We start from the raw sequence: 71,126 nt of genomic DNA on the forward strand, positions 1-71,126 counted from the left end.
GATATAGACCTGGATCCTTCCAAACTTTTGTTTTGATCCGGGCTGAAATCTGATTTATATAGCGCCTATCTCATAAGCTATCCAGTAAAAACCGGACGCTTTTGTATGACTCTGAATCCTTTTATACTCATCAGAAAACCCTTTTGTGTGGTTCTCTGGTTTTCTCACCTTGGAGCTGAGATTCTTCCGCTCCTTTTCCAGCTGAAGCCGTTTGTTTTTTAAGATGCACGCACAGAGATTTGTGATGATTGGCGCATAGAGACTGTATTATCTTTCCTGTCCACACGAACATCACAGTAACTGCATTCAGCTTCAGGGAAGAGATGTTACGATGTGAATTTGGATCGCTCGCGGTCAGAAGAGTCTCCATTTATCTTCACTCATGCTGATTCCTGAATGACCTTATCACCGTTAGCAAGAATCACATGCAGATAGGTCTAATTATTTCTCTTTTTGACGTTTTTACATGCAATGAAACGGCCTGACTAATGCTGAGTGGACAACTCTCTCTGCGTGGTGCAGCATTAGGCCACCAGATGTGTGAGTCTGTCTCATAGGCTTTTCCATTCAACACACACAAACACACACACACACACACACACACACACACAGTTTTTTACTCCAATCAGTTACTCTCAGATAGTTTACAAGACTTTAAAACAAGCCAAATCAACTTTCACATCCATCTCTCGAACGGAGAGGAAAGTGCTGAGCTCGACTCGACTGGTCACACACACTTGGCTTGTAAACTTAAATGAAAACATAAATAAGATTGGCGTGATGCCAACCTGAAGCCAGCGTTTGGGGATATGCGCTGACTTTCTTAAATTACTCTCCGTCAGCGCGTTTGGTGTAACTGCTCAGAGGGGCATCTCGTATTCTGGATGTGTTTTTGTGTGTGTGACAGGGTCACGCTGAGACCTTTGATCAGGAGAGGCAGGTGCTCTACATTAACACGAAGCACTGGAGCTTTAATCATGCAGGGATCCATTTCCTGTAAAACTTAACCCTGTTGTTTCCCAGAATCCCAAAAGTCAAGCCTGAGGTTTTCTGTGGCAGCAACACGTCAGCGCCATCAGGAAGCGTTGGAGAGTCAAAAGCAGACAGCAGTGATGCCAACTGTAAGCCAATTATATGGAAAAGCATATGTATCCTCATTTTGAAGGTTTAGCTGGAAACAACTGGACTTTTCTTGTTTTTCTAGAAAACATTTCTTCATTTCTGAGAGATCTTCAAGATTACCATAGCCTGAGTGACTGAGGCCCTGTCCACACGTAGCCGGGGATCTGCCAAAACGTAGATATTTTTCTACGTTTTGGCCTGTCATCCACACGAAAACGGATCTTTTTAAAAACTCCGGCCAAAGTGAAGATCTGCGTTTTCTCCGTTTTGGGTGTCTGCGTGTGGACAGACAAAACCGGAGTTTTAAGGTCCGCAACGTCACTTTCTGCGACAAAAAAATGCTGACATCACGTGTGCGACCTGTGTTTACACTAGCCGACAGCATGGATGCCCTCAGAGCTGCGCTCGCTTTATCAATTGTCCAAGCGCTTTCTGCTTGTTTGTGTTTGCAAGCGGAATTACTGCTCCTTGCAGAAGACCACAGACGAAGGACGAGGTTAAGAACGGGGGAAGTACTGCCGCCTACAGGTCTGGCATGTCCTTAACAACGTATTTATCCGGGTACGTGTGGACAGAGTTTGTTTTAAAATGAGGTGGTGTGGATGCAAGTTTTTGGAGGGGCGGATATTCGTTTTTAAAGAAAACCAGCTACGTGTGGACTAGGCCTGAGTCACTACACAACTGGATGCACCACCAATCAAATTAATGAGTCACAGTTGGTAGTTGCACCATGAAAATGAAAAAGTATTTCTGTTAATGCAGTTTAATTTGAATTATGGTACATATTTGTTTCCATAAATTTCTGATATGTTTAAATAAACAGGGGGGATGTGACTTTAAGGTGACCAAACAAGCTGGTTTGTGTACTCAAAGGGCTGATCTACTGGGATTTGCACCCAAAACCATAGAAATGGTAAACAGAGAATTATACAAAAATAAAAAGTGGAAAAAAAGTCAGTAGGTCTCAGTCCAGTTCAGAACCTTTGGGATGTGATGCAATCTCCATAAAGAATTAGGGCAAAAGAGAGTCAAACCCATCTTTGTCCTTTTCCAAACGGTCACTCTCTTCAGGAATCACGTATACGGGTTTAGCCTTTATGGAAGAATATTAGAGACACTGAAAAGAAGAAGAAAAAAATTCAGATTTATTTTTCAGAATTCTGAGTTTTTCATCTCAAAAGTCAAAAGTCTGTATTCTGAGAAAAATATTATGTAAAACTTTACATTTTCTTTATTTTTTAAGTGGCCCGAATCCTCTTCCATACCCTTCGGGGATTCATAAAGTGTTTAGAACAAATTTAAATAAACCCGGTACTCGAGAAGCCTTGTTGGTGTGATGGCTTTGGATTTAGGAATAAGTAAATTGGGTTTAAATTTTTTTATTTCATATTTGTACATTCCCTGCTTTCTATGCGCCTTCATTTTGTCTTATATTTTTAGTTTATCTGCAATTTACCAACTGCCAACACGCTTTCAACATTCTCTGTTGTTGGCATTATTTTTGAAATTGGACCAAAAGGGATGTAATTTCATCAATTCTCCACATGGAACGATGATTCTGTTACTTTTTTAAAGCTCTAAGTAGATGCCGTAAATCCTCTAATATTAGCCTGTATTAGAGGATTTACGGTAGTCTGCACGTTGAGTCCTTGAAAACAAAACCATGACAGTCCATGTCTGGTTCTGTGTCTTCATCTTTAGAGAGGACCAAGAGACTGACGGTTACCTGTTTAAAGAAGTAACCCTTGCTTAAAATGGGGTGTTTTAAAATGTACTTAACTGGTAATGTTAGTTTTGACATTGTAAAATAGAGAAGTTCTAGAAGTTCTTCTACAAAATAGAACAGAACAATTGTTTTTATGTTTTTAAGCACTCGACTCACTCTGAATTGTTGATAAAGGAAGTGTTTTACCCTCAGAAACACTGTCTGTTGTTTAAATGCTTATCTGACACGAGAAGCTAAACCCTCTGCAAACCCACTTCTAGCTTTGCTCTGGTATCTGACTCGGCTCAGTTTCACATCATATTTTTAGATTTCACACACTTATTTCTCTGATTCAAACCAAACAAACCTAAAGATAAGCTCAAACTGTGAAAAAGTTTTTCTTTTTGTTCAAACCTAGATTGTTTCTGTTTTTGCACACGGTTCTTTTCAGATTGGTGATTTCTGTTTCTTTCCAGAATGCAGAAGAGGAAATTGCGGAAGAGTACTACAGAAATATAGGTGTGTTTACCAACCATGTTTCCACACTTACAGACTTACCGTTTGTTGTAAAAATGCATTTTCATTAGCTGTTAAAATAAGGAAACAAGTATGTCTTAAGCAGGGGTGGATTTAGCAATTTGGGGGCCCAAGGCGAACACAGACATGGGGCCCCTTACACTAAATTTTCGACAATCTGACCTTTAACTGGATTTGCAAAACTCTCCCCTCTTCTGACATGAGTTATTTTCCCTTTTTATTAGTCCTCCTCTTTTTTCTGGTTTTCTCTCCCTTTGAGTGCCTTCAATATTTGCTCTGCTTTTTTCTTCCTGTTAGTGCTCCTGTGCTTTTGCCTTAGTTTTTTTTTCTATTTTCCATTTTGGTCTATGTTTTCCTCCCTTGAAACATTTTCCATTGTCTTTCCTTTCTGCCTCCTTTTGATGTTATCAAAGCACAAAGAGGACTCAAATGAAGAGCTCACACAGTTTTAATCAGCAGAAGGGATTCCTGGAGTACAACACAACTGAAAAGTTCAAATCTAACTGAATACACTTTTACCCAGTGTTTCTGAGAGCAGGTTCACATCACACAACAGGAGAAGACAAACTGGCAAAGGAAACTGTTGCAAATGCTTAAATGGAGAAGCCAGGACCCAGGTGCAAGACATGAGGCAGATTAGTGAGGAGCCTCATGTCGTGAAGCTGCCTGTAATGAGACAGGAAGTGAATGCACAAAAATAAAACAGGAAGTACCAGAAATACAATAAAACTAGAAACAAGACTGCAAAGCACTCAACCTGCAGAATCACCCATGACAGATGTTTACATCGAAAAACGACGTCACTTTCAGAAGAGAAGATAAAAGCTTTTATGAAGCATGCTGCTTCTTTCTCTTATTGGAGCCACTAGGATAACTCCATTTCATGCTTCATGTTTTGACTATCGCTTTGAGTTTGTTACGAACGCTCCTGCCTCTCTTCTTCTTATTTGTGGTCGTATGCCACTTGGCAACAAACCATTTGGTGCATTACTGCCACCAAGTGGATTGGAGTGGAATGACTACCAATCACTTCCTGTTTGTGCATTGCCGTCTTAATAACCCTTTTATGACCATAATTATAACAGGGCCACCTGGTATTTTTCTTATGGCTGTAAAATTGTAATAAAAAGTACAAAGTGTGTGTAACTCTTCTCCTTTTTTCAGAACAACCTCATCTTTTAGTGTATGGTTTGTATTTAGAATTTATTTCTATTAAAGCCGTTAAAAAATCAGCTTAAAAGTGAAAAAAGCAAAAAACGGATATGAATTTTTTACATTTATTACTGAACAGGAACTTCAAAATTACTGGGCGAACAATTTAAACTTTGAACTGAAACGCATCTATTCTTTAAAAAGTGTGAACCTTGGTATAATTTATTTTAGCAGTTTTTAAGACTTTATTTTTGTAAACTTTCAGACGTTTTTATTTGATGTGGTAGACCTTGAAGCAGTTTCTCTCCAGCTGCAGGCAGAGTCCTGCACACCTCACACTGCCATGGGGTGCTTCTCTTGCACACCGTGCACTGCTATACCAAAAACTCTTGTTTTAGCAAAAATAATTATTTATGGTAAAAAGATAAATAATGCTGGAATGAAGCTGAATCTTACAATTAGCAAATAGTTGAGGGTTGTTCAAATAAAAAAATAAAGACTGAACAAACATTCATACCCTGGTTCACCGGGGATCTGTCCTTCTCCGGTGGCTACCGTAATGTATTGTAAATGCACGAAAAGCCCCATTTTTCATCTTTTCAGCACTTTTGGAATTTTAATGATATCTTGAACGGTTCAGGAATTATGGTAACGAGAATCACGTCCAATCCCGTCTGCGGCCACAGGTTGGTAATAAGAATATTGTGGCATTAACAGAGGGGTGCCGGCGGTCAGGGCTAGGGGGCCCCCCAACACAAGGGGGCCCCAGGCGGCCGCCGACCTACGCCTAACGGTAAAACCGCCTCTGGTCTTAAGCCATTTTATATAGGGTCACAGTATCACATAAAAACATGCTGTTTTAATGCTTTTTGCAGAGAAATTAGTTTTTTGTTGAACCAGTTTTAACATGCAGTTACTTTACAATTGTTGCACAGTTTTAACATTTGCTTGTCATTTTTGCAATCTATAACCTGGTTTCATCTGCAGACCCAGCGTAGGGGGTTGCTTCTGCAGCGAACCAGCGAGTTATAAAAGCTGAACTTATCTTGGCTATTTGTGGTTCATTAAACACATAAAAGCACGGCACATCGACATGCTGAACACATAACTTACTTTTTACATTGGTAGTCATTCATCAGAAACAGAAAAAGACAGATTATAAAGGTGTAACGCACACAGGTTGGTTAACTTTAGATTAAAACAAAAAAAAATAAAAACTAACAACTGGGACGTCCGTGTCAAATTTCCACTGCTTTTCAGAGAAGCTCGAAACACGAACTATGTCATCATATCACAGCGGTGTGTTTTTTACATGTAATTTAGCCAAAAACACCACAAACAAACAAACAAGCTGTTTACTTCACTCATTTTTCAACTTACTGAGCTGAAAATGCAAACAATTCAGCCAAACAGCTTAACCAGATAATAGTTTGATCTGTTTTTACCATTTCATCCAACAGGCCTTTATTATATAATGATGCTGTTTATTCTTCCACGTCCCAGTGCGTTGCATAGTCTCTATGTGTAGTAGATTTCAGGGTCTGACCCCCTCCATGTGGACGCTTTCATCTTCCTCTAGAAGTCTTCATCATATTCAGTGTTGGCGTTGCCGTTTTCTGGGACTGCATACACAGATTTGCTTTTCTTCTTCCTGCGCTCTGATCGCAGCTGTGTGGGCTCTTCGTGGCCAGAAAAGGACAAATAGGCAGCAATGCTGTTCCTGACGCCGTAGCTCACCACGTCGTCGCCGTGGCCGTCTGTGCTGACCAGCTGTTTCCTGTCAGTGCAGCAGAAGCAGAGACAAAGGTCATCCGTGACCTGTTTCACACGTAAGAAACATTCGTGCACCAACATTACTAAAGCACAAGTTAAGAAAAGCTGTGTCTGTGTAATGTGGGGGTTTAAAATTGATCTGGCCATTATTTTTCTTCAATTTGTGTCTCTTTTAAGCAGAAACGCAAGCCTGGCCTGCCAGACTCGTCCTCTGTTTAATCCTGAACAGAGAAAGAGTCTGGTTACTCACAGGCAGAGAGGCACATGAGGGGCGGGACTAGGCAGCTCAAAAATAACCAATCAGAAAAAAGACAAAATGCCGACTGTACCGCGCAACACTGTAGTTTTTTAGCTGTAGTAAGAATGGCGTCTGGCAACGGCACAAACATCTTCTTTTTTTTTATTAGAGGAAAGGCTTTTAGCGCTTCTACTTGTGATTTTAAAGATATTTGAGTCATTTAGACCAGAGGAACGAGCCGCAGCGAACTCCGCCGCTGTCTTCGTTGTTTATGAGAGACTGGGCGTCGCTGTGTGAGACGTCCGCCATGCTGTAGTCTTTTAGCTGTAGTCAAAAATGGCGTCTGGCGACAGCGCAAACATCTTTCTTTAGAAGAAATGCTTTTAGCGCTTCTACTTGTTGTGGTTATAGATGTGTCCAAGTCATTTAGACCAGAGGAAAGAGCTGCAGCGAACTCCGCTTTAGTCGCCATGTTTATGAGAAACTCAGCATTGTGGTGTGTGACGTACGCTACTCAGCGCTGATTGGCTCGGTTAGATTTCTCACAGGGTGGGGTTATTTGAATTGGAGAGTTCCCAGACCCTTTCTTTGTGCAGAATTAAACAGAGGAGGAGTCTGGCAGGTCAGGCTACAGAAACGCACCAATCTGAGTTTTAGGCCAATCCCGAAAGTCAATTTTTGTAGGTCTGACTGGATGACCCCAATTTCTCTGTTCAATGTTACTGACAAAGTAAACATGTTTTCTTTCTCATTTCCATTTAAATTAAAATTGTTATTGGGGTTTTAAAAGAAAGGCCTGTGGGAAAAGCATCAAATCACACTTCCTTCTCTCTTTTTCACTGCATATGGAAGAAAATGTCCTTTTTCCATGTTTTCTAGACAGAGAGGTCATTGCACCAATAAAACCTAGCTTCATATTTTAAAACTAGTCCTTTACTCATATTTTAAATACGTTTGTAGTGGAATGAATGTCTTGTAAGTGGTTCTCTGGGGAAAAAGAGCTCCAGCGCACCTGTTCTGCCAGTCGAGCCCGTTCTCTGCTGTTTCCTGGATGCTAAACCAACAACAGCCTTCCCCGTTGCAAGACAAGATGGCGGAGACCATGAATGTTGAGTGAAAGTGTGACATAGATCTGTCAGGCTTTTCAGATGCTAAAGTTTCACAATCTATTTTCTACCAGAAGCTAATGCTAATAGGTGTAGGAGACTATTTTAACATTCAGCCTGAATGAAAAACTCAGAGTTACTGATCATCTTGTTTCTCAGTGAAGGACCTCTTTCAAAAACATTTGTTTTGTGTGACAGATTATTGCCTTAAAACGTTATTTTTTTCAAAAGGTTTCCTACGAAGGAGGATTAGGGTCACTGAAAAGAAAAGAAACATAATTCTGACTTTTATCTTAGAATTCTCTAATTTCTGAGAAAAGTTCAACTGATGTCAGAATCAGTGGCGTGTCCAGATCTTTTAAAATGGGGTGGGCCAGGTGAGGCACAACTTTGTGCATGGGTGGCACCAATGGTTATGCTTTTTTGTTTTACCCCCAAGCCTTTTGTGGACAATGAAAAGCCTATTTAAAGATAAATTAGTGTGGTGGCACCTGGGGGGGCCAATCAGATTCCAAGGGTGACATGTGCTACCCCAGGCCACTCCCTGGACACGCCCCTGGTCAGAATCCTGAGATGAAAGTCTGATTTTTTTTTCTTTTCAGTGACCGTAATCCTGTTCCGTAATTTGCACACACACACACACACACACACACACACACACACACACACACACACACACACACACACACACACACACACACACACACACACACACACACACACACACACACACACACACACACACACACACACTTCAGTGGGTTTTGAATTTTAAAGACCTAATTTAGAAAAGGGTAATCACATATATATTATATTTAGAAAGTTAAACCTTCTAGTTGATTAAATGTCCAATATCATCACCCAGTATTGCCGTTAAAATGATCCGTATCAGTTTTTACTCTTTTAATGGCAACTTTCATTTACCATAGATTGTTTTTGGTTTTTTGCATCAGTTCCTACAAAATAAAATGGACCAGGATGGAAAGTCAGCCTGAACAGTAAATTAAACCACAAACATATTTCTGTAAAAATGCTAATCTCCTTAAGTCACATTTCAGTGAGAACAACTTTCTGGGCTCAAGAAACAATACAAGAAGGAGAAAAAGAGGCAACATTTTACCCTTTTTAAAAACACGATGATGTTTCTGAAATGTCTAGTGAAGGTTCTTTCACAGTGCATCATTTATGAGCTTTTTGGCTCTCCATAATCCACCTCTGGTTGCCTCACTCACGGCTCACCCAACCACGAAGCTTTTCCACACTGCTTACTGGAAATGAACAGGCAGGTCTTCAAGCTCATTTGAACTACTCGTGCATGCTTTACTTTGATGTAGGGTTCCATTAAAAATGTCTTTCTTCAGTCCTTTTTTGTTGTGGCTATTAAAGCTATTAAAAGGTGCACTAGTTGTTAGATCAAAGTGGGGACAGGCCTGCTTCAAGGCAGACAATTTAACTTTCAGGAGTATGAAAGGCACATGTTTAATTATGAGAGCTCCTGTTCTGTGTAAACGTTAACGACCAGAACTTGTGTTACATATAATAAGTCCATGCATTGGTGCAGTCAACAATGCGCCGCGAGCCAACAGGCAGGGCAGGCGATAGCTTGGGGCTCCCAGGCCACAACAGGACCTCAGAGGACTGACAAACGTTGAAGTCAGAAGCGCAACAGTAGAGAGACAGTAGTGAAAGCTGTCATTTGACAGCACTGTTGGCCGTCTCACATTCCTTGACAGGGCCCGCCCCCTCCCTCCCTCCCTCCCTCCCTCAACGGTGATTAAGTATAATGGCAGTATTTTTTAGGCTACAGAGTAATCTAATTAGTTACGTTTCCCATCGTTGCAACGCCATTATCATTACTGGGCATGTAAAGTGGTGTGTTACTACTTTACTATAATGCAGGGGTAGGCAACCCTGGGCCTAGAGAGCTGTAGTCCTGCATGTTTTCCAGCCATGCATGAACTTGCAGCTTCTAATTCACTAAACACACCTGATCTAGGTTATCAGCAGTAAGAACAACAAATATAGATGGAAAACAAACAGGACTGCGGCTCTCTAGGACCAGGGTTGCCTACCCCTGCTATGTTGTGATTGAATGAACGATGCACAGTGGTTGTCAGGCTTTCTGACAGCTACACCAGTGATGTGTCAGTTGCACATGGAATAGTGAAATCTTGAGCCAACCAGAGATGGAGTGTATCGCCAGTAACCACACCCCCTATCCTAACCCAAGCCGGTGTTACAAACGGCAAAAGTGAACACACAACGCCAAACACATCAGGGTGTTTGTTTGCAACCAGAGATGTGTGTGTGTGTGTGCAGTGTCTCAAACACTTGAGTGTGTCATCTCCAATCCCCTATTGGGGGGGGGCAATTATTACACTAATATGATGGGACATGTGAATATTGGTGAGGACAAATCTGTCAAAGAGGATGAGCTTATTGTAAACAAGGGCATGTAAATGTCAGTGTTGATTAATAAAAGGTATTTACCATTCTTATAAAGTACAATATTTGATAAACACAGGTACAGATGTTGGCAAAAAGTCTAAAAGTAGTCACTTTTTCTACTAGTACTTTAATTATGGAGAAGAGGTTGGTAGATGCTTTATTCTTGCCAGTCATGGGTTGCCCCCCACCAGAAATTACTCTGGACTCGCCCCTGCAGAAGACTTCTGCACGGACCAGATCAGAGTATTCACACCAGCTGTGATGTGGTACCGGTCTGGATGGAGTCTATTTTTTCCGGACACCCCATGCAGACTATCATGTCATTAAAGAAATGACATGAGTCAGGAGACAGGAAGTGAGACATGCTTCAGAGAGGTACATGCAGTATATTTCAAAATAAAACCCATGTTGTTGAGTTTTTTCCCCAGCTTGTTTTATATTATTAAAACAGGTCAGCACATGACCTGTAGTCGGTGTGAATGGCAGGGGGTCTTGTTCTGTGTGAAAATGAAGCAGTACAAGTGATAATGCTGCAGGATTTCATAACTGTATCCTTCTCAGTAGCAGCTCTGCAGGTGCTCTCCATGTCCAACATGTGTGTAAGCCAGGTCCTTAGTCAACTTAAAGTTGCACACATTTTTCTGCTAAGTTTTCTTTCATAAATCCCAAAGTTTGCGTGGAAAGTTGCTTACGCAGTTTTCCGACCCCGTTTTGTGCGTAAGCAAGCTCGATAAATGCGGCTCCAGTTCATCAAGCCAATCAGTAAAAAGTTTCCTATGTAAGAAAAGCAGCAAATTGCATCGAGTGGCGCAGTGGTTAGCGCTGTTGCATTGCATCAAGAAGGTCCTGGGTTCGCTTCCCAGCCTGGGATCTTTCTGCATGGAGTTTGCATGTTCTCCCTGTGCATGCGTGGGTTCTCTCCGGGTCCTCCGGCTTCCTCCCACAGTCCAAAAACATGACTGTTAGGTTGACTGGTCTGTCTAAATTGTCCTTGTGTGTGTGTGTGTGTGTGTGTGTGTGTGTGTGTGTGTGCATGATTGTTTGTCCTGTGTGTCTCTGTGTTGCCCTGCGATGGACTGCTCTCTGTCTGGCGTGTACCCCGCCTGATTGCCCGTTGACCACTGGAGATAGGCACCAGCCCCCCCACCCCCACACACAACCCTATGTGAACAAAGCGGGTTCAGACAATGGATGGATGGAAAATGAACAGACTTTTGGGCGTCACTAGCTTAAAACTGACCAGTTCCGGCAACAGCCGATAGATCGGTGCATTCCTGCATTTTTGTAATAATTTCATAGTTTGATAAAGTCACAGACAGGTGTTTTAATTTATATTCATCATACATACCTGTCGACTTTCTTCCAGTCAAAGCTGCATCTCATAACAACAGGCTGAGCGTCTGGAGTCATGCTAGTTGCCTCCATTTTTGCCGACAGACAAGGAGTCGTCAACGTGCAACATAGTCCTTCTGCAGAGTCTGAAGAGGAAGAGAGATGGGGAAAATAAAAGAATATGACATTTACATGGAGCCCTCACACACACTCCACTGCTTAAGCAAACACCCCACAGAGAGAACGAATTTAAGATTTATTTTCCATGGGTTTTAATCATCAAGCAAACATTTTTATCTCACTTCCTGTTTGTTCCAAAAATGTTCACAGGAAGTGCTGCTACAGATAAGATGTGCTTCTATATTAAGAACACAACATGTTATTTATTTCATTGTATTATTAAGCTTGAGCGCCTACCACAGTAATGGTTGACCAGGTCTTCGAGGCACTGGAACGTGAGCCGTGGGGAGATGTAGTACCAGCTGTTGTCCAGTCTGTGGATACGATAGTGCTTCACTATCCTGTGCCTCACTGAGAGCGAATACAGACCTGCGGAAACAACGCTCGTGTTAAAAATAAACTTGTTTCAAACCAAATGCAAACTTCTATATCAAAAAAGAGAAGTCAATCATTTAAATAATTTCTGAAAGAAAGAACTATACAAAACATATTATTACTGAGGTGAAATACACAAAAACACAGCCTCCACTTATTCACTCTTTATTTTAATAAGTCTACTATGAACTTGTAGGAAAAACATTGGGAGTTATACTCTATGAAAAAAAAGGCTCTGGTGCTCCTGTTTGAAGAAGTTCATGATAGCCGGAGGAGTGGAGGACAGAAAACAGCAAAGTCTTACTGTTCATGATATTCGGACATCTCTCCTTTGATTGGCTGACATAAACTTAACTCTTCCATTGCATCCATTTGTTCTGCAACGTTAATGTTTTTCATCCATCCATTTTCTGAACCCACTTGTCCACGAAGGGTCGCGGGGGTGGGGGGTGGGGCGGGGACGGTTGCTGGTGTCTATCTCCAGCGGTCAACGGGCAATCAGGCGGGGTACACCCTGGACAGAGAGCCGGTCCATTGCAGGTTGATGCTTTTATGTACATAAATAACCAGAGGCGGCGTCACCATTAGGCAAAGGTAGGCGATTGCCTTGGGCCTCAAAAACTTTAAGGGCCCCGTGATGAACACTTAACTAATATGTTTAAGGTATTTTTCCCTCTCAAACGAGTGAACCCTGTCATTCTAAAAACCATTGTAAGGAATTGGCATGAGACTGCTTTCTGTGAAAGTGTTTCAATGTCCCCCGTTGCCCAGCTACAATGGACTGTTCCATCCACGATGTGTCACGTATCAGCGGAGCTGCGGAAGCAAAGAATAGAAGAGGACTTTTGTTGTCTGAGAAGAAAATGAAGCGAAGTTATCCAAGTGGGTCTGAAAAACGTAAGAAGCAGGAAGAAAGCAAAAAGTTTGTGTCAACCCTGCCAAAGGTCACAGATTTTTTTTACGGTGCTACAGCAGAATAACACCAATGAAAGTCGCAAATTTTATGCGGCAAATGAACAAGAAGCTGCCGCTAGCATTAGAGCTAGCAATGCTAACGCTTTTAGCGAAGTGGAGGAGTCTGTTGCTGGAAGCTCAAGTTGCGTTGATGGGGATAATAAAAGGACCTCTCAGCAACTCGTGAGTACCCGTCATCCTATTAACCATTGTGCTATACTCGAAGACGTCCCAGCACTCTGGCCAAAGGAGCTGACAGACAAGGTGCTGCTCAATAGTGCAAATAGGACCAGTTAAAGTGAAGGACAGAAGTTTTCTCGATAAATCAAGAGGGGCGCAGATTCACAGTTTCTAACTAATACCTACAAATGAGGAATGGAGAAAAGATAGCCAGGTCCTGGCTAATGTACAGTGACTGTGTTATGTGTTTTTGTTGCCGCTTGTTCGGAGACAGAGACAAAATCACTCAATTAAGTGGTGATGGTTTCAATAATTGGAAAAATCTTGCAGCCCATTTGAAACGGCATGAAAGATGAACATATCACAAACATGCAAACCTGGCACGCACTGTTACAGAAACTACAAACAAACACAGCTATAGATCAGGTGAATCAAGATCTAATTGCTTTTGAAGTCAATCACTGGAAAGAGATTTTAAGATGATTACTTGCTGTTGTGAATCATCTAGCAGAACGCAATCTTGCATTTTGTGGACATTCAGAAAAGTTGTTCGAGTCTGGAAATGGAAACCCTTGGGCAAGTGGAGCTGATGGCTCAGTTTGACCCTGTCATGCAAGAGCATTTGAGACGAATACAGACAAAGGAGATCAGTGACAGCTACCTAAGCAAGGATATTCAAAATGAGCTTATTTCCCTTGTTGCAAAGCACACAACTGATGCAGTTGTAGAGAGAATAAAAAGAGCCAAACATTATGCAGTAATTATGGACTGCACCCCAGACCTCAGTCACAAAGAGCAACTGTCAGTGGCGCTACGAATCGTAAACTGTGAGATCTCAAAAGGTGTCTCTGTTCATGAGCACTTTGTTGGTTTTCTTCAGGCACACGATACAACTGGAAAAGGTTTATGCGAGTCATTCTCAGGCCATCTGGAAAAGCCAGACGTTAGGTTGGTTTATGCTTGACGCGTCCGCGAGGTCCGCACGGCTCCGCACGGAAAAGTTGCGTCATTTTGCGTCATTTTAACAACCACGCCCCTCCACCGCGCCTCCGCACGGCCCAGAATTTCCGCAACGCGCACCTCGGAAAATTTCTAACCACGCGGACAGACGGACGCGGAAAAACATGGCGGACCGGCAAGAACTAATATCGCAGAGGTTCGTGAATACAGACATTTGTATGATTCAGCTCTCAGAGATCACCGTGATCAACATGTTGTTAATAATTCTTGGAGAGAAATAGCTCGCACTGTCGGAAAAGACGAGGACGCTGTTAAAAATGCTGAAATGCCATGTTGTAAACAGTAATTTCTACTTCTACTATGGTGTAGTGTTGGATGCATGCCGTAGAGCTCCATGCTGCCCCCTACAGTTTGGGAGAATATTGGCTCACCGCAGAGACAAGCCGCATGAACCATAAACACTGCGAGTTGTGAAGCGCGTTCCAGCCGCGAGCCGCATCACCAAGCGGAAAGTGAATGCGTCAAGCATAAACCAAGCTTTAGATCTATCCAACTGTCGAGGGCAGCCATATGATAATGGAAGTAACATGCAGGGGAAAAGCAGGGAGTCCAGAAGAGAGTGCTGGAACTAAACAGCTCCTCTGTTCATCGTTGGACCATTCTGAGGGAACACATCAAGGACCTTTCAGTGAAGGCATTATCAACAAGGTGGGAGTGTCGGGTTGAAGCTGTTAAGGCTGTTCGCTACCAGCTACCTGAGATTCTGAAGGCACTGGCTGCTCTCATGGAGTATGCAAAAGAAAAACGGGATGCTGAAGTTGTTCCAACAGCTGGAAGCATCTATCAAGAGATGAAGAGATGGCCTTTTCTGGTGAGTACCATTGTGTGGTACAATGTTTTGTTCCAGATAAATAAAGCAAGCAAGATCTTACAAAGCCCCAAAGTTTCAGTGGAGACAATAAGGAATGAAATCACAGCAGTGACAGATTTCCTACAGGATTTCAGAGAATGTGGATTCAACTCTGCTAAAACAGATGCCAGGGAGGTTGCAGAGAGGATTGAAGTGGAGATGAACTGGCCAGAGGTGCATCAGAGAACTAAAAAAAGGCAGTTTGAGTATGAGAGAAGAGAGCAAACCCAGCTAACTGCAGAAGAGCACTTCAGAACAGTGTGTTTCCTGCATCTTGTAGATACAGCACTTGTCACTTTAAAGGAGAGATTTTCACAAATGGAAACCTTCTATGAGTTGTATGGGTTTCTCTACTCCACTGAGACAATGATAAATAGTATCTTTAATGATTTGGGCTCACTGATCCCCAGTGAGTCATGGAGGATGGCTGCTTATACTGAGCCAGGATTCTCCGGAGGTTTCTTCCTGTTAAAAGGGAGTTTTCCTCTCCACTGTCGCTGCATGCTTGCTTAGTATGAGGATTGCTGTAAAGTCACTGACACTAGTCAGTGACTTGATGCAATTTGCTGGGTTCCTTATATAGGAAACATTATTTCTGATTGGCTTAATGAACTGTGAATTGGAATGTTTATTATGTGAAGTGCCTTGAGACGACTCTTGTTGTGATTTGGCGCTTTATAAATAAACTTGAATTGAATTGAATTGAATTTTAAAAAAGCATTCGATACAGTGGATCATAAAATTCTTATTAAAAAAACTTAGTAAATATGTCATCACAGGGATGGCCCTAAAATGGATAATAAGTTATCTAACTGATAGGCAGCAGTATGTTCAAATAAACAACACAAAATCACATATAAATAACATTACTTGTGGTGTACCACAAGGGTCGGTATTGGGCCCTAAACTATTTATCATTTATATAAATGGCATGGTTGAGGTATCCAATATATTAAAATGCACCTAATTTGCAGATGATACAACTTTTTACTATTCAGTAGATAATGTTGAGCAGATGATAGAAGTGACACAAACAGAGATGAAAAAAATTAACTATCATTAAACAGTGATAAATCATATTTTATGATATTTAGTAATACATATTCAAATGATGAAATTTTATTAAATATAGATGAGATTAATATTAAAAAAGTTAAAGAAGTCAAGTATCTGGGAGTCATCATTGATGAAAAAATGTGTTGGAAACTGCACATAAACAGTGTCAAAACTAAAATATCTAAAACTGTTGCACTGTTACATAGAGCAAAAGGGTTACTTATATATTTGTTATATAACTCACTGATCATACCGTACCTGAATTACTGCACTGAAATCTGGGGAACAACATATAAAACTTACACAAATTCCATTTACATCTTACAGAAAAAAGCAATAAGAATAATCACAAGGAACAACCACAGAGATCCGTCCAATCCATTATTTATTAAATTAAAAACATTGAAATTCTATGATCTGGTGGACTACAATATTTTAAAATGTATGTATGATGCAAACAAAGGGTACGCACCTGCATGTTTAATCAGAAGATTTACAAAAAAACATAGCAAATATGATTTAAAGGGACATGAAATATTTAATATACCTGGACATCGGATACTCATAAAGGAACATTGTGTGTCCATGTATGGAGTTAAAATGTGGAATAAATTAAATACTGAAATCAAGAATGCAAAAACAATACTGACTTTCAAAAAAGAGATAAAAATGAAATGATTCACTTATATAGATCTGTTACATAAACGCGTGAGGGGAGGGGGGTTGGGGGGTGAAAAAAAAGGAAAAAACTAAAAAAAGGGGGGGGGGGAAGGGAACAAGTCTATGTATGCATATGTGTATATATGTAAGTATATATGTATATGTAGCGTGATGAAGGTTCTCTAATTTGTGGCAAAGGTCACATCTACCCAGCTGGGTCAAGATGGGTCAAATAGTACTTTTGAATCCACAGATTAACCCAAGGAGCCTCGATGTCTCAAGATCATATCACCCGTCTGCTGCTGTTCCATCCCAGGAGAAGGACACTTGAAGTCACGATGATAATAGTTAAATAATAATTAATGAAATTCATCGATTTTATTACTGTTTAACATAATCTCATAAATGATCACTTGGTTCAGTATAAAGGTATTTTAATTACATGAAATGAATTTATGCTTTGGGTATAATAATAATAATAATAATTATAGTAATGATTATGATGACAGTAAAAGATGTGTTCAGCATATCAGAAGGTCAAGTCCACCTTATCCAGCTAACAGAGTCCAGATAAACAAAAACTGCAACACGTTTTGATGCATGATCAAAGCTTTCTTCCTGAGAGAGTAGGAGTGTCCTGCGAGCTTGGTAAAACTAACCATCACCAGCTTCAGAACCAGTTCTTGAACCAACACCACGGAGAAAGGGGAACGGCCGTCCCTAAAACCTCCACCTGCTGTTCCAGTCACGCCGACCAGAATAGCTAAAGAATAAACAAAACTGTCACCAGCTAACGAAGACTCTACCCAGAGTTGTTGATTTCTGAGTTAAGACGAAAAACTCCTTCAGAGTTACGGACTTTGAGAAACAAATAGTTCCACCAGTCGAGTGACCCAAGGAGACTTCTCAGGACCGATTTGGTCGTGCTAGAGGTTTTTCTACCAGCCTCGTGCCTGGAGGAAACCATCTCCACCTGGACACTTCGGATCCAAAACGGGGTTCTTCTGTTTGGGTGAGGCAGACCTCGACAGAATGTGTTTGATGCTGTTTTCTCTAAGTGAAAGACTCAGTCAGCCGCAAAACATCATTTCCATCCAGAATGCGTCTTCTCTCTCTGAAAGAAACCTCCTGATGATTCCATTCACGCATCCAAACTCGTATTTTCATTTAGCTTCCATTCAGCCACAGGTTTGCTTTTAAAATAAGTTTAATATCAAAGCTGTTAAAAATTGTCATTAAATTGTCATCCTTGAAATGTCATTTATAATTGTTGTTTCAAATCTTTCAGTTTAAAATTGTTAGTAATAAAATTTCTTCATTATTAAACTTGCCTCATTATTGAAACGAAACACTGAAAAGGTTTATTATTTCTGGTTATTTGAAAGCAAAGATCCTAGCTTCTGATTCAAAATAACATATGCTATTAAATTTAACTATTTAAATTAAACGTTAATCTTTGGATTAAAATTAGACCAAACAGGTTGATGTATGAACTTAGATCGATATACAAGTATCCGGGATATTTATATATATGATATAAGCTTCATAGGTTTATCTGATTGGTCATTTTTCGGAATCTCCACTGAATAGCAACAGAGGTGATTTCAGTGTGTAGTTTAATCTCTACATATATAACTTTATTCTTCTTTCTGTGTAGTTTGTTTTCTCTCTTTTTTTCAATTCATGGGTTGAGGTTGTGTCGGCCAACCAGTCCAGAAACTATATTGTTCAAATATTTTAAGAATCATATGATTGTTTCATTTGTATTAATGTTATTTTAGTTAAAAGGGACAGATAACATACGTTTTTCTTCTTTCTGTCCCCTTTTTCATTTTGACTTTTAGCAATTTAGTTTAGTATTTTTATTTTAATGTCAATAAATGAAAATAAATTTGAAAACATAAAATAAAACTGTTAGGTCTGTTTTTGAAGAGAAAAAACACATTTTATTTTCTTAGAAGTCCCTCATGCTATTTTCAGAACTATCTTTTTTCCTGCTTTGCTAATAATGACGGGAGAAAAGAGGAAGTGTCAAGATTAAACTTGAAATGTCTCGAAACTGCTGGTAAAAAGTCAAAATACCGTTTTCATGAAAACAACATGGAGCTGCTGAACCAGACGGGTTTTTTTAAACTCATACTGTAAGGTTCTGGGTGTTTTACAGAGTAAACAACAACAAAATAAACAACAATAACATCCTCACCTACTTCCTAATGTATAAAATGTCACTGTTCTTTAGTAAACCTCCAGCTTCAGCCTAAATTTCTGGGAATCCTGCAAAGACCTTTTTGGAGGTGTCATTCAGCTCCAAATGAAAGACTCAACCAATGAATGAATCAGTCAAACTGAACTAAGCTGAGGTGTGTTTTCTCCCACCTCTCTCACTGGAGCTTTCCCGCACCAGGAATGAGCCCACTTTGTTCCCAGGTAGAAACAGCAGCTCTTCAGCCGTCTGTCTGCCCACACCCTCAAACAGCCACCTGACACGATGACAAATATTACAGTTAGCCGTAGCAATGTAATCGCTTTTCTAGATTCATCTTTTCGTTCATAGCTTTGAAAGCCAGCTGGTACTCACCCGTGGTAAACCCGGGCCACATGGCTGCTGGGTACGTAGTTCTCCTTCCCAGTCTCAGCAGAACGAACCCTCCACCAGTAAGCCTCCCTAACCACCAGAAAGACAGAATCAGGAATTAACCGCAGAACTTTTGCGCTGCCACTTCCTCACTATGAAGTAAGTTAACCTTAAAGCAACTTTTGTTTTATTTACTTAATTTCCATGCAAAAAATATGTTGGTTTCACAAATGGCTCAAAATGACAACGTGTATCTTCCCAGGCAATATGGGGCAGGAAAGACCTAAATCATTGCAAGCAAACAAATTCTTGTGTTCAAGACCTTGCCAGCAGATGGCCATTAGGGTCAAAGATCAGAACCTTCAGTAAAATAACAAGCACATCCGATTCCCTTTCATCACTGACGGCGAGTCGAGAGGTAAATGTGTAGAACAATGCTTGTGAAGGGCGAAAGTTTTCCTCGCGGGCTCCTGTATAATTAAACGTGGCGTCGCCCGGAGACTTAGACCCGCTCCCATGTATTTTAGACCTGGTTAAACCGGGCCGGTTTCATGGTTATATGTTACAAAGCCAACTAGGCTTCATTTAATTCACTTTCAAAAACATGTTGATGGATTACCAGAGATTAACAGTAAAAACTACACATTGTCTCTTTAAAGTTGCATGGCAAATTTGGAAAACAAATGAGCTTAGAACATTTTTTCAAGCCTCTTACCAATGTTTCTAACATAGCATAGCTATAAAAACATTGTGGAGATCTCCACAAATGCTTTTGGACCAAAAGCGACTTCTGTTTGTCAAGTCTCTTTTAGAAAACAAGTCTGGCAATTTGCCGATACGCTGTGGCGGCATCAGGGAGCCTTCAGTCTTTCATAAGTGCACCGACCGTAGCGGTAATGTTGCACAATCGTGTCCTTATTACAAAAGATTACACAATGGTGGTATAAAAGGGGTATGGGGGTGCCGCGGACTTCCGTTTATCTTGGACATAACTTGCTTTTTACTGCGATTAAAGTCGCGCTCATTAAGTTTTGCTCTAAAGGTGTCTGCCCCCCACAGCCCCGTTCAGTCTCTGGTGGTCTGACCTCCAGCTCTAATGGAGAGAAGCTCCTGGAGCTCTGCGTCGCTCTAGTTTATAATCTCAGCTGGTTCTGTTTATAAAAGCAAAACTTAACGCCCGGGTTTACTTTCATCTTTATTGTAGTTTTCTGCCGGAGCTTGGCAGAAACTCCCCACGCAATCATGACACCTCCCTCTGTTGCGCCAAGGCGTAAAATGCATTCCCAAGTCTGGCGTTGCAGTAATATTAATACCTAGCGTGGTGGTACGAATGCCGCAAAATTCCCGAATTACCATGCCACCACAACGCGTTCAGAAAACACACCCTAGCAGCAGTATTACGCTGATTTGCCGGCGTGTTGCGTCCTCTAAAATGGGCTTTAGTCTCGCCAAACCGCCACACTTCCCTGGGTCCTCCACTCAATACACACTCATGTATGTAGCAACAGAACACCAATGGTGTGAGAGGTTCTCCGCTCAATAATATCAGTGATGGAAGAACAATTGGCTGCTATCACTTAGGACAAGCTACCGGAGTCCCAAAAAGAAAAACACCATTTAAAGTCACGGACAACAAAACGTGTATGGACCGAGTAAACTGTGACTGGTGTTTAGCGCTATCCCGTTTCCTCTGGCATCACGAATCTCTGGTTCTGAGAGAATCCTCTTGGAGAAGATACCCGAGGCGAGGGGTGAGTTTTCCGTGACCGTGTTTGCTGTGGATTAGCTGAAGCAGCTATAAGTGGTGGTAGGGGGGTAGGATCCACATGTTACCTTCACTTTTGGATTGTATGGTCGCCAAACCTCATTAACATAAAGATCTACCTTGTTTCAGTAGAAATGAGTAGAAATAATCACTGGATCCAAGTTAAACCCATAATCACACAAAAATACAAGCATACTGTGCAATGACTCGGAGTTTGTCTCCTTTTCTGTAGATGGGCTGGCTGATTTCAGCAGAGGGGTAGTCCTCAAGCACAACCGCTATGTCATCATCAGAACCTGTAGAAGAAGAAGAAAAAGAAAATAACAACAAATACAACAATGTTTGAGATCACACGTTAACTGAATCTTGTGTCACAAAAACATCCTGGATCAGCCTTTAGACATGAAGCTGAACTCAACAGAAGCTTTGGGTTAACACCTTTAAAGCACCATTGTGCAGCACTAATAAAGCATCTTCACCTTTGGGCGAGCTGTCACGGCGTTCATCGTTCACCTTGTTGCTTGCGCTCACACCTCTCATCACGTTCCCCATCTCCCTGGGGGAGACTCCAGTCTGAGTCCAGAGAAACAAACACGCTGTTACTCAGCTTTTCTCTGCAACCGTGACATCTCTTGATTATGAAGCTAGATCTGATCTGAACCACTGTTCAGAATGGGGAAGCTGAGTCTAGATGCTATCTAACCTAATTTACCATTGCAGTTACACGAACCAGTTGAGGAGAAAGAAGTTGCCAAACCCAGTTCCCTAAACCGTGAAAGAACTTTGTTTTTGTACAATGATTCAAATAAATTCAGGATTTCCTGAACAAATGCTGGATGGTTGCACAACAGCGTTGGGTTGTTTTCCATCGTGACAGCTGCGTCTGCAGGAGAGAAGACGAACCAAAGCAGCCTTACCCATAGAGCTTGTAGTTCACGACCAGTGAGGGCATCAAATTTTGTGCTGAAGTTCCTCGTCCAGGCGGGTCATTGTGGCAGCAGCAGAAGGGTCAGACCACCATGTTCACAAGACTCTACCAGTGTGACAGCTCTGCATCTGTCTGAAAACCTTCTTCCTTTATTAAAATGAGGAAGAGGAAGAGCAAATGTGTTGCTGAAAATGTGTGCAGCGACTGCCTCGACGCGGGGGCTTTGAGTAAGCAACAGCTCTGTTTCAGGTCTTGATTTGGTGTTTCTATGACTTTTATTTTTATTTACTCTGAAATCTCAAAACGTTCCTATAATGAACGTATGTTTTTAAAAAAAACGAATGACGTAATCTTAAATATGGGCTGCATGGTGGCACAGTTGGTAGCAGATATTGCCTTGCAGTAAAAAGGTTGCAGGTTCAAATCCTGGCTGTAGCCTTGCTGTGTGCAGTTTGCATGTTTTTCCCCAGGCAAGGATGGGTTTTGAACATCTTTTTGCAGAAATTACCTCCTGTTCTGTTCTTTTTATCAGCTGTGTTTAAATAGAAATTAATGAGCAATCAATTCCCTGTTGCCAAACGTGTTGGGACCCCGTCCTTCCGAAACCCCTGACTCCAGATGTTCCTTCCAATAATGAAAGATACGGGTAAGGACCAACACCAACTCAACAGGGCGTAGAATCCCATCCTTTGTTCCATCCTTTATCAAAGCCTAAAGTCACAAAAGTGATTCTGGAAGAAAGGTTAGGAATCCCCATAAACTCAGGGGTCTGTGACCTTTATGATCCAAAGAGGCGATTTTCCCCTCAATCCACCTTAATTAGAGTGCACCTGTTTTTATAAAAGAATCACTACCCTGCTTCTTGTATTTGGTTTTGAAATTAAGAAAAAACAAAATAAACCATTTGCGACCATCGTTTCATGCATTTGTTGTCTCTATTTCGGAAAGTAAGGCTGCACCACATCACAATAGCCTCTTTCATAAGGCAGACCACCGCGTCATTACAGAGGGATACATCTGAATGTGTGGGTCTTGTAAACGCGGCAAGGACCAAAGGGGAAAGGTGATAAAACTCGATTCTGATGCGCTTAGCCTCGTAGCAATATTGCCGCATGAGCCCCTCGCCTCTGATGGTTAAACGCGTGTCAGCCCCGCTAATCCCTTTGGAGGGACTGTGGGAGGTCCCCCCCGCAACAGAGGGTGGTTGCGTTAGTGACGTATGCTGCGCGCTGAGTGCCGACCGGAAGGGATATAAACAGGGGCGGAGCTTGATATGTGCAACATGTGCGGCCAAACAGGGCGGCAGTCTGCAGGGGGCGGCATTTAATTTCCTTTCCTTTTTTTTTTTTTTTCTAAAAAAAAATTTTTTTTAGCATCAACCAATACATAAACAAAACATAGAAATCGCATGTTCTTAATAATAACAGTGATGATAATAATAATATTTCTGTAATAAAAGCACAACAAAGTGTAACCCATATCAACTACTCCCTGTCACATGACCCACGTTAGCTGATGTGAGGTCCCTCTCCTGATTAGCTCCTTCCACATCGTGGCAACCATGAAAGCTGGCTGTGGGGGAATTCTTCCGGGCTCAACTCCTGCCGTGGCTGTAAGCTTGTTGCTTTAGAACGGCGTTGGAAAACAAAGCGTTTTTCTCCCCTCATTTCATTTATACTCTCATTTTACCTCAGCGGTAAGTGTTCTTAACATCTACCAATAACACCCTTTTACTTGTCAGTAACCAGTCGATCGTTTTCGCTATAAAAAATGACCTTGTTCGGCAGAGTTCCCACCGCGAGCAGAACTCCGGTTCAAAAACGCTGTTTTTGAAACACTTTTATTTACTTAAGCACTTTAATGGGCTTAACTTGAAACCAAGTGCCATCGAATGATTATTGTTATATGTTGCCTTGAATTCGGCTATGCTGTCTGTCAGTTGTTTTCCTTTATTGTTGTTTTTGTATTTGTTTGTTGCAAACGCTACTGGAATGCATAGATTGAGCTACGTAGCCAAGATGATTAATAATTGACCTGTTGTACATTCGTGATATATTTACCGGTAAACTGAATCGAACTTGATGTGCTAATGAACATTTCTCTGGCCTACAGGTCAGGTCTTTTTTCCCCATGTTGAACTGATCTTCTTCAAATTGAAGTGGCGAGCTGGTAGGACCATTCTTTCTTTTTGGAATCGGGAAATGAGCTTTCTTCAGACCCAGCCAAGTGGTCATCACCAATTACCGACAGCATACGCACAGAGCTAGTTCGAAGAGGACCTACTAAGGTGCCAACTACTTTCATATTTCCCAGGAATGAAGGCGATGGCAGATGTTGTCATCATCACTATTTCAGTAGAACTTTGACAAGTGGTGAGAAGGTGGCCAGGAGCTGGATGTTGTATTCAGTTAGCAAACGTTGTTATATATAATACACTCCACGCAATTTGAAACAAAGTTGTAGGTGTAATGTTTTTTTCTTGTGTGTGTGTGTGTGTGGGGGGGGGGGGGGGGGGTCACCGGGGGATCTCGCACAGGGCGCCATTTAGGCCAGCTCCGCCTCTGGATATAAACACAGACAAACACAGCCTCCCACTAGTATCTTTCAACCACCTGCAACATGGCAATCTGGATGGACGCGGAGACCATGGAGCTTTTGGCCGTGCCAGCGGACGAACAGATTAGTCACCTTTTTACGGGGACGGTGAGAGACAGCCAGCTGTTCGACAGAGTGGTGAAAACACCGGCTGAGCGGGGCATCAGGCGGGACAAAAAGCAGGTCACATCAAAGCTAAAGGTCCTGAAAAAGAAATTTCATCAGTCTGACGTGTCCCGAATTGCGCGACCCTGTACGTCACATGTGTGTGTGTGTGTGTGGGGGGGGGGGGGGGTCGCCGAGCGACCTCCCTATATCCCGTCTCGATTTGAGAGGTGCCTGATGGCGGTTTATTCTAGCTTCAGCTTTGTTACTGTAAATAATAAAATCCTCCCCAGGGAGTTGCGGCAAATCCCGCTTTGCAAACGCTCTGGTCCTGTGTGTGTGTGTGTGTGTGTGTGTGTGTGTGTGTGTGTGTGTGTGTGTGTGTGTGTGTGTGTGTGTGTGTGTGTGTGTGTGTGTGTGTGTACTGGACGGTTGTCTGCCTCACTGAACCATTGTACTTCCGCATTTGGGTCCTCTACTCACACTCACACTCTACTTACACATTCTCACATTTATCAACAGAACACCACTGGTGTGAGAGGTTCTCTGCTCAGTAACATCGGAGAAGGAGAACCAGCCGGCTGCTGCCACTTCAACTTTTGAACAAACTACCGGAGTCCCAAAAAGAAAAACACCATTTGAAGTCAAGGACAACAAAAGATGTTTGGACCCAGAAAACTGCATCTGGTGTTTAGCACTCATTTGTTTTCTGTGGCAATGTGTGTTCCGGTATCTGGCAGACGTGGTTTAGGAACGATGTTTCTAGAAGAAACTGGCTTGGCTTACCATTAATGTAGCGTTGTGGTTTTATGCTCTTTTATGAAAGAGGAACCATGCTACGTATTAATTCGGAATATTAATTTTTAATAAATCAATAACCAAATTTTATATTGTTCAGAAGACTCAAAGGTTGTTTTCATCGATAAACTGCCGATAATATCTGAGTGTCTGTGTTTCAGTTCAATGAGGAAACCAGTTTGAAGGATTACAAGTTTTAATTCTTCAAATTAAACTAATGATTTTGAAAATTGACAAACAGGAAATAACAATCACATTGGCAACTTTGTGGGACAATCTTTAACAGTTGATATGTTGTTCTTGCTCAAATAGACCTTCTGGTGAATTTATGAAGATTGAGAATGTTGTGAGTTGTGAGAGTGATATGATGTGATTATGGATGCGTGTGTGCATCTGATTTTGCTTCAGGAAGAAACAGGTGTCTGAGTGAAAAGTGATGGTTTGACTAAACTTAGGTTTAGTTGGAAAAGATGCATCCAAACGCTAAACACCGTGTTCTGTCTCACCGAATTCTTGTGGACCCTCTTTCGGATCCGGGCCGTGGAGGATGTTGTGGTTCATCCAGATGACACCGGCGGCTGACAGGAGACGTAGGTGTCGAACGGAACCGGTCCAGAGTTGCCCTCGGTACACGTTGATGGTAAAGCGTTTTGTCGACGCGCTTTCTTAAGTTAATTCACTCAGAAATCAAAAGACTCGGTAATGAGTCTGCGTTAGAAGTTGCGATTCAGCTATTCTGCCTGGCTTGGCAGAAACAGCGTGAAAGGGGGGAAGAACGAGCCAGCCGGCTCTGCCCCCCCCCCCCCCCCCCCCCCCCCTTTGGTTTCAGGTCCACTCTCTTCCGTTGCCCAACACGAACTGCTATCATAAGACTGAAACTTACCAAAAACCTTTCTCTTCTCAAAGCAAACATGTGCGTCATCAAATGTGTCTGGAGTTTACTGTGGGAAGATGTGTGTGAGTGTGTGTGAAGGTCAGTACCACACATTCTCAACATTATTTAAGAATGGATTCATTAATCCATTATAATTACCCAAAAGCATAAGAACCATTCATTTGATTAAACACATTTATAATGAGCAAAATGATAATGATTATTCTTTAACATTAAAATCAAGAAAAAGAAGTTTAAACTTTAAGTTTTGATTTGTTATGACTACTTGTCCATGAGAACTCATTCTTCTGGTACCGCAGGTGGAAGATGTTATGGTTTCCTCCCAGACTCGCTGGCGTTCAGGTCTTAATCTGTGGGTGAAAGTTCTCAATGACCCAGCTTTGACCTCGCTGCGTCCAGCACCACCATTGTGACAGAAAACCCATATTTCCTCACGTTACATTCCCCCCTTTTGTGACGACATGGTGGTCAACAGAGGCCACCTGACGTCACAACCTCAATAACGTGATGCACTCGTGAAGGTAGACATCCCAGATGAAGGTAGGAACGATGAAGCGTCACCACAGGTCTCGTGTAGAAGGGAGTCTATCCTGATCAGATGATTAAGGCCAAAACTGTTGCAATCATTGTAAAGTAATCCACTTAGGGAATCTTGAAAGCAGAGCTATGCCAATAGCAGTTAATTTTCATCAGCAATAATGCAAAGGTATGCAAAGGATAAGCAGCTCGTGTGCCACACGGAGCTGGGCAGGTGATGTGTTCCTCAGGCGTAGTCCAGGCGAAGTCCAGTGACGACCTCGACACCGCTCGAACCACGACCGAAGCCCCATGCGACAGGAAACCAGCTGAAGGATGGTGAAGACGACCCCTCTGATGGGATGTAGTCCATACGAGCTCGGAGAAGGAGACAAAGTGAGACAGCCCACACGATAGATAGCATTTGATGCAAATCAAAGAAATCAATCAAAACCTATCTATGGGTGCCTCTGGGAAAATGTGGATGCCTTTTGTGAATTATCTAAAGAAGAAATGTTCTGCACCCTGTTCTACGTGTCATGTAAAAACGTGATGCAGAGAAAACACAAATAAAAGAAAGTAAATCCTAACTGATATGTGAAACTCAGCAGGCTACACTAAGTAAAGGCATATACCGTAAATCCTCTAATACAGGCCGGTATTCAATTAAAGGCCGGGTCTCCAATTTTGGCCGGTGTCGGAGTCAGCGGAGGTAAATAATGGCCGGTCTCTTATTGTGGCCGGATGGAATGTGGTAACAAGCAAGTACGAGAGTCCCGGCGGCAGGGTTATAGTCCCCAAATCAACCAGCAGGAGGCAGTAGGGGTTCGCGCAGACCTTTATTAGGCTTTTTCTTCAAGCTTTGTAACGCTTCAGACACGATCCTCTATCACGCTCCTACCACACAGAGTCACGGTGTCAGTTAACCATGCTAATTCAACCCGCTCCACAGAACACACATCACCTTCCCTGTGGCTTACATAACACTCGCACAACACGCAAATCAGCACATAGGAACTAGCAGAATGATAGGAAACACATATAACACAATACCCAGAATGCACCTGGCTTACAACCCCAGCCAGGTCATTACACTATCAAGTTCAAAGAGAACGTGCTGATTATGCTGCAGAACACTCTGGAGAGCAGCAGTAGGGGTTTTATGAACTACAGTGATCCCTCGTTTATCGCGGTAGATGCGTTCCAGACCTGGTCGCGATAGGTGAAAATCCGCGAAGTAGGGACTCCCAGCATGCCCCTCGCGGGGATTCCCTCCACGTCGCACCTACGTCACAAACCGCGGCTATAAACGGAAGTCGCCTTTACAGCTCAGTCATCGTTTCTTCAGATTCACGATCAGAGTTTCCAACCTACCAATCAATCCAACGAACTATCAGCTCATAGTAAGTTATCTTACTTACTTCTGGAAAGCCCGGCATTTCCGTGTCACTTCGTTGACGCTCGAACGCTCGGGGGTTTCCTAGAGCAGCCGGCGTTTCACCGACGCTATCACTTCCGCGTCTGTGAAACCACGCTCCCGTAGGTACTGACACGCGATCATTCATGTTGGTTCATTTCCTTTAATGTTTTCTGTCTTTTATTTGCGCCTGATGTGTATCGATGCTGTGGAGCGGGGCGCATCAACTTGTCCTCCGACGCACAGATCACTGATGCGGCCGGCAAGCAGGGAGCGCTCCGCTGTTTTCGCGGTCGGTAGATCTGCCTCCTGAGCACGGCCACAGTAACAATCAGGTGTCGCCACCTCAAAAACTAATTTAACACGCGATCGTTCATGTCAGTTCATTTCCTTTAATGTTTTCTGTCTTTTATTTGCGCCTGATGCGTTTCGCTGCATGCTGTGGAGCGGGGCGCTGCGGGCATCACCTTGTCCTCCGATGCACTGATCACTTATACGGCCGCCAAACAGCAAGCGCTCCGCTGTTTTTGCGGTCGGTAGATCTTTTAGAACTGCAGTTCAAAGGTAACTCATAAGGTGAATATATATGAACCCAGGCAGCAGCTTTTCTTTAGGATTGAGAGGAGATGCAGGAAGATAATAAACAGACAGGACAGAAAAATAGTCAAATAAAAACAAGTTAGTTTTTGTACCTGCTGTTGCAACAAACAGACACCATTGAAGGTAATCAGAAGTGAGGAACAGAAAATGAAATAATTATTTTAATGTTTAGAGCAGCAGGAACTCCGAGAGGCTGCAGGCGCATCAGTGAGTTTGCGGCTGCTGCACAGGGGGAGGGGGGAGAGGGTTGAAGCAGAAACTACCGTTGTTAAAAGAAATGTGTTTAACTTTGAAAATGTGGGCGCAATTTTAATTGTCAAAAACTCCAGCGAACCATTAGTTCATTTTGCTCGAATAGAAATAGAGGCCTGCCTCTAATACTGGCCCTCCTTCCAATAAAGGCCTGGAGCTTGATGAGCTTGAGTCAAATACAGGCCCGGGCCTGTATTAGAGGATTTACGGTATATAAAAGAAATAATCATGAAAATGAAGGGCAAATTGGCTTGTGGCCCTTTAAGGGAAATAGTAACAAAATAAAATTAAGTTTGTAATCAAATATAATCATGCTACACAAAGCACTAATAAAAAGATAGAGATGTAAATCAGTTCTAAAAATGTAAATCAGTAGGTTAGTAATCCCTAAAGATGTGAGTTAGTAACAGGACCCTGGCTGGAGGCAGGTAACCTGAAAAAAAAACTCAAAGGATATCACATTTGTTAAAAATTCATCCCACAAACGAGAGAATTTGTAACGGTCCACCAGTTAGCGGAAAAGAATCCGGTCAGAATAGAGTCGGTCAGAATAGTGTTGTTCAGTAAGCGTTTTGAATCTGGTATTGCGGACCCACAGAGACACGAGTTTGGACGTATCAGTGGGAGCAGGCTCATAAGCGATTTGGTTATCAAACTGTTTGTATCTTGTGTTACGAACCCACAGGGAAACTTGTTTGAATTTACCTGAGGGTTCCGTCCGGAACTGGAGCGAAGCTGATGGTTTAGCTGTTAGATCAGAACCTGATTTTACCTGCTCAAAGTTGTGTTGCAGCTTAACGGAGGCGACTTTGTTGTGATCAGAAATGGTAGTGAACTGGAAATGCGAAAATGATGCTCGCAAAGCAGGAGGAGGCTCCCCACCCCCCTTTTGTTTCTCAAACCTATGCCATGTCTGTGAGACAGGAGAAGCATAACAAACAGTTCTTAAGCTCTTAAAAGCCCTATTACCAAGAAGATGCACATTGTCACCTGAATCGTGCTGAAAGAGTAGGTGTTCAGATGTCCAAAGACCTGGAGGTGTTGGACTTGGAGGTTCTGAAAAGGAGTGATCCAAGGATGGTTGTGTCACGGGTGTCAAAGCAAACCTAGCTATGTTTAGAATCAGACACAGACATGACACTATCGAAAGGAACATGGTCTGTCCTGAAAACTGAAGCCAAGAATACTTTATCCCCAAGAATGATGGAGGTTCCCACACAGAATCAGAAAAACCCGGTTTAACCAGAGTAGTTACAGACTGACTAGAACTCTGCCCCGTAGAAGGTGCAGCACCTAACTCCGGGTCGGAGGTCAGTGTCGTCAGCTGAATTGGTGGAAGGTCAGTGTCGATTTCTGCAATGACCCGCCCGCTCGGAGGAGGCGTTCCCCCGAACCGGTTGAAGTCCGCAACGGAAAACTCAGTGCCACTCGGCACCCCCCTTTTGTCAGGAGGGGCCCCGAGCAGAGCATCACTGCACGCACCTACTGCTCGCGGGCCGGGTGGCCATCCCGTGCCCGTGAGAGAGATGATCGCAGCAACCACCGAGCCTCCTACAATATCGCCACTGACCACAGGACTGCTGGAAACCGCAGGTTTTATTGCGTCGTCGTGGTCACCTGTAAGAGAAATCACAGGAAAGAGAGCACAGAGGCCAGAGACAGAGTCACACCCCTGTGAAAGGAGAAAGGAATTGGCCACCGTATTAGCAGAGGTCACAAACTGAAAAGTGACAAGGTCATTCACATAAAGGTCAAGATGTCCGGGCACAAACCCCTTAAATGGCATGGTAGCTCCGTCCGGAGCCCACAAGTGTTTCACGGCGGCTGACGTTTCCATCACGCCCCGATAAAGAAGCTGGTTTATGCATGAGGCGGACTGACGAGTAAAACAGACCTCTGACTGAAGCGGTGGGTCACAGCCTGAAGATTTCACACCCATGCTAGAGAGATGGTCAGCCTTTAACACGGATGACAGAGAAAAAGCATCAGGAACCAAAGGGTTAAGCACAACCTGTTTGTCAGAGAGGTTAACCATAGGCTCAAGAGATTTATTCAGCTTAAAAGTAGCAGAGAAAGTGTTGTTTATTTCAAACCTTGATGTTGATGGTGGGTTTTTGACCCCCTGGAAGAAATAAATGTAAAGAAAAAGCGTTATGACTGTAAACAGCATGGTGTTTGAATTCACGTCATGAAATGCAGACCAGAACCACCTCCGACCCAGTGCAGCTGGCACCGAACCGCTGCCACTAGTCCCCAACGTGCCCGACCGGCGGCACCCGACTAATGCGGGCCCGTTCGGGCGGGCGGAGGGACCAGCGAGGCTCGGCCGGTAACCAGACTCCTGCGTCTTGGCATGTTCTGGAAGCAGAACGTCAGAGTACCTTACATCAGGTGTAACAGTGCAAGAAAGATTTTGTCGTGTCTCGTCCATCTCTCATTAAGTTCAGAGCAACTCGCGTTTTTACCTTCTGAGTCGACGTATGAGCCCGGTACAGATCCTCAATTCATCTCACACTCAAGGACCGTCCGTAGCTCAACTTAACTGTATGACACAGGGTAAAACAAGGAATTGTTGATAGAGAAATGAATACACACAACTTCACAAGATGGAAGAAAAAGTCATGGATCCGAGCGATGGAGGCTGTGAAAGCCGACCCGTACACCGGTCCAAAATAAAAAAAAAATAAAAAAAAATAATAAACCCTACGCAGCCGAGATGTTATCAGACGGACAAACGTAGCAAAATGTAGATTCTACACACCGTAGTGAATTACAAGAATCACCGCCGATGCGGGTTTTGTGAGGACAGACTGACTGTGTCAGAAATGGTATGACAATTTAACGGGACGCGTTCCCTTTTTGTCCAACTGTGGCCCGCTAGCTTAGCTCTCCGGCTAGGTCTAGCGTCCTTTGTCTGTAGCGACCAGACTTAAATTTTCCCGATTAACAAGCAGGCATCTCGCTCCGCTTAGCTAAACGGACTTGGAAGCGTACGCAATCTGAATGCAGTAACGCGTGACGGCCATGCTTCGCCTTACGACGTTTACCGAGCGATCCAAGCTACGGTAGGTGTCACCGAGCATTCCGTTTAGATTCGCCTGTGATCAGTCGCCTATGCAATGGAAATATCTTCCACAATAGCTCGCCCACAGTGTCAACACACTGAGACGAAAGGTGTCCGAGAATTTAGTTTCCGTACGGAGGTTCGGAGAATTTAGTCTTAATTTTAGGAACTGAGGATAAGCTGCTCACGGTAGCTCACCCAGCAAGGTCCAGAGCGGAAATGTAGCTTTCCGACCTGAAGAGATTAGAGACGCGGCGGCGCGTCAAAACGGACAGAATTTAGTCAAAAGCACAACTCACATGTTCGCTCCGAAGGCGAAGATGGGATAAATCAAAGTTAGTTCTGTAATATGCGGTCAATTTGAGATCGGAGATCTTCCCCGTCAAGTTTCCACCAGGACGTCTCCCGGAAGAGTGACTTCAGCGGAACAATTTCCGGTTTATTTCAAAATAAGACATCAAAGTGAAACACAGAGAAAAGCGCTGTTTGTAGCTTTTAGATGTTAGAAATCAGATAAATCGCAGATATAGAAGTCTGGATACGCTCGCCATTAATGTAGCGTTATGGTTTTAGGCTCTTTTATGAAAGAGGAACCATGCTACGTATTAATTCGGAATATTAATTTTTAATAAATCAATAACCAAATTTTATATTGTTCAGAAGACTCAAAGGTTGTTTTCATCGATAAACTGCCGATAATATCTGAGTGTCTGTGTTTCAGTTCAATGAGGAAACAAGTTTGAAGGATTAACAGTTTTAATTCTTCAAATTAAACTAATGATTTTGAAAATTGACAAACAGGAAATAACAATCACATTGGCAACTTTGTGGGACAATCTTTAACAGTTGATATGTTGTTCTTGCTCAAATAGACCTTCTGGTGAATTTATGAAGATTGAGAATGTTGTGAGTTGTGAGAGTGATATGATGTGATTATGGATGCGTGTGTGCATCTGATTTTGCTTCAGGAAGAAACAGGTGTCTGAGTGAAAAGTGATGGTTTGACTAAACTTAGGTTTAGTTGGAAAATATGCATCCAAATGCTAAACACCGTGTTCTGTCTCACCGAACTCTTGTGGACCCTCTTTCGGATCCGGGCCGTGGAGGATGTTGTGGTTCATCCAGATGACACCGGCGGCTGACAGGAGACGTAGGTGTCGAACGGAACCGGTCCAGAGTTGCCCTCGGTACACGTTGATGGTAAAGCGTTTTGTCGACGCGCTTTCTTAAGTTAATTCACTCAGAAATCAAAAGACTCGGTAATGAGTCTGCGTTAGAAGTTGCGATTCAGCTATTCTGCCTGGCTTGGCAGAAACAGCGTGAAAGGGGGGAAGAACGAGCCAGCCGGCTCTGCCCCCCCCCCCCTTTGGTTTCAGGTCCACTCTCTTCCGTTGCCCAACACGAACTGCTATCATAAGACTGAAACTTACCAAAAACCTTTCTCTTCTCAAAGCAAACATGTGCGTCATCAAATGTGTCTGGAGTTTACTGTGGGAAGATGTGTGTGGGTGTGTGTGAAGGTCAGTACCACACATTCTCAACATTATTTAAGAATGGATTCATTAATCCATTATAATTACCCAAAAGCATAAGAACCATTCATTTGATTAAACACATTTATAATGAGCAAAATGATAATGATTATTCTTTAACATTAAAATCAAGAAAAAGAAGTTTAAACTTTAAGTTTTGATTTGTTATGACTACTTGTCCATGAGAACTCCTTCTTCTGGTACCGCAGGTGGCAGATGTTATGGTTTCCTCCCAGACTCGCTGGCGTTCAGGTCTTAATCTGTGGGTGAAAGTTCTCAATGACCCAGCTTTGACCTCGCTGCGTCCAGCACCACCATTGTGACAGAAAACCCATATTTCCTCACGTTACATAGCCAATGGGAGGGGCGACAGTTCTGTGACCGTGTTTCTGTTTTAAAGCTAGCTTGTTCTGCAGATTTGTCATTGCAGCTTTAAATTGAATTGAACTGAGTTTTTTATTTTTTTTTTACCACTTCTAGCCTAAATTAAGAGCTGTTGTGGAAGGTCCAAATGGCCACTTGACTTCAGAGCCGCAGGTTGGAAAGAAAAAAAAAGCAAGTGATGTCATGATTCATCATTCGCGTTCTCCTAGAGTAGGATCCTTTCTCTCTGATGACACACAGTCCATGTGGGCTGCAGATGCATGAGAGTACCCAAGAGACTTTAGTAGGAACCTGACTGGTCTTGTTCCTTTGCTGTGTTCATGCAGACGGATCTAAACTTGTGTTTGCATGTATGTTTCCCAAAATGGTATTTTTATACAGTAAAGCACATCGGTTAACTCATGTTGTTGTTATTGTGCTGAAAATACATTTGCATAAACCCTAGAGGTATCACATTAAAATATATCAGTTTAAACATCAAATTAATAGCTCAACTGCTGTTTATATAATAAAAAAGAAATTACAGTGTGAGATATGAAAATATGAATTCACTTAACCAATTTATGTCAACTGGTTCCACTGAACCTAGACGCTTAAATGTAAAGAATAATTAATGATGTTACATGTTGTTAAAAATAAATGTTTTTTGCCTTTAAGCTCCCAGGTTCAGTGGAACCAATTTACTTAACTCATTTAAGTAAATTCAGCTTTTCATTGTTTTACAGTGTACCTGGTGTCTCTAACTGCTCTCTCTCCTCTGCCTTGTTGCTTTTTTTAATCGTCATGTTCAAGAAACGTTATTCTGGCAAAAGTAGCAGTAAACACCGGAGAACGTTGTGGGTCAAAATCCCATAGAGCAGCAGTTTTTAAGCTATTCAGACCACCAACCAGGCCACTTTAGAAGCCATAAATGGCCCCTTACACACTAGCATCAGCTCCACTCCACCTGGACCAGGTTGGGACTGTCCTCATTTAGATAGCCTTGGATTTGCCCGCGTGCAACTGGACATCTTTTCAGCCCTCCTCCAGGTGGCCTAATAATGGAGACACAGCGGACTTCTCTGCGCTGTTTTGCCCCGCCCACATGCTTGGACATCACAGGCCACAGACCGCCCATGTGCTCAATCATGTCCGCATTCCTAAGGCAGAGTGGGACGAACGCGGCCAGACTGGGGCGGAGTGGAGCCGACAGTAATTTGTAAGTGACTTTAAACCTGTTTTCTTTTTCATTCTGCACAGTTTGACTTTCAAGGCCTCTTCACCAAGATGCTTTCGCTGCCATGTGATTGGCTGTGTAGATATTTTTCAGCGGCGAGGCGTCCTTCCAGTGTTATGGCCCTCGCCTCTGGAACAAGCTGCCAGAGGACCTCAGGGCCGCAGAGAACGTTCATGTTTTTAAGTCCAGGCTCAAGACCCGTCTTTGTAGGTTAGCTTTTATCTAAATATTTACTACAGTTTTATTCTCGTTTTACATGATTATACTTTATTACTTGCTTTGCATGTTTTATATGATTATATTTTAGCATTGCTTTCATTATTCATGCACGAGTCTACTATTGAAGCTGCCGTTACGCTTTTGGCCTGAGGGGGCAATCGTGAGCATAAAAATTCAAAACTCCGTAAAGTCCCTTTAAAGCATGAATTAAAAGACACTGAAAAATTGAATACATTCTAAAAAGTATGAATATATTTGAATGAAAAATTATTATATTCGTCTTCGTCTTCGTCTTCCTCCGCTTATCCGGGTCCGGGTCGCGGGGGCAGCATCCCAATTAGGGAGCTCCAGGCCGTCCTTTCCCCGGCCTTCTCCACCAGCTCCTTCGATAGGACCCCAAGGCGTTCCCGGACCAGATTGGAGATGTAACCTCTCCAACGTGTCCTAGGTCGACCCGGGGGCCTTCTGCCGGCAGGACATGCCCGAAACACCTCCCCGGGGAGGCGTCCAGGAGGCATCCTGACCAGTTTATTTATTATATTAAATTAATATATTTCATTGTTATTTCTTTACTGTTTATCTGTCCATCCATCCTAAATGAATAAAAAATGCAAAAGCTTAAATGTTTTTTTTGTTTGTTTGTTTTTTCTTGATGTGGAAGATGCAGTTCAGTCAAGGTGTTCCTTATAAAGTGGCCAGAGTGGCCATTTTTCTTACAAAATCCTGGTTCAACAGTTTTAAGACTATTAGTCTTCACCTAATTTCCTCTAACAGAGAGAACAAGAAGAGAGACGGTTTATGGGTGGATCTTCAGCTTCTTGTAGCTGTTGTCAGTAAACACTGAGTTCCTGTGAGTGTGTGTGAGTGTGTGTGTGTTTGTATAAATGACGCATGTTTGTGAGAAAGAGTTTACATACTAAAATGTTCCTTCGGAGACCTAAATACTCCTGACACATTTTACACCACGTCATGCACACACTCAGCAGCGTAATCGTGTTTTTAGCTGCAGTAAACCTTTTTTTTGCAAGTCGAGCGTGTCAACAGCCTCTGTGGTTTGGCTGCTGGTGGCCACCCTCAGATGCCAGGGCTAAAGCTCCTGTGGTTACCAGGAAGGAAGTCGTCATTAGCTCTAAAATGAAAATAAACTCGTAGCTTTTGTGGCCTTGCTTTTATCTCCTGAGTTCAGTCACAACTTCCTCCGGCCAGTTTTCACATGAAGTGTGTTTTATTGTTATAAAAGCTATTATCATATAAATAAAAATATACTTTTAAAAAACAATCACAATTTTTGACCCATTTGCATTTAGTGATAAAAAATTTTCAACAAAATAGATTTACTAGAAACCCTTTTTTTCATCTCGACTATAAACTGTCTCTAATTACAATTCCTGTTCCTCTGAACTTCTGTTTGTGTTTGGTTTACTACTTACAAAGTGAAAGTCAATCTCTGGTGCTCCTGTTTCAGGAAGGAGAAGTTAGCCAAAGAAGTGGTGGGACAGAAAACAGCAGGAATTGGAGACTTACTCATTAATATTCATGACATTCGGACATCTTGGCAACAAAACTCTTCCAAAAACTCTATTTGATTGTTAAAGATGATGTTTTATCTCCACAAAAAACTCAATTCTGAAGGTATTCTATGTGATGGAGTTGCTAATGCTAATGGTTAGCTTCTACTAGCCCAGATGTGCTAGTCTCTCTCCTGGAGGCTAAATAAACACAACCTTCCGTGGGTGAGTCCATGAATGCTAACTTACAGTGTTACATTGATCTGTGTGGTGTTTTCTGACCCAGAAGTTTCCCCGTCTATTTTCTATCAGCAGCTAATGCAGGAAGTAGGGGTAGGAGACTATTTTCACACTCAGAGTGATTGATCGAATTTCATATTTATTATACATTTCTCAGTGAACTTCTTTAAATTATTGTGAAGGTACAGATCTTTCATTTTCATGTCAAAATAAAAAAGCACCATGTTGCACCCATCACTGCAGGTCTGTAAGAGTCATTTGAAGACTTATTTTTATTGTTTGGCTTTTATGTAATATGGATTTTTAGAATTTTAGTCTTTGTTATATCTGTTTTGTTATTTTAGCCACTCTTTTATGCTGTTTTAATCTGTCTTGTGGTCTCTTGGCTCTTTTGTTGTTTTTATGCCATGTTCAGCGCCCTGGGCTTGTGTAAAGGCAATGGAAGGTGCTATACAAATAAAATTTGATTGATTGCTGTTTTTAATCCAGAAGACGTCCTTAGGTGTCAAATTTAATTCAATTTAAAGATACTTTATTAATCCCAGAGGGAAATTAGAGTTTCAGTACACACAATTCTGAGATCAGACATACATATCAGATGTGTCCCTAATGTTAGGACAAAGAGCCGGGGGGTGTCTGCTTAGTAATGCATTACATAACATGGTTAAGCAGTTAACACGTTCTTTAATATCTTATTAATGCTTAATAATGAACCAAGTAATGTTAATAAAGAATCCCTTATTGTCTTACCCCAGAAGACCTGCAGAAGAGTAGCTTCCAGCAGGTGTTTGGAGGCGTATCACGAGTCGTAAAGGTAACACTGAGCTTCCCTCGCACAAACCTTTCTGACAGACTTTAAAAGTGATTCATGTCTCAGTCGGTTTGCAACACATATTGGGGAAGTTGTGAATTTCAGCTTTGAAGGTAGTTGATGATTTGTTAGCACGTTCTCGGAGCAACAGCAAAGACCCAAAATGTCTGCCTGCGGCTGGCGATGTCTACTGGCCCGCGGCCTCTGAGGTACAGCCTGGATGTGTTTGAACATTTCAAAAAGTGCCTCCCACACCCTCTGTCTAAATGTACCAAATTACTGGCTGCAAGGAATTCTCATCACGATTTTTCCACGGCTCTGAATAAAGACGTCCACATGAGTCTGGTGGGGACTGGAAGCATGGTGTGGCAGTGATGAAGCCCTGCACAGTTCCTAAAAACAACACACACACTGCACATGCTCAGACGCAGGAAGCTCTCAAACCGGTTAGAGCCTTTTTCAAAATTCAGAAGCTGCACTGGACACAAACCCACACGGACGCCTGATATGAACGTTTCTGCAGGTTAGAAGTGCTTCAGCAGCTAGCTAGCCCATCGCACGACCCAGTGACTGCATCTGGAACATCTTATCCATGAAATGATCTGCATAAGTAATCAGACCGCTCTGCTCTCATTGCATACCTCTGAACTTTCCCAAATATGCACTGGAGTCTTCCATGAAGCAGCTGTGTTATTTCAGTGTGCCTTTCTAGTGACTGAAACGAGATTTAATGACAGTAAGCAGAATAATTTCGGTTCCATAATTAGACTCGAGTGCATTGAGAAACCATTATGGCAGCGTCTGAGGCGAGAGGAACCACAGAACTCTATTAGGCGTCTTATCGGTAAGTTTCCAGGCATCGAAGCTCAAAGAGAGCAGACAACAACAAGTTTAGAAACTTTTCCAGAGCGAAACGTTCATTCCAGTCCTCTTGAGTAAATGAGAAGGAACTCAGCGGCTTGGGAAACAATTACTCAGAGGAATTACACCACGACTGACATCACTGCGACCTGTGGCCGCCAATAAAAACACTCTCGTGTTCTGGTTTTCTAAAGAGCAGAGAGAAAATCTACTAATAAAATGATTATCAGGTCTAATGATGCTACTGGATATCTCTTCGTGTTCCCCAAACCTTTTATTGACACATTCCACAGTCCTCAGAATCAGTTTTCTCTCATTCTGTTTTGTGAAATTATCCTTTCGGAGCGACGGTGGCAGAAGAGTTGAGTGCCCGCCACGTTATCGGAAGGTTGCAGGTTTGAGTCTCGCTCAATCTTCCGCAGTTCTTGTGTCCTTGGGCAAGACACTTAATCCTCCTTGACAGGTGGTTGGAGGGAACGGTGGCGCCTGCACCCGGCAGCCTCGCCTCTGAAGGACTGATTGTGTTGTGAAGGGAATTTACTGATTTTGAAACAGTAATTCATGCTTTATTACATTTTATATCAAGGCTTGATTACTGGTATTGTTTGTTTTTGGCATTTCACAATCCCACCTCTCGCGTATTCAGCTGGAGCAGAATGCTGCTGCACGGCTGCTCACTGGGACGAAAATGATGGAGCCCGTTACTCCTGCCTTGGCCTCATTGCACTGTCTGCCTGTTTGTTTTAGATTCCAGAACAAGGAGCTTTTATGGGCTTTTAAATCTTTGCGTGGCCGTGCTGCTTCTGAGCTACTGGATTTTTACTCCCCTGCACGGTCTCTGAGGTCGGCCGATAGGATGCTGGAAGTCCCAAAAACAAGACGTAAGCTGACAGGGCTTTCTCTGTAGCGCCCCCTAGGCTCTGGAACGTGCTGCCTTTGAGAATTAGGTCGGCCTCTTCACTGACCGGTTTTAAATCTCTTTTGAAAACCTATTTTTATGATTTGGCTTTTAACTCAGCTAAGTGTTTTTAATGGTAGCTCTTAAACTTTAGTGTTTATGCATTTTTATCTTTTTAAATTCTGTGAAGCACTTTGATCAGTTTTATACTGTTGTAAGGTGCTATACAAATAAAGCTGCCTTGCCTTGTTTTGCCTAAAGTACCATGGGGGGGGGGGGGGTTGTAGAACCCTAGTAGGGGTGATATCAAAGACAGACTATTCACCTTTTTACCATTTAACAGAATACACTTATGTAACCTGCTCTGTACTACATGAAAACAGAATGGTTGAGACACTCACCAAAGATAAAATGAAAACATTTTTTGTGAAATAAAAGTATGATAACAAGAGGAACCACATGCACCAAATTCTAGCTATTTCCTCGAAGGGGCGGTGCCTAAAACCACTACTGCAGCCAGCCACTAGAGGGCGTTTTGATTCTTTGTTAATTCTGCCTTTCATTCCGACGTCTGTGGACGTGTGGGGGTTTTCCTCTGTTGCTGCTATAATCCACACTGTCTTCTAACGGCTGTAAATTCCTACTGTGTTCACGGATAATCTATGGCTTTCAAGTTTGAAAACCTCAAGTGACATTCTATCCGTACATACGTTTGAAATTATTCTACTTCTTTACTTTATTTATGTATTTTAAATCTGTTTTCTAATTCAAAAGGGTTTGGGTTTTAAAGGGTTAAAGAACTTCGCTGCAGTCTAATTCCTGGTGGTGTCTGCTGCAAAGAGTGAAAGTGTACACAGTGTTGATGCTGATTTTCATGTTCTCCTTGTGTACTCCACCATCCCCGCCCTCCACCTTCGCTCACACACACCAAAGATAATGCCGGCTTTCACATCCCGATCCGGGTAACCATCTGTTACCTTTGCCAGTCACCTCTGTCAAGCCCATAATGAGAGTCTGCATCACCTCGCTCCCTTCCACGCTCCAGATGGGAGTGAACTGTTTATCGCTGCGTCATCATCTGGTACCCACTCATTACACGTTGGTGAGCTATATTTGTGATGCACGTAGTCATTATGCACCTGTGAAAGTTGTGTCCGCCCACCTTCAGACTGCCGGTTCTGAGACACTGAGATCCCAGAACTGCCCGCGGGGCAGATCTGATAGAGACGTTAATCCCGTCGTTGGCTTCGGAGGAACCGTGTATTTGCCAACTGGAAACATGTTGGAGGTGATGTATGACTGCATGGAATGTACTCACAGTCATGAGCAGATTGTAGTTGTCATCTTTATTGACTGACGGGTGTATTTTAACTTAATGAGGTTCTTTCTTATACATTAAAGACCTGCAACACGTTCACTCTGCTTGGTAAGATTTAATATTTCCATCTGCTGAAAGCAGGAATGGGTGTTATTTAAACAGACGCAGAGATTCTCTAAAACAGTTTTTCCGCTGGAGGGTTTTCAGATTTCCTCAGCTCTAGCTGGCACTCCAGGTATAGCATCACTTTTCCAGGAAACAATCCACAAGAGAGCTGTGAAAATTTAATGCCAGTTCTTACATTTATAGTCGTTTGCGGTGTGGTCTGCTTACCAGAATGTTATAAACTCAGACCAGGGAGAAAGTCTCCTACTGTGAAACAGAACCAACAGCCAAAGTTACAACATACTAAAATTAAAATTATCATTAAAACTTATGGTCATAATCTAGAAAACATCTTAAATTTGTGTTTAACAGTAAAAACATCCCGTTGTCATGCCAGAAAGCATTTTGTTTTATTAGAATCTGATAAAAATGAGGAACAGACTGTATGAGACTAAATTAGATCACTTATTTGGAAAAACTGAAGTAAAACATTCAGCGTGCTAACTTTAAACAGCCTTAACCTTCTAACAGAGAAAAAAATGAAGACATTATTTTCTTTCTTTTTTATTTTTGCATTTTTTATTATTTTGTGGCTATAAGAGTTACAACCTAAAGTAAAAAAATAAACATTTAATATAATATTAATAACAACGATGAATGATGTAGGTTATAGTGTTTAACTTTCTAGTCCACATCTTTTAAGTGTGGGCCGTACTTCAGTAACACAAAGGGACATAAATGTGATCCAAAACAGATTTGATCATAGATCTGTTTCTGGGTTTCTGTTTATAAATGTAGATCTAATGTTTGATGCTTGCTCAGTAACTTTACAAAGTAAGAACATGTAAGTTTAAGGTTCATTCTCCACTTCTTTGCAGATGACATTCAGATTTATTTACCCATAAAAGTAATCTGTAAGAAATACAACCGTTAATCTCTCTACATGTTTTCCATGATCTTTCATTCCCCTCAACTCCTCAAACATTCACTCTTCTCTAATCAGCCTCATTCAGTCAACCTGAGTATTGTCTAACTGTCTCGCCTGTGCTCTGCTCTCCTCAGTCTCTGTCAGTGGAAATCTAGCGTTCTGTCCATGCTACTGTTCTCTCTCCAAGTTTGCGTCCCTGAATTAATCCCGCAGAATTTTGACCAATGCAGAATTTAAGATCTTGCTATTAGTTTATAAAACTCTTAATGAAATCATGGGGTAGGAAGCAAAGTATTTTACCCTGCCATTTAATAATTCTGGCCCCTTAAAGAAGCAATTTGTAAGACTGACATCCTATGGTCAAATGTTAACTGCAGTTCAATTTTTAAGCAAAAACATTACTTTCATGGTTGTGGCCAGTAATGGATCAGCATCAAGACATTATAAATGACAAGCAAAGATGAGTCATACACAGTAAGTCGATAAGTAGATGAATATATATATATATATATATATATATATATATATATATATATATATATATATATATATACATATATATATATATGTGTGTGTGTGTGTGTGTGTGTGTGTGTGTGTGTCAGCACTCTTGGGTGTTTTATGATCGGGAGTACTTACTACATGTATTACGGTGATTTGTCTCTGGTATTACAGGAAGTGTGGTCGTTTTCCGTCTTGTTGTTAGCTTGCTGTTACTGTTCTGAACGACTCCTTACAGGAAGTAAAATGCAACAACTCACTCATTATTCACTTCACACTCACATTTCACTGTAATATTGAGTTGTTGGACATAAAAAAAGTAGCTTGAGATATTTTTAGAGCCAACTATTTGCCTCTAATTCACAGTTAGCATTGTTAGCTCAACCTCAGTCTCTAGCTATCTTCACCCAACATTAGAGTAAAAAGATGCCGTGGCTTCTTAGGGGTACAAGTAATAACTTCTGGGTCCCTTCTGTTTACTGGCTTCAGTTCTATAAACAACTCTGGAGCTTTTTGCCTGCCGGTGTCGAAATTCCAAGACCGTCGCTGCAGCGTTAGCTCGGTGCAGACTAGGCAACCTAAAAAAAAACCTACTGACTGTAAACAGTAACTACATCCTTATTTCATGTTTAAGGAGAAAAACTGAAAAAAAAACAGCTGGCTGAGAATAAAATCGGTTTCAGTAAAAACTTCCTTCTAACATGATTGAGACATTAGACTGTTTAGTGTAGAATTCTTACAAATTGCACCTTTAATTTTCCCCTCAGCTGTGGTTCGTTGCTTTTCCATCAAGGTCTGAGCTTCATGGCTGATTATTAAAGTGCTGCTGTGTCCTAAATGGCCTGACCTCTTCCATGTGAATATCTCAATGATTGCTGACTATTTTCAATCACCCAGAAGATCAAATCAAATGAAAGATACTTTATTAATCCCAGAGGGAAATTAGAAATCCAAGAAAGTTCAAAAGTACCATCGCAGGTCCAGATGGAAATCTAGACTGCACAGTTTAAATCTGTGGGACAAGAAAGCATCAATTCTGCACTGATATTTACTAATCTGAAGTTTTAACTGAAAAGCAGCCAGTAAAAACGCTTTCGTTTCAGTTGTTAAACTTTTCATTTCATTTTGTGTATTTGAGGGTTTTCATTCTTCTAATGTCACTTCTGAATGCAAGTGATGTGATTCCTGTCGGCTCTCCCATTCCTGACATTCCTGCTTGAGGTATTTCACTCTGAAGTTCGTTTTGTCATCTGTACGCAAGGAATCACACGGACCTGAGTCCAGCAGCAGGTTTCTACACAGCATTTTATGTTAACCCTCTGGAGGCAGCCTCTGTAGATGTGCAACAGTTAAACCTACCTACCTGGTTACTCCACACACGTGTTTCATGAGCATGTTTTAACTCAGAAGTTCCCCTGAAGGACTTAGTTGTTCGTCCTCTTATCAGAACTTATTTTGAGCCTGAGAGGGTTAATGTTTGTAACTTGACCACTTACAGGAATTCAGAGAGGTTTTTTAAAGCTTTTTACGAAACTATTGTTTTTTTATTTGTACAGAGAAAATGAAGCATTTGCTGCTGTAATTATAACAAATGTGCATTTAAAGTGTGACGACTAATTTAAAAAGAAATGCCAGGTTTTTTTTTGTTGGGTTTTTTTTTGGTATTTTCTTTGATTTTTTTCCAGTTGGAGCTCAGAAAAGCTCTCGTTCCTGTGACCGTCCAGCCACAGCATCTCACCATTTGGAGCTTTAATTTAAGGCGTGTAAGCTTCAGTGGAATGTACTATTTTTGTTTTGCTTTGTCGCTCCTTCATGCCCTGTTTCCAACTAATTTTTTGCCAAAACATTCTGCCATTTTTCTCTTTATTACACAGTGAGGCTTTTGTGAGGAATGTGCACAGTTAGCTGAGGCTGTGTTTAGTGGCAAAGTGTGAAAATTTCTAAAAAAAAACCTGATTGTTTTGATGCCTAGAAAACTATCCTTGAGAGGAGACGTTTAAAAGAAAACAAGACTAAGTGTCTTATGGGTCAATCTTTTTCACCTGGAAGGGCCCAGAAGCTGAAATAAATGTTTACATTTAACCAGTCTGATCACATGTTTTTGTAACATGACTTAGGAGTAATTTATATTTTTCATCTTCACATTTAAGATCAGCATCATCATAATTATCAGATATTATCTCATAATTAATAGTTGGCTGTTTTTTTAATCATAGTGGCAGAAATGGGCTTCCATACTTGTTGTTATTGTTTGTTTTGGTTGCATTTGAGCTCCATACACAGATTTTGTTAAGAAAAGACAAAAACATTATCAGAAAGCTTTCCATGGGTTGGATCTCAATCATTTTACTCCACTGTAACGGAATGAAATAACTGTTTTCCACCTAAAAGTCATTTCCCCCCTCTCCTCAGCTGGAACTAATCTGCATGAGATATTGTTCAAGGTCTCAGGCATCAGCTTCTAAACTGCTTCATTTCCAGCCCAAGAGAAGAATGAAGACAAAGGACTCTTTCTTTTTAATAAATCAAAGAACTCTATTTTTAATAAAGCTAATCAAACAAAGTGTTAGTCAATAATAAGATGTTGACCAATCTGTGAAATGATAATGTTATGATTAGTAAGTGTTAAGTAATATGACTTTAATCTAGCTGCACTAGACATCCTGATCACACGTAATGTAAACACATGACACATTGTTTACTCATCCAGTCGGAACCTTCCTTTCTGAAGCGTGGCATAGTCTCTGTGGTGTTTATGAATCTGTCCAACTTTGATTCGACCGTAAATCAAAACATCCAGATTAATAAAACCAGTCCCCACGCCATCTTAAGTTCAATTCACCGCATTCTAAGAGAAGTATCGGACCGGCCATCCGGACTTCCTTTTTAAGCAAAGAACCAACAAGCTGGATAAAATCTGTTGCATTTTACCAACCAAGCAACGGTTCCTTTCAGAATAAAAGCTAAACTCACTGACCCTCAGGGTCCATCCGACGCTGTCACCCAACTGTCACTTTTTACCTGGAGACAATCCAAAGACTAGTCTGTGGTACTGCTGACGCTGTTTCATCGGCTCCGGTACCGAAAGGGGGGTCCGAGGACCTGGCATTCTGGATCTGTACGGAGGTCTCATCCTAAGGGTATGTGTAGAGCGACAAAATGGCGTCTCATGTGTTTATGAAACTCCGATCATAGCTTAAGAGCAAAACATCACAACATCACCCAGACTTGCTTCTCCGAATACGAGAGTTCTGATGACAACATCACTCACACATACACCATCCATCTCACGTCTCATTCACACCAGATCCATTCATCACTTAGAATTTAGAGTTAGTCTTGTTTAAAATTGTTTAGAAAGAAATCTTCTTAAGCGTTTTAAAGGTGACTCTCTCTTCTGTTGTCTCTCTGTTAATACGAAGTGTTACATAATCCCTGCAATAAAAAGTTCCAATCTTCTGGTTAAAAGTACCCAAAGATCCATAAGATTGATTTCATATTTACTATGGAATCTCATGTCGTATGGTTCCTTAAATAATATGTAAATTAAATTCTTACACCACCCTTACATCTCCAATTCACGATCATCTCCATGGAAATTAAACTTATGTGCACAAAACACACAAAAATTCATTTTTGTGTGAAATTTTCATCTCAAAACTGTGTTGTGTGCCCAATTTTAAACTCAAACTGCACCATAAATTCATTCTTGGCAATAAAACCTAACTTAACTGAGGTCAAAGCACTTTGAAGACAGAGGTCAGCCAGGATTAGAACCATTCCTACAGCATTCCTACAGTGGGATGGGCTCGTCCACAAAAACAGAGCAGAACCTCAGCAGATCGGCCGTTTCCAGACCCGTTCACATCCCAAAGACGTTTCTGCTTTTAAAACACACGAGTCAGTGTCCTCATAGAGCTAAAATAACCCTAAAGCAGTGTTTGGTTTGAGTTTTGGCCAAAAGCCCTACCGAGCTGAAACTGATCTGCTTCACTGGGCTGCTGCGTTGTTGACATGAACACAGATAGTGAAAGACAGAGTGGTGACCTGCAGAGATGCTGGGATCTCGCAGCATCCTTAATGCTTTGCTGTGACTGCGAGCCCCCTTGTGCCTGCCAAAAGGCAAACAAACACCATGTGTGTGTGCCGTGTTTGCAACATGCATGCAGATTTTACGTGTGTTGGATTCTGACTGTTGACATTATTCAGAATGTGTATGGTTTAATTAAGCTGCATTCACATGTGATAAAACAAACTGCTTCGAGTTTAAATGAGACGTTTCAGGAAAATTGATTTAAGCAGGAATAAAAAGTGCACCTTGTCCAGGCTTGACTCACCCCACGTTGACAGATTTCTACGGTGTAGACAGGAGGACAAAAAGATTATTTTTTTAAAAGCAGGAGTTTAAATCAGCTTGTCCTGGGTCAGACCGTGTGGAAAGAATGATAGTAAATCACTTTAATCTCAAGCATATTTTTCTTCTTCGTGACTTCTTCATACAAATACCACCGATGGCATCAGCTTAAAATGTAGAGTTGATTTTGGTCGACTTAACAAACATTTGCAAAGTGGTGTTTTTTTTGCGCTTAATAAACTGCATCATCAATAAAAACTAGACTAAAGACTTGGAGAAAAGAGTCTCACATCCATCATTTATGACATGTTTTCATATCAAAGTACAACAAGCCTTAATGGTGTGAAACACAACATTATCTCACCTAGTCAAACATGTTCAGAGCTGTAAGAACATGAAACTAAATAGTCATTGAGTTTCTGACAAGTTCATCATTGTTTTTTTATTCTGTGAATAAAAAATATTTTTGCTGGATTTTGTCAGAAACTTGAGACTTGGCCTGGGTTTGGAAATGAGGAGCTGCTGAGCCCTGATCTCTAGTGTAAATCAATGCCTTATGAGTCATTTTAATAAAAAGCTATGATGCTTCCGTTCTAAGATGCAGATGTTTGCTGGTGCAGAGGTGGGCTGAAAACAGCAGCATTGCTCATTATTGTTAATGATATGCACTAGGGATGAGCGAGTACACCACTATCTGTATCTGTTCAACCAACTAAATTATCTTTAGTGGTTTAACCGGAAGTGGGTGTGGTTTACGTCTGAAATAAATATGGATTGATCAGAAGTTGATATGTGTATTGTTTATTTGAAAACTATTTACAGAGCAGCCTCAGAATTGAGATTAAATATTTTTGATCATAATAGTAAAGGAACTATTACAGAACAAGTTTTTCAATAAAATCTGAACATTAATATTTAAGTGCATGAATTAATACATCTGAACTCATGCAGTAGGAACTAGGAAATATGAAATGCTAGAACCAGACACAACTTTATATATATTTTTTATTTTAATTAGATTAAACTGATTTTTTTCATAACGTTCTTGGCATTTTGCCACACACAAAGTTAAACAAAACAATGTTGATTAAGGTCTGTGTGTGTGTGCGTGTGTGCGTGTGTGTGTGTGTGTGTGTGTGTGTGTGTGTGTGTGTGTGTGTGTGTGTGTGTGTGTGTGTGTGTGTGTGTGTGTGTGTGTGTGTGTGTGTGTGTGTGTGTGTGTGTGTGTGTGAAAGAGAGAGAGAGAGAGAGAGAGAAAGAGAGAGAGAGAGAGAGAGAGAGAGAGAGAGAGAGGAGAGAGAGAGAGAGAGAGAGAGAGAGAGAGAGAGAGAGAGAGAGAGAGAGAGAGAGAGAGGGAGAGAGAGAGAGGGGGGGGGGGGGGAGTTCAAAAAAATAAAAACCCCGACCGGAGCGGAGGTAGTGAGTGACTGATGCAGCACGTCAGCTCTGTCTTGTCAAATGCACCATGTAAGTTACGAAAAAAGTAACTTTAAATATTCAACCGAAAAAGAGGCGAGCTGAAGAAAACCTAGGGAAAACTGAAGAAACGTGAACAGTGAAGCAATCACAGAGAGATCCGTTACTGTCTGTGTGTGTGTGTGTGTGCGTGGATGAACCGGACGGACTGCGCTCCCGACCGGCTAGAGAGTTTTGTGTGTAGGGAGGGGCGGGCGCTCTGTGACTGGCCAATCACAGAGCGTGAAGACAGTCAGTTACCCAATGAGGATTTTCCTTCAGCACGATTACAGATATTTACGAGGTTTACTCGTTTCATGCTCGTATTCGTCAAAAATGCTTTATCCGTACCGGATACTCGTCTGAAACAAGTATCCGGCTCATCCCTAATATGCACACACCTTGCTTCTGAATGGCTAACAGAACACTTTCAGTTACAAAGTCACTATCACCAAGACACACTCTCTCCTTGCTGCAAAAAAATTTAAATAAAGCCTCCCTGTGGGTGGGTGCAAGCCAAGATGGGCGTGGCCATTAATGCTAATTCACAATGTGACATAGATATGTGAAGATTTTCAAATCCTTGTGTTCAACTGTGTATTTTCTATCAGAAGTTAATGCAGAAGACAGGTATAGAAGACTATTTTAATGTTTTGGGTTTTTTTTCAGTTAACCACATCTTTAAGGTGCAGTTCTCCTATTTCTGCAGAACTTCCACAGTGGAAACCAAAGAACTACATTCACTCCTTCAAAATAAGAGTCACAAACAATCTCATTCACGTGAAAACATCTTAATCTTGTAAAAAATATTATTATTTGCTAATGAAATTCATGCTGCCATCTCAAGGGATTCCAGACAAACTAATTTACAGGTTGTGTTCAGATCCAGGTGCTTTTGTTAAAACGTATTTTATCCGAGTCTCTGAAGTCACACTTACACAAGGCATCAGCTGTGTTTCCACAGATATACTTTAGCCAAATGTTATGGTGGCTAATCTTATTTCCAGCATTAATAGTGAAACTGATCAAAGATCAAGATCAGATTAAATCGTGATTTAGCACTCACCTCTTTGCTCCAGGAAATCAGCTTTAGTACAACAACATCATCGGTTCCTCTGCATCAGATGACCGAGTCATCCATTATTAAAACACTTTGACTTCATGCTGCATCAGCTGGAGCCAGCAGATGTTTTCCTCCGTCCAGGACTCTCAGACCACAGCTCTATATAAAGACAGCGTAATTACTGGAGCAGTCTGAGCACGGCCAGCTCACTTCCATACACTCACACAAGCCACTCATATAATTTAAAAAAGGCCCACATATGGCTCACAGCCTGACAGTTTGTCAGGTTTATAAGGAGAGATTTTCAGTTTGAGATTTATATTTAACATGCCAGCAGTCTCAACCTGCAGAAGGAGAAGAAAACGTGAACTTTTCTCAGAAATGCATGGATGACAGTGACTGATTTTACCTTCTAACTCTTCTGCGAATGAACCCTTTGACCTTTACAGTAAAAACATCTAACCGCTCTGAATGAAAAACAACTTTTTTATGACCTAAACTCTTTTTCCCACGAGGAATAACTGATTAACTAATCTTTCCAAAGCACCATTGATCACAACATGCCCTACAGGATGTAAATTGTAAGTCGCTTTGGATAAAAGAGTCTGCTAAATAAATAAATAAACATAAACATAAACTTTTAGGCTTGTCTGTCAGCTCAGAGGATTTTTAATGAGGGGACTTTTATTTTGAAGAGCTATAAGGTCAAATCATAGAGAATGTTGTTACATTTTCTGCTGTCATAGGAAATACACCTCAGTGCTCTATTCTGGCTCTCTTACAGGTAACGTATTCACGGTGGTGTGTTTGGAGTAGATCACTGTTGACCTCTGGTTTTATCTGGATTCAAGCTGGAATGGCCATGGACCCCAGAGTGAACTTAAAGGTCTAGAACACTGAAAACATATTTAAATCTTAATTCACTGCAGGTCTAGCTAGCATTAAAGCTAGCCTGCTGTGCCGAGCTGACTGAAGCAAGACCAGTTTGAAGTGGAAAGTCTTTAAAGGAGTGGCTCACTCGTTTAATCAACTCATTTGCAGTGGTCTCTTGTAAACTGAGTTGAACACAACAGGATTTGGTGTCTTATTTCCTGATATTCAGACATCTCGTCTCTGATTGGATAACAGCAACACAACAGTCTGCTTTGCAACGTTGTTTTATGATTTATCTCCACAAATGACACAAGCCTGGAGGAGTTCTGCTGTGTGGTGGAGCTGCTAATGCTAACAGTTAGCAGCCACGGTTAAAAATCCAGCTAATGCCCTTCAGTTTCATTGATGCAAAACGTTGGGCAGAGAAAATTTAGCCACATCTGTGTAATTTGCTCAGCTAATCCTTCTGTTTGCAGGTAGGTTATTATTTTATTTCAAATAATAAAAGAAAAAAAGAAAAATGTTTGCAACGTTTTTCAATGAGCAAATATACCCTTATGCTGTTTGCTGCATTAGCGGTTCATTCTTAACCACCTGGGATATTTTATAAAAGGAATCGTTCAATAAAACATGCAGGGATTTATGTGTTGCTGAGATAACAGTAAATAAATAGTTAAATAAACAACTGTGTGAGACAAACAAGTCCAGTAAACTTAATATTCTGATTTCATGTCAGTCATCAGATTTCTTGTCAGAGCAGAGCAGGGGTTGCCTCCAACCTGCTTTAATGATAGGACAGTCGTGCAGAAAGGCAAAGGCATTACATGTTTGGCATTCTCCTTCCTGGTTGTGTAATCTCACTCAGTGATGCACATTAAATGTTTATGTAACGCCCCGCAGTCATGGCTACCAGCGCATCAGCCGGATAATGGAGAGCAGATGCAGACACACTGAAGGTGTGGGAGTTTCTCTGCAGACGTTTACCGAGGAGCAACACGGTGTCTGGAGTCTGGGAGAGGCCACGTGTGTTCATCTAGATGGGAAAAGAGAATTTTCTAGAAAACACAAAATGTTTATTTTGTTGAAATGTTCAGAAAATGACAGAATGATCATTGATTCAATGTTATTTCCCCAGTTTGTTGTTGTCTGTCAAAGAGAACACAGTGTTAATATGAATTTATCGTGTTTCAGCTGAAAACTGAGATTTTTACAGGGACTGTATTTTTTTATCTTGTAACACATTTTTAATATTTTTTTAAATTTGAGAAACCCGTCATTTAACTTCTAGTTAGCACTTGGAAATGTTAGAAATCAATCTAATTTCACACCACAGATTTGGTTTTTGTCTGACTGCAGACCAAAAAGTTAAAACAGGCCCCAAATTTTGCATGTTTCATAATTTTAATTGTTTAATAAAAACAAATGAGAGAAACAAACAGGATGAATGGAAAAGTGTGAGAACATGAGCTTGAGAGAATGAAAGTGACAGTGAAAGTGTGCACATCATGCCCTGAAGGGTCAGGTGGCAGCAGCCAGAGCAGAGACGGAAACCAGGGTTCAGACCTGGGGCAGATTTCTCCTCTTCTGTGTCGCCTCCAGGGGGCGGAGTTCTTGGTGGATTATTCTGGATGATATTCCCACCAGCAGCTGTGCCCTTTTTATTTTCCAGCAGCATCAGGCGGAACTTTTATTCAAACTGTTTTATTTCCAAGAAAAAGAAAGGAAAGCAAATCAGCCAAATGTGAGGATTACATCACTGATTTAAAGTGAACATCTGGGGGCCAGACACTGTCTCAGCAGCTCTGACATGGTGTGTGTGTGTGTGGGGGGGGGGGGGGGGGGGGGGACATGCAATGTTTCTGATTAATAATAGACGGGAAAACACTCTGTTCAGAGAAGTCTGACAGTTCTACGTCACACTGTCACTTAACATTCACTGACTCACCCATCTTGACTCACGACGGGGAAGGCTGTTGTTGGTTTAGCATCCAGGAGAGTATGTCTGGTAGAAGCTAACCATTAGCATTAGCAACTGCACCACGCAGCAGAACTCTTCCAGGCTTGTTTTATTTGTGGAGGTAAAACATCAACGTTGCCGAGCAGATAGTCAGCGGTAGTATCGTGTTGCTGTCAGCCAATCAGAGGTGAGATGTCCAAATACCAGGAAATAAGATGCCAAATCCTGTCGCCTGAAGCTACTTTCCTCTCCGGCTGACTTGGACGTCCCTAAACAGGAGAGTCTGAGCTTTTTTCTACAGATTATGACTTACAAGCGTTCATCCCTACTACAGACCACTGCAAAATGGTAAAGTTGGCCTTTAGAAGAAGAAGAAACTATCATTTCTATATATTTAGGCTTTCATCAAGAACCACAACTCAGACGAGTCTCAGAAATTAAGATGCAGCCTGCAGAAAGAAGATGCCCATTGAATAAAATGCTGTGACTGGGTGATATAAAAATGTTATATAAATGTTCACATGAGTCGACATGTTCCTCTCTAAAGTTCAGCTGGACAACAACCAACCTTTTGGGCTGTAATCAGAAATCACCTCTCGTGACCTTTCCCCAGAGTTCTCTGTGTTTTCTACCCTGGAAGAACTTGCTAGAGGAGTTCCCTTTGTGAATCTGCCCTGGATTCTTCTGTGAACTGGAAGATCTGCTGCAAGACGCCTACACCATACATGTATTTTTCTCCACTTATCCGGGGTCGGGTCATGAGGGCAGCAGCCTAAGCAGGAAGGCCCAGACTTCCCTTTCCCCAGCTACTTGGACCAGGTCCTCCAGGGAATCCCGAGGTGTTCCCTGATCAGCTGAGAGACACAGTCCCTCTAGCATGTCCTGGGTCTCTCTTGGGTCTCCTCCAGGTTGAACGTACCTGGAACACCTCACCAGGGAGGCATCCTAACCAGATCAAAGAGCCACCTCAACTGGCTCCTCTTGATGTGGAGGAACAGCAGATCTACTCTGAGCCCCTCCCAGATGATCAAGCCCTGCTCCCATATTTAAGGGAGTGCCCAGACAAAAACTCGTTTCTTTTGGTCACTACCCAAAGCTCGTGACCATAGATGAGGGTCGGATCGTAGATTGACCTGCAAATCGATCAAATCTTTCCTTCACTCGTGAACAAGACCCTGAGATATTTAAACTCCTCCACTTGTGGCAGGACTTCATCCCTGACCTGAAGAAGGCATTCTACCCTTTTTTTACACAAGACCATGGTCACCATCTCCACAAAAAAAAACCCTGGAAACTCCTGTTCCCTCTCCACTCTGCACCACGGCATCATTTTGCCTCCTCATGGGTCCACGTCTGCTAGCTCCTCTGGTGGGATCACAAGGTGACCCGTTCAGCTTGTCCTGGGTCTGCTGTGGAATCTCCACATTAGAGGAATTCCTCACAATCTGAATGTGGACCTATGCCAGTCCTCGTTCGGTCCGTTCACTTGTTATCCCAGTTGTGCTGATAGACTCTGTTTTCTCAGAAGTGCATGAACGCTGCCCGTTGCCAGACTCTGGTGTGATGCTGGACCTCGTGAGCTATGCACGACTCTAAACGTGCAGCTGGGTACTTCCAGTCTCACATTCCAGAGAAAAGCACTTTGCTTTTCTAATGATGGCGTCTGTTTATTTGAATTTAGTGACTAAGGAGAAGAAAAAGTTCATCCTTGATCAAAGCGATGTTCTGAACAGCCTCTTGTCTTTCTGACTGAATGCTTTAATCCTTGGGAAAACTTGCATAGATGAAAGACGTGTTGGATGACCTGGCATGAAAGGTGCATCTGTGCAGTAAAATGTTCAAAAATGTATTGATTCTTCTGAAATTTAAGGTAAAAGTTCAGGCCAGAGGAAAACTGCAAATCTCACAACAAACATGTGAATTTATTCCTATTTCCTGCTGAATGTTCTGTCTTTGAGAAGGATCTTGAAATGGAATCGATCTGCTAGATAAACAAGATCAATTTATGACCAGAGGAGTGATCCTCTGAAAATCTCTGCCCTTTAATCCCAGTTTGATCAAAGCTGCAGAGTATCCTCCGGACCCGCCCAAGCCACCGGGACAGCCCGAACCGTGAGGAGGAGCGGGAGGAGGAGGAGGAGGAGGCTCGGGTCAGAGCGGAGCTGAGGGGAAAACTATGCTGACTGAGCTCTGCAGACTTGACGTCAGCCCGGTCCACGAGCAGGCTGTCCGTCAGCACCAGCAGCAGACTCGGGATCAGGCGGAGATGACAGGTGAGGGCACGAGGATGTAGCACACCTGCGGAGGGAGAGCTGCTTGTCGCGCGCGGGGTAAACAGAGCGGAAACCATTGTGGAATTAATGCGCGTGCAGCTCCTCACGAGGGATGAGTTGGCTGCTGCTGTGGCTTCTGACAGCAGCTGGGCTTCAACAGGTGGGTGAAGACGACTTCCTTATTTAATTATGTCTGCCTCAAATGTTCAGTATTTATGACCGATATTAGAGTTTTATCACATCATGAAAATACCTTTTTATATAAAAAAAACTTCTTAAACTGTAATTTTTTTCACTCCCATCTCTTTGCCTGTTTATTCACTGGAGTTTACTGCCACTTTGTGGTTACTCGGGGAAGTGCTGCTTAAATGACATTATTTTCTTGTGTTCCTAAATTCAGAAATCCCTCCTCATCACTGTTAAGACAGCTGGTGGAACAGTTGTGTATGGGTTAAATAATAACACATTACATCCAAGCAGCGCATAAAGTAAAAATTGTATTTTGAAGCATAAATGAAGCGTTGGGGGATTCGTGCAGAACTGATCATCTTGCATAAGGGGAAACAATTATTAAGTAGTTAAGTACCTAATAAAGATAAATAAGTGATAGGTGCAGAAAGATTACCTCATTACATCTAATCCCATTTTATCATAAAAATGATCAATAACTCATAATGTCATCCATCTGTCTGTGATCTGCTCCCTTTGTCTGGATTTAAGATGAGTTTTTGTTCTGGATCAGTTTTTTCTCCATGAATGAACCAAATGGCTGAGGATGGACTCAACAGCACAGCTGTGATTAAAGCTCGTCTATCAGCATTAGCTCGTGACGCCACACTCCGTCTTTATTTGGATAACATTCCTCTGAAGGCTGACAACAATCTCAGAGAATTGACTGAGGCTGTACTTAAAATGATTGAGTGTATTAGGTCTGGAATCATTACATTAGCCCTTTATGGATGAGAAGCTCAATACTGACGTGAACTCATGAGTCATTCTGTGATTTGTGGCTTCACATGAAATGTCAGACATCTGACAGAATACAGACAATACGTCCTAAGATACAGAATGGTATCATTCAATTCAATTCAGTTCAAAAATACTTTATTAATCCCAGAGGAAAATTGATTGATCATGAATCTTAGCTTCTTAGTTTAACATTTTAATTTACAAACTGTGGAAAAAAAACATTTTGTTTTGAATTTTTGATTTCTTTTGGAGCAAAAAATGTTATGTCATTGAATGAAATAAGTGTAATATTAATGTTTTAATAAAAATATGTGTAATTTTCTGCAGTGTTCTTTTTAGAAACCATTTTTCAATAAGATACTGGATTAAATTGACAGTTAAAGGGTTAGATGGATGCAGGTTAATTGTTTCTGGTGGTTTCTAAAGTCAACTGTGACCTAAAACAGTCACATGTGTACTAGGGTTAGGGTCTTTATACGTCAGGACTATTTCTTCCGACTTCAGAAGTTGCATCGGGAAAAAAATCAGATAAAAAAGCTTCAGGTGTTGGGAAGAAAAAGAAAGAAAAGCACCAATTATCAGGATAAAAGAAGATATCAGACCAGTTGGAAAACAAAACCCATCTCTGAAGTTAGCTTCTGATTCTGAATGTTTGGTGATTCCACTGAAGTTTGAACCACCTGCACCATGTGTCCCAGCTCCAGTTCAGGACTCAAAATACTGGAACTTTTCAGATTTGGAAATTTTTAGTTTACACTAAACACGTCTTCTTTAAAGCATTTTGACTTGTGAAACTTTTGTCCTATCAGTGAGAGTTCAGTTAAAGGGAAACGATGCAGTTTTGGTTTGCTTTTAGCACCCCCTAGAGTCTGTTATTAACTCCACGTTGTAGAACCAAAAGCAAAACTTATCTCCTCGCTGCGCATTCGTCCTTTTAACACCTTAAACTAACAGCTGAAATGTCTCCTCAGCCTTCATCAGTTTCTAGAGGAGAGGTTCATCACTAAATTAAACAAATCAGCTGTGTTCATGGTCTAAAACAAGCAGGAAACATGCTGGAAGCAGACTGCAGCGCTGAGCAAGTAAGCTCCACATTTTGTAAGTCCACAAGGTTCGGACCGGCACTCTGAAGTTGCAAGTGCCATATTCTGGCCACAACGGGCAGTGGGGCTCTGAGTGACTTTTCATTAACCCTGTAAAGAGTCCTTGTAGCACATGCTGGCTCAAAAAATGATTTAAAATATAAAAAAGTTGCATAGCATGCCTTTAAAACCTGCTTTTAAAGGCATGCTTTAAAAGCCTGCGCAGCCACAGATTTCCATCTGTGGCTGCGCAGTGGTGCAGTGGTTAGAGCTGTTGCCTTGCAGCAAGAAGGTCCTGGTTCGCTTCCCGGCCTGGGATCTTTCTGCATGGAGTTTGCATGTTCTCCCTGTGCATGCGTGGGTTCTCTCCGGGTACTCCGGCTTCCTCCCACAGTCCAAAAACATGACTGTTAGGTTAATTGGTTTGTCTAAATTGTCCTTGTGTGTGTGTGTGTGTGTGTGTGTGTGTGTGTGTGTGTGTGTGTGTGTGTGTGTGTGTGTGTGTGTGTGTGTGTGTGTGTGTGTGTGTGTGTGTGTGTGTGTGTGTGTGTGTGTGTGTGTGTGCGCGCGAGCGATTGCTCTTCCTGTCTGTCTCTGTGTTGCCCTGCGATGGACTGGCTCTCTGTCCAGGGTGTACGCCGCCTGATTGCCTGTTGGCCGCTGGAGATAGGCACCAGCCCCCCGCGACCCCACGTGGACAAGTGGGTCCAGAAAATGGATGGATTTCCATCTGAACTCTGACAATAAGGCCAATCAGTCAGATGCCTGAAGATGTTTTCTGTGACCTAAAAGTGTCCTGGAAAGGACGCTATAGAGTTCAGACTCTGGCCCATCTTTCCACCAGACGTGGAATGACAGCGACACGTACTACACGATAGGTATCCACCATTTTAGTGGACGGGTTCCTTTCCACCGGCAGCAAAGTCAAATGTTTCAAACATGTCCCAGAAGCAAAGAGACGCTAACGTTAGGTTTCAAGTGCATTTCTTATGCGCTACGCTTCCAAAACACATCAAACTCCACAGTTTAGATTGAGTCAGACAGGAAGTCACACACAAAAGCACAGCAAAACATCTGGAAACTTCCCAAATGAGTCACGTGCGGATAAACGTACGTCATTTCCTGTGAACCCCCTGTAGCTGATTTAAACAGAAGAGAAAACAAACCACGGACCTTCTTGGAAACATGAAGCTGAAATGTTCCTTACTGGAGACTTGTGTGGATTTTTGAAATCATGCGTGGTGTTGAAATTCTCCTGTGAGTTTGTGACTTTGCAGGACGAGTGGAGTGGAACGCTTCCACTCCCTTCTCACGTCTGAAACGCTCCCGGTGTGGAAGGAGCCCACGGGTAAAACGCTGCGATTGTGCTACGCTCTGCTTTCACGTCCATTGGAAATAAGGGCTTAGTTGCTTAGCTTGCCGTTGACGGTTTCTTTTGTCAGTTGGCGCCATCTAGAGGCGGAAAAAAGTATCGGCCCTTAAGCCGCTCTCCGTGCTTCTGTGATTACAGCTGGAAGCAACGCCTCTCGTTCATGAATGTGCACGTCTAGCCGGCCAACGTAGCAAAAACACAACGTTTTACAGCTGTTATTCCCACCTAATGTGGCTTATTCATTTATAAATAGTTTAAAGACTTACTTGTCCATAAGAAATGTCGCCAACTCTGAATCCTTATAGGTACTTCCACTATGGTGCCCATTCACTATGACTGGCATCTGTACTTAAGCGGATTGGCTGATGTTGAGCAGCGCTCAGGTCAAAGTGCAAGAGGCTCTACAGGACAGGGGCAGACTTAATGCCTACATGACATCACAGTACAGGGTAAGACCATCACATTCATGGGTTTCTAAAACATCATACTGAGTTCCTGAGAGATAGAAAACTCCGGATTGCTGCTTTAGCATGTCTTTAGGTACTTGTTTTGGGACAAACACCTACTTTTAGGAAGTGTGGATCTGTTTGGCGTCTGAGCTCAGTGACACAAAGAATAAAACCAGTCAAAAGGAGGAGGAATTCAGGTTTGTCTGCAGGATTTTGCAACTGTTGATCCCAGTTTCATCACTCTTAAGTACAGGCTAAACTAGGCCCCGACATTCACTTCATAGGATTATCTCAGCTGGTTGTTTAATTCACTTTTATAGTTTAATTAGTTTCATAGCCTGGCTGAATATTAGTGATCATGAAAGCTGTGAATTAGAGGTTATTATGTCTGTTACATAATAGGATTGTTTATGAAGGAAATCAGGATTAAGGCTTGATTAAAGTGTTGCTTATCACAGAGTCAAACATCCGTCTGCATCAAGGCAATAAAATGGAAGCTGTTTGGTGCCTGGTTCATTCTCTGGCACCACATTTAGTCTTTTCAGTTTCAGAACCAACCTTTTAACTTTTCTTTATTTGTCATTTGTTGGTTAACATAAGTCCACATTATAATGACATAGAGATGAGCCACTGGGGGTGGCTCGGGCATCTGGTTAGGATGCCTCCTGGACACTTCCATGGTGAGGTTTTCCATGCTCGTCCAACTGGGAGGACACATGAAGGAAAACCCAGGACTGGGGGCACCTTGGCATTCCCCCTGGAGGAGCTGGCCCAAGTGGCTGGGGAGAGGGAAGTCTGCCTCCACAAACGACCCCGGCTAAGCGGACGAAAATGGATGGATGGAACATTACAGTAGAATGAGCTCAACGAGACAAAAAGGGATAAACACACTCTCACTCAGCAATGTTCAATAAGCAAGAGAGAGAATAAAGATCTATATCCATAACATTAAGTTCATGTAGTAGGTGTTGCTGTTTTAGACCCAAACAGCCTGATGGTAGAAGTTATTCTTTAGATGTTTGGGCAGTTAGACTCCTGAAACATCTCCTTGATGGCAGCAGGGTAAACAGTTGGCTGTGGTCCTTGATGATGCTAATAGCCTAGTGTCTGCACCGTTGAAGATGTCATCCATGGGTCCATCTTTTGTGCCGCCACCAATTCACTATTTTCTGTTTTGATCTCCGACTCTTTGCAGCGCAGCTCCCATACCAGACAGTGACACTGCCCATCAACAAACTTTCGACCACTGCTCTGTGACGTTAGCGTTCAGTCCCAGTTTAATTAGAGCCGCTGACGTGCTTTCTTGGCCACCTTGTCTACTTATCCATGTGAGGTCCTCTGTGAAGTTTATTCCAAGTATATTAAAGCTGCTGACTCTTTTATGCTCTGTCTTATTGATGCAAATGCTCTGGCGTTCCCTTCCTCACTGTTTCTGATAACCTACGATCATCTCTTTGGTTTGACTGATGTTGGCTTGTAAGTTGTGCAGGCACCAGTTACTCAGGGCCTGCACAACTCTATAGACTTGCTCATCATCTGATGAGGCCTGCGATGGTTGTGTCATCCGCATATTTGATGATGGAGTTTGTAGTGTTGCTAGCAACATAGTGATTGGTGATAAATAGGCAGTACGGAAGGGGGCTGAGCACACAGCCCTGTGGTGATCCAGTGTTTAAGACAAATGTTTTTCTCCTGTACTTTCCTCTCTCCAGGCCTACTCCCTGAATTCCACTGCCACGCCACCTTCCACAGCCATCACCTGGCCAACCGCAGAGCCGTACAACCGCACGCGGTACTGCAAGTGGCCTTGTGAGTGCCCGATAGCCCCCCCAAAATGCCCCCCAGGCGTGAGCCTCCTCATGGACGGTTGTGACTGCTGCAAGACCTGTGCCCGGCAGGTGGGTGAGGTGTGCAACGAGGCCGACACATGCGACTACCACAAGGGACTGTACTGTGACTACAGCTCGGACAAGCCTAGGTACGAAAAGGGAGTGTGTGCATGTAAGTGTCGCCGCTGAAGCAAACATCACAGCAGAAACATCCGTTGCATGTGTGAATCAAATTAAACAATTTAGACCATGCACAGGTCCTTTTGTTTGTTTAGAAGCATATACAGCAGCATAGGAATGTCAACAACACACATATAAAAATCTGCATTAAAATTATTCATTAACACAATCTTCCTGCAGTTTCTCATGCGTGCCTCATTAAAATGAGTCCCCTTTGTCGTTGCTGTCGGTCAGATATGGTGGGAACGGGCTGCGAGCACGACGGCGTCATCTACCGCAACGGTCAGAGCTTCAAGCCCAACTGCAAATACCAGTGTGTTTGTGTGAACGGTGCCATAGGTTGTGTAGCCTTGTGCACAGAGTCCCAGCCTCCCAGGGTGTGGTGCCAAAGCCCGCGTCGGGTCAAAGTCCGGGGTCAGTGTTGTGAGCAGTGGATCTGTGACGAGACCAAGAGAGGGCGCAAGACGGCGCCACGACGCGCCGTGGAAGGTGAGGTGTAAACACTACAGGCTCAGATTAGATAAAGCATAAAAAGTGGCTCGTTTGTGTTCTCAGCAGAAAGGATTGGACTGAATAAATGAAACAGAAGCAGCTGTGTTGAAGTTTGGCTAGTGTGCCAAAGCCACCGAGGCAAGAGCGTAAACGTACCTCTTTCTATGTTGCATAAGAGGACAAATTAGAGCCAGACCACGAGACAGACACGGCTTAAGAATGTAGATTAGAAACAGATGCATTTTGAGGAAGAAAAAATAAAAGTGCAGGACAATTTATCAGTTTACGCACTTTGGCATTCTCTGAATAAAATAGTTAGATTTTTGTTTAATCAAAAAGATTTCAAAGTAAAATAAAAAAAACACACACATATGAGCTTTTTTTTCTTCAAACAAAAATACAAAAAACTTCCGAGTGTGAATTTTAAACGCAATAAAAAGCACAATTTATTGCTAACACTCCATAAACTTCTCAAATGTATTTCCTTGAAGCAGGAAATTGCCAAATCTCTAAGTCTGCTTTGTCTCTTCGTTTTGATCCAGCTTTCTCAGCTCAAACCAAGAGCTGGCACAAGAACTGCATCTCCCAGACGACTTCCTGGAGCCCCTGCTCTAAGAGCTGTGGCCGCGGCCTCTCCATGAGGATCTCAAACGCCAACGAGCAATGTGAGATGATCAAAGAGTCCCGTCTGTGCAACCTGCGTCCGTGTGAGGTCGACATCACCAAACATATCAAGGTAGGGAATCGGAACCGTATTGACTCCATTTAAAAATTGATATTCAAGGTCCCAACACTTATAAACCTTAATTTCCTCAGCCAGGAAAGAAGTGTCTGAATATTTACAGGGAGGATCTGCCTTCAAACCTCACCATCTCCGGCTGCACCAGCAGGAAATCGTACCGACCCAAATACTGCGGAGTCTGCACCGACGAGCGCTGCTGCATCCCGTACAAGTCCAAGACCATCGACGTGGAATTCCAGTGTCCCAACAGGTCTGGCTTCACCTGGAAGATGCTGTGGATCCAGGCGTGCTTCTGCAACCTCAGCTGCAAAAACCCCAACGACATCTTTGCAGAGCTGGAGAGTTACTACGGTTACCCAGAGGTCACTGACTGAGGAGCAGTCTTACTTTTCAATGGCATACTATGTCTTCTTATGCTTATTGAAAATGGGAAAATTGTAAATATAAAAATGTGTTTCTAGAAAGAATTTACATGACTATTTGCTTTGGAAGAATATCTGAAGAACAAATACAAAAAGCATTTAAAATATGTAAAGTTTAATTTATTTGCATTTTTAATAATTTTACATCACAGCTCTTCATTTCTAGACACACTAATTTGTTTAAAGGACATTTGTCAAACTAACAGTAGAAGCAGAAATATAACTAACGACATCTTAAAGGTGCATGAAGTAAAGATGACATCCTGTGGTCAAATGTGGGTACTGCAGTCCATGCATTAAAACAAGCTAGCCCCCACTGAGCCAGAAGGTTCTAGATTACAAAGACGAGTCAGACAAGTAAGTTAAAAAGATAAATACATTTCACAGTAATATTGAGTTGTTGGTGATTGGAAAAAGTACCTGAGATAACGTTATTAGCAGACTATTTGCTTCTAAGTGACCATTAGCATTGTTAGCGTACTGTTAGCCTCTAGCCTGCTTCATCCTTTATCAAAGTAAAACAAAAAGATTCCATGGCTTCGTAGGGGTACAAGAAATAACTTCTGGCCGGCTCCTTTTACTGATCAACATTCTTTCTACAACTCTGGAGCTTTTTGCCAGCCGGTGACAAATTTCAAAGGCTGGCGCAGCAATGTTTGTGTTGAAATGCTCACTTATGATTTGCTTTGGAACCAGGAAGAATGAAGGCAATGACTACATCCCTTTGCAAAATTTTCAAAAGGAAACCACTGGCAACCAGTCAGGTGTTCCACAATACGAATATTTTTCTACGGTTTGGCCTGTCGTCCACATGAAAGTAAAGATGTACGCCACCAAAAACGATTCTTTCAAAAACTCAAGACCAAAGTGGAGATTTGCAAATTGTCTTCGGTCATTTGCTTGTGGGTGTAAATAACCAGAGTTTCACGTCGCGGGTCACATTTGTGACCTGTGTTTACACCCACTCGTCTCTACAAGCTCCATTACTGCTCTATATTGAAGACATAGCGACACGGGCCAAGGACGAAGTTGAGGACAGAAAGCACCTAGTTATTCCATGTCCAAGGAAGGTTTTTCTGGAAAAATGCAGAAGATTTGGGACTACTGCCACCTACAGGCTCAGCATGCCTTTGAATGTGCTTCACAATGCACCGGATTTTAAAGAGGTGGTGCAGACTTACATTTCCCCTATATGGGTGGGGGGGGGGGGGTATCCGCTTTCACAAAGACCCATCTACACGTACACTGCCAAACATTAAACTATTTTGTGATTATGTCACTATAAAATTCTTACTTATTGCACCTTTAAAAGATGCAGAAAATGACACAAAAAGGGAATCTGTTACAAGGTGTTTATTGTCATTTTTTAATAAATACAAACTGTTATGTCATTTTAATGCTTTTCTACAGCAGTAGATGGTATGCGCATCATTACAAAGCTGTGTTTATGTCCTCTGTGCAGGAATATGTAGCCATAGTGCAATTAAAGTACAGGAGAAGGTATCGGGTTAGGTTCTATGGCTAAATTCAAGTTAACATGTCACTCAACCACAAAGCCACAACCGCAGAAAGAGCATCTCACGGTGAGAGCGGACACTGCCATGGCACTTTCATTTGATCTATTGTGCTCGATTGCATAGAAATCACTCCGAAACAAAGTAAAAGAGGGGAAAACTGAAGCAAATGAAGCACGAGATGGAAAATTACACGTTCTGAAAGATGTTCCACCCAAACTCAGTTTGGGTTGGATGGAACATGAAAGTGATATAAAAGTTCATTACATTCTTCGGAGGGAAAATAAAATAAAAAAATAATCCCAACACCTTAAACATAATGGACACAAGCAAGAATTTGCATATTTACAGAATATAATTGAAGTTTGTCCCTTAATTTATGATATTAATCAGAAAATTAGGCAAAAAAAGCCCTTTTTTATGTATCCATCCAAGTGCCTCCTTCTCTCCCAACATCTGGAACTCTGCTCCTACGCACCAACGTGACTTCAGACACAGTAAATCAGAATAAATGATTACAGCGAGAACACACGCCATTTACCGTCAGGTCTGCGGTGGAAAATGGATTAAAAACAATCGATGAATGCTGAGAAGTTAACTTTGTTTTAAATTCACAAGAGTTTACAAGCTGGAGTACATCAACCACAGCTGCTTCTTCTCTGCTCTGATGTCCCGAATATTGCGTTGCCTCCACACCAGTCTGACTCCCTGACCCTTAACCTCCGGATGAATGTTTGGATTTGGGCACATTGGCTGCATGGAAAAGTCCGTGTGTGTGTGTGTGTGCGTGTGCGTGTGCGTGTGTGTGTGTGTGTGTGTGTGTGTGTGTGTGCGTGAGGAGGCAGCGCAGCACAAAATAAAGGGACCATGAGAGGTTTCAGCGGCGGCTGGTTTAGCAGGATACTTCGGTGGACTTGGGCACGGACTGGTCCACGTTGTTGTTGGCCGTGCCGTCGGTGTGGCTGCGGCCGCGGCTGCCTTCATTGGTATGGGAGCGCGAGCGGTTTCCCTCGGTGGTGTGGGAGCGCGAGCGATTACCGTCGGAGGCGACGCTGGAGCCGGAGGCGGTGCGGGAGCGGGCCAGGCGGGTCATACTGGCAGCAGGCACTAAGGGGAGAGGAAATTACTTCAAGTCACCCAAAGTAGCTTAAAAACTTGAGAAAAAATAGATTTAAGCAAATATTTTTTAGACTTCTACATATTGTGTTTAGAAAATATAAAAGGTTTGTGATGCACCAGAAAAGAAAAACCTAATTTTGCATCAACTTGCTGACCACATGGTGATTTGAGGGAGAAGTATTTCCTTATATCACCACAAGGTGGTAGACATGCTTTCAGAAGCAACCAAACCTTGAAAATCCTAAATACTTACTGTATCCCATGCCCTGGATGAAGTACTTGAAAGCCTCTGTCAGTTTTCCCGGCTGCAGAGAGAACAACGATGTTAGATAATCGGGTCTGCGGTCATCCATAATCACTTTGCTTTACACGAAGCTCCTCCTAGCAGCTAAGGAGATATGACAGCTGCTACGAGCAGGCGTCGTTCAGATTACAACCCCACAACTGCGGTCTGCTTCCTGCTAATGCTCTTAAGTGCCACCTTCTTACACGTCCACCCTGAATATCTGCACACTGCAGCCGTGTGTCCCACAGAAGACATACACACCTGGTCCACCTGGGGCATGCCGCCACAATCAGCCATCTGGAGAAGGGAGGGAAGAACACAAAAGGTTAGGGTTTTAGTTTGGGGCAGTAAAAACACGAACACAAGTAGGTCAGGTGCCACAAACTGCACATCCAGTGTGTGTGTGTGTGTGTGTGTGTGTGTGGTGTGTGTGTGTGTGTGGACATGCTAGTTAATGTGTCACAAAGAAAATGCTGACCTATTGGAAACTTATCAGCTGAAGCACTTTTATCACGCTGTAATGATCTAAACCACAGTGTGTGTGTGTGTGGGGGGGGGGGGGCTCTCACCTTTAGCAGGGTGGTTTTCGTTGGGTCCAGCTTGGTGTTGCACTCCACCTGCAAAACAGGAATTGTTAGCAATCAGACGCTAAGCTAATGTAGAAAAAAAACTTAAATGTTCACAGAAACTAGCTGGTTGCAGTGGTGCCCCCAAAGTCGTGACCAAGGGAGGCCATGGCCACCTCTGGAAATTGCCCCCCCCCCCCCCCCCCCCACACACACACACACACACACGCACACACACACAGGGGAGGAAAAAAAAACTCCAACCCCCAATAACTAATCATCTCCACTTTCATCTGCTCTAACCGACATAAATGTTAAACAAAATAATAATAAAAATAAAAATAAGTACGTCACTGTGGCTCAACAAAAAAAAAAAAGTACAAATCCCAATCGTCCTTGTGAATTGTTTGTTAATAGCTACAAATGAAACATTTTGAAATTAAAACAAATATTAGTTTGAATCAATATTTGTTCTTTTTTTAAATTGTCTTTCTTCTGAACTTGGAGGTAAATGTGGTAGATGCCTGGACCAATCTGAACACAACTACAGGCAGAGTAACCCCAGGGATCCATTTGGAGTGCCACCCCAAAGTTTTCACTGCCCCCTATGAACGTTTACTGGGGGTGCCCCAGGCTAGGTGGAGGGGAGGGGTGGGTTCAGCAGCAACACAAATCTTGACTCCAGCAGATTAAATCTAATCTCAGTCACCTGATCTTTGTTCTCAGAGCCACTTTTGTCCTGAGTCATGTGTAAATGTTGCCTTGGCCGGTATGCTAACGTGCATATCTCCTCCGCTTTAATGGAGGCTGAGGTGGACGGAAAGCACGTCCCGCTACTTAGCTACGCTAACGACAGTGAGAAGTGGAGTCGTTAGCATCAAAGCACCACATGAACTCACCACGGCGTCCACAGCAGGAGAACTGTCACCAACCACCAGGAGAGAAGGACACCTAAACAAAAACCATGCATCATAAAAGGTTTTATTTTCTTTACTGAACACAAAAGCTGCTTGGACTTACTTGAGGGTTCTGACGTTGACTCCAGGGACGGGCCTCTCGATCTCCAGATCTCTTCGGCTGTAGAGAACTTAATCTATCACCAAATAGTTAAAAAAACAAATAGTGTGATTATTTGACATGTTCCTACCTTTCATAGGCCTTGACGAAGAGATGCAGGTTAAACTGGTTCATGTCATTGAGGATGTGGTGGCGGTACGTGGCGATCAGATCATGGTTGTGGTTAATCTCCTCCTGCGGCAAAAACCAGAACGTCAAGCCATGTTTTCCATTTTCAGCCCCGTAAATATTTGCTGAACTAAAAACACGGTACCTTTCCGAAGAGGTGGGTGATGAGCATGTCCGGCATGGCGTGGGTCCAGCCGCTGATCTAAAGGTCGCAACATTTGGTGACAAATCCGTTTATAAGTCATCCTTTGATGAGTCATGGGGGCGTTTTGTTAGGTTGTTACCTTGTGAGCGGCCCAGTCCATCCAGCCCTGAGCACATGGGTTGATGTTGATGAGCATCAGACCCTCCACCATGTTTGGATAGTCCAACTGAAAACATAAAGAAACATTTTTCCCTTCAGAGGCTGCAGGATGGAGGTAGACCGTCAACCTTCAGTCAACAAAGTGCGACTTCCTGCTGAGCTCTGTAACCATGAACATTCCTCGGGCTTTTACAGCTCAGCAGGCAACAGTATTGCCAAACCGGCAGCAGGAACTCTGCTTTGTTAATCCGAGATTAATTACAACTTGAATTGTAACGTGCAAGGTGTGAAACGTACCGCAAATCGGGTCAGGATGTAGGCCCCGGCGCCGATGCCCATAGCAATGACACTCTTCAGCCTGCGGTGCACATACATTCATGGGTACTGTTAGAACAACGGGTTAGAAAACCCCTCGGATGAGCCAGAGAAGTGCTGGAGTGACAACTGCAGCTCAATTTACCCAAAATGCTTCAGAACCAGAGGGAGAGTCTCAGCCAGCTGGTCCATGGAAGGGTACTCGTATCTAAAAAACAAATACACCGTCTAATCACCAGATCACAACTCCGGTTTCAGTTTGTGCTATAGTAGCGATAACAGGGGGCAAAGTGTCAGCGTCAGAGAGATTAGGCCAGATAAACACCTGTCCCGTGGACTAATTTGTCAAATTAGGTTGCCTTAAATCCATCGGCAGAGTTCCTGTGGAGTCAAAGGTCTCAGACTGGCTGACACACATCAAACACTGTGTGTGTGTGTAGGAGTGTGGCTCACCCAGTGGAAAAGGTGTTGGCGCCTTCGTGCTGCCCCGGGGCGTCGACATGACACACAGCAAAGTGCTGCATGATCTCGGACATGTCCTCGTGGTTGAAGAGCGTGTCCCAGCACGTCTTGTCTGGGAAAACAAAACCAGAAAGGGTTTAGGAGGCAGAGGTTTCCCCCGGATGAATCCGAGTGAGGAACGGGGCTCACGGTTCAGTCCGATGTCATGGAAGGTGAGGATCACCGGCCTGTCCCCTTTGGGAACGCCCTTCATCGTGCAGCGGATTCTTCCATGGGGAGTCTCCACATCATGCTCCTGGAAGAAAACACACCAATTGTTCTACTCGCTCCAATTTATTCTTCCCACTTAGCGACAAAAGCTGGTTCTCCAAGCAGTAAAGATCCCAACACGCTCCACAGAGCTCCCATTCTACAGAAATCCTGCCGTGTACTCACGCTGACTTCAATCTCAGCCACGATCATTTCCATGTCAGAATCCTCCAGAACCATGTTTGCGGGACACAAATTCAACTAAAGGGTAAAGAGTGTGGTCGGAGGGGCTCCTTGAGCTACAGATCCCAGTAAGCTTCTAACGCTGCTCAGAGCGGCGTTTTATACCCTTGCTTTCTAAGCTGCCCGGCCTCCCATGGTGCCTTGCAGGCTGGTCAAAACAAGCTAATTCTAGATGAACATATCCTTAAATTGGATCAGCCAATGTCAGCCAGAGGGGGGGGGGGGGGGGGATCCGCTGCTGCAGCGACTGTTGTTGACGGCCGGTACAGGAACAGGCTGCACGAGGCCAGCATGGCAGCCATTGTTCAGCAATACCTTTCTCACAAGTAGGGCCAATTTAAAAATAAATAAATAAATAAATTAGGCCTCCTTTAAAGTTTGATTTTTGGAGACAACCGACATAAATACTCTCCATTAACAGCATCAATGGACTGAATCGTGTTATTTTTGGTAGAAAAGGGGGAGTTCTCCTCGACACTGTCGCTACACGATTGCTTAATAAGGGAGTTGGTGTCAAATCTCTGACACAACAAGTCAGTAACTCGGTGCAATCTGCCGAGTTTCCTTAAGTTTCTCTTTAACCAATCTGAATAATGAGCAGAACTCGACGCCCTGATGAGTTCAACTGGAACGTCTGCGTTGAGACGACTCCTGATGGGATTTTTAGCGCCATGTAAATGAACTGTTTTGAATTTAACCCGACAGGAAACAGGCGGGTGTTTAATCGAACCCGTTAGCGTGCTAACAGGAAGACACGTTCACAAACTTGCAGAAGTAAAAGCGGTGTGGCCGTATTTGTGCAAACGCACAACATCGTCCCCATCTCTAATCCAGAGTCACTCATTATCAAGAGCTTAACCTCCAGACTGGGTTCTCTAAGTGATCCAAACAATTAGTGCAAAGTCAGTGGACTCCGACTTGGAGGAATCTCCTGCTTTTTGTGTCATCAGGTCGCCCACGCGGGATTTTCTTAATGTAGGAGGTCAGGAATGTCATGACTCAACATTTAGCTAGCACAGGAGTGAAAAGAGGAAATCCTTTCAGGTTTCAGAGGAAATCACACACAACTGTGGCAACTTTCCTGTGACGTGTTAAAAGTAAACATGCAGACGATCCTGTGGCGGTAAAGAAACCAATCAGGTCACAGGAGCCAGAGGAGGGAGGTCTAAATGGTTTTAAAGAGACTGAATGTACACTTTGGACGCTCAGGCTTGTTACACACAAACAACTACCCTTAGAAATGATTAATAACCATTTCTGAAATAGTTGACTTAATGGGTTGTTATTGAGCTTTTTAAATCATTAATAGGCAGGTTTAAAAGGGCAACTATGACGCGTTTACAGCAGAATGAGGTTGATGTTTTCATTTAACTAGATATTTATCTTAAAAGATATGTCAGAAACACCTAAATAAAAATCTATTTTTTTCTGAATAAAAAAAATTTCTTTGATGATTTGAGCAACAGGACACGCGTGCGTGCACGTGTGTGTGTGATGTTTCTTTTCCAGGTCCAATGTGAACATCATCACTTCCTGCATCTGACCCGATGAGTCAAGCCGTAATTAGGTTTGTGTCTAAATGAAATCACAGCAGATGAGAGGTCATCATCAGCGTGATAAATGAGCTGACCTATCGGAAAAGGAAATCAGCAGCAGGGCGTTATGACCTCCAGCCGCCACTAGGTGGTGCTACAAAGAGGGGCGTGTCACAAAAATGAGTAAATTTCTACTTTTTCTTCCTCTAGTTAAATCCACAGCTGGGTCTATTTCTGCTGAGTTGTGAACTCTTACCTTGACCACGAGCTGCTGCACCGCCTCTCTCAGGCCCTGAAGTCGAAAGCAGAGCAATCAAAACTAATGAAATCACATGACTTACAATCCTAAAGGACTGCCTCACATTCACAAACACGACTACTGTTCACATTTTTAGCTTTTTCATGTAAGATGGTCGCAGCTTTGATTTGGGACCATGAAAGTCCGATTTCACACAGAAAACAACATTTTGATGACTTTAATTTATTATCGACCAAATCTCTGGAGGGGGCTTTTATTTTAAAGGGCATCAGATGATTCAGATCAGAACCAAAGGTTGTTCTACTTTTCTTTTAACTAGGTGGTTAAACTAAAATGACTCAAGTAGAAGACGTGACGGGAACGTACCGGAAGCTCCTTGTCCACCATCAGGGGTTTGGACTCAACAACCTGGATGTCATCCATGCCGGGGCCTGGAGGTCAGAGAGAGGTTGGTTTGGTTTAATCCGAATTCACAAGGTTGTGACTTTGTGGAAAGAAATAAAGTTTTCTTTCCTCCTAAAATTAAATATCATTTTGAAACTGGGGTAAATAAGAGCCGAGCAACAACAAAACCGACATAACCACACAAAGAAAACCACTCAGAGCGTAAGGATTGCAGCCAGCAGGTGCAGGAATATTAGGACACAACCCGACAGGTAAGACCCTCAGGCAGCTGCAAGGCAAAGAAATGTGATCCAACGACTCGGACCCCTCTGACAGATTCTTATCAACAGAAAAGAACACAGAGGAAGTGATGAGGTGGATCATTTTCATAATTACAAATAAATTATGGACTGAGAAAGAAAACAGAAAAAGGGACGTTGTGTCGGGGGCGGGCCGTGACTCTGCATACAAATG

General features: G+C 42.5%; 3 protein-coding genes across 4 annotated transcripts in view; 1 reads left to right on the forward strand and 2 right to left on the reverse strand.

Moving 5' to 3' along the window:
* Positions 1–5,355: 5,355 nt before the first annotated feature.
* On the reverse strand, positions 5,356–22,082 carry sla1a (Src like adaptor 1a). Its single transcript, XM_015973304.3, has 8 exons — positions 21,946–22,082; positions 21,508–21,601; positions 21,225–21,324; positions 19,267–19,353; positions 19,065–19,168; positions 11,831–11,962; positions 11,430–11,559; positions 5,356–6,293 (listed from the first exon to the last, which is right to left on the reverse strand). The coding sequence occupies exons 2-8, from the start codon at positions 21,578–21,580 to the stop codon at positions 6,092–6,094; spliced, it is 828 nt and encodes a 275-aa protein (XP_015828790.1). The 5' UTR covers positions 21,581–21,601; positions 21,946–22,082; the 3' UTR covers positions 5,356–6,091.
* An 18,939-nt stretch (positions 22,083–41,021) lies between these two features.
* ccn4a (cellular communication network factor 4a) lies at positions 41,022–62,338 on the forward strand. Its single transcript, XM_015973302.3, has 7 exons — positions 41,022–41,155; positions 50,376–50,477; positions 54,474–54,854; positions 60,279–60,567; positions 60,810–61,064; positions 61,610–61,803; positions 61,884–62,338. Exons 3-7 carry the CDS (start codon positions 54,807–54,809, stop codon positions 62,181–62,183), a joined length of 1,086 nt encoding a protein of 361 aa, XP_015828788.1. The 5' UTR covers positions 41,022–41,155; positions 50,376–50,477; positions 54,474–54,806; the 3' UTR covers positions 62,184–62,338.
* A 1,231-nt stretch (positions 62,339–63,569) lies between these two features.
* Positions 63,570–71,126, reverse strand: part of ndrg1a (N-myc downstream regulated 1a) — a 9,661-nt gene continuing 2,104 nt past the window's right edge. The window contains exons 2-16 of one of the 2 annotated variants that reach the window (XM_015973300.3): positions 70,635–70,699; positions 70,266–70,301; positions 68,172–68,277; positions 67,974–68,094; positions 67,666–67,728; positions 67,503–67,563; positions 67,186–67,272; positions 67,047–67,103; positions 66,864–66,967; positions 66,737–66,793; positions 66,616–66,667; positions 65,720–65,767; positions 65,412–65,447; positions 65,118–65,169; positions 63,570–64,852 (exon numbers count right to left, since the gene is read on the reverse strand). In XM_015973300.3, the coding sequence (XP_015828786.1) occupies positions 64,638–64,852; positions 65,118–65,169; positions 65,412–65,447; positions 65,720–65,767; positions 66,616–66,667; positions 66,737–66,793; positions 66,864–66,967; positions 67,047–67,103; positions 67,186–67,272; positions 67,503–67,563; positions 67,666–67,728; positions 67,974–68,094; positions 68,172–68,277; positions 70,266–70,301; positions 70,635–70,691 (1,152 nt within the window). In that variant the 5' untranslated portion in view covers positions 70,692–70,699 and the 3' untranslated portion in view covers positions 63,570–64,637. Of the gene's footprint in view, positions 64,853–65,117; positions 65,170–65,411; positions 65,448–65,719; positions 65,768–66,615; positions 66,668–66,736; positions 66,794–66,863; positions 66,968–67,046; positions 67,104–67,185; positions 67,273–67,502; positions 67,564–67,665; positions 67,729–67,973; positions 68,095–68,171; positions 68,278–68,417; positions 68,617–70,265; positions 70,302–70,634; positions 70,700–71,126 lie in introns of those variants that run through there. The other variant, XM_015973301.2, reaches the window with a different exon arrangement.

Source organism: Nothobranchius furzeri, chromosome 19, assembly GCF_043380555.1.
Source record: "Nothobranchius furzeri strain GRZ-AD chromosome 19, NfurGRZ-RIMD1, whole genome shotgun sequence".
NCBI lineage: Eukaryota > Metazoa > Chordata > Actinopteri > Cyprinodontiformes > Nothobranchiidae > Nothobranchius > Nothobranchius furzeri.

Excerpts from the sequence above, each read along its gene's own strand:
- sla1a (XM_015973304.3), bottom strand. The coding sequence starts at position 21,580 with ATGGGGAACGTGATGAGAGGTGTGAGCGCAAGCAACAAGGTGAACGAT. Across the intron at positions 21,325-21,507 it reads CCGTGACAGCTCGCCCAAAG|GTTCTGATGATGACATAGCG; the intron begins GTGAAGATGCTT and ends CTTCTTCTACAG. Across the intron at positions 6,294-11,429 it reads GACTGGAAGAAAGTCGACAG|GAAACAGCTGGTCAGCACAG; the intron begins GTATGTATGATG and ends CTGCACTGACAG.
- ccn4a (XM_015973302.3), top strand. The coding sequence starts at position 54,807 with ATGAGTTGGCTGCTGCTGTGGCTTCTGACAGCAGCTGGGCTTCAACAG. Across the intron at positions 54,855-60,278 it reads CAGCAGCTGGGCTTCAACAG|GCCTACTCCCTGAATTCCAC; the intron begins GTGGGTGAAGAC and ends TCCTCTCTCCAG. Across the intron at positions 61,804-61,883 it reads ACATCACCAAACATATCAAG|CCAGGAAAGAAGTGTCTGAA; the intron begins GTAGGGAATCGG and ends TAATTTCCTCAG.